The sequence below is a fragment of the Strongylocentrotus purpuratus genome, unplaced genomic scaffold (genome assembly GCF_000002235.5).
Source record: "Strongylocentrotus purpuratus isolate Spur 01 unplaced genomic scaffold, Spur_5.0 spur5_contig_841, whole genome shotgun sequence".
Taxonomy (NCBI): domain Eukaryota; kingdom Metazoa; phylum Echinodermata; class Echinoidea; order Camarodonta; family Strongylocentrotidae; genus Strongylocentrotus; species Strongylocentrotus purpuratus.
Genome location: NW_022145548.1, coordinates 201,438 through 270,641, shown reverse-complemented (window position 1 = coordinate 270,641; position 69,204 = coordinate 201,438). Strand labels below are relative to the sequence as shown.

Genomic DNA, 69,204 nt, shown 5'->3' with positions numbered 1-69,204 from the left:
AAGCAAAATGTCACCTAAATCTTGACTTCGTATAAACCCCGTAACAAAATATTCCACATGCTTTTAGTCATAAGATGTCACCTCTTCTGCAAATATAGTTATCATAAAATTAAAGATTATCACCAACCTATGATAATATGTGCAAAGTTTTAAAAATAATAGGAGGAAAAAGGTTTCAGATGTAGATTCCCTTAACAAACTGGCTTTGTTCATTTGGCTGAAACTCTGAGCTTTGTTCTTGAAATCTCAGGAGTATTAAGAACACTTGATATATATGTAATACCGTACACAGTTTTATTTTGATAGCAGAATATTTTTTAAACAATCATATTAGTAAAGATAAAGAATATCAGGTACCGTTTCCCAAAGACACGTTATTGGAAACATTTCTTCTCGTTTCCCTAAATCGAAATAAAAAAAAAAATTGTTTATTAAAATAGTTAACCCTGGTTGATTAAAATGAACCATTGAGAAAAGAGAAGGGTTGCTAAAACTTAGTTCAGTATTATCGCATATAAATTTGGGTGAGACTATCATCTATCGTTCACATTCTCAAACTACTCGGGATACATATGAGCTGAGAAATCCTTCTGTTAAAGAATAAAAACTTACTATACCCAGGGGCGTCAATCCGTTTTCGTATTGGGGGGGGGCACCGAAATTTGAGTGTCAAAGTAGAGCTTAGCGAGCGTTATACGGCTTGGTGTCCAGAGGGCGGAGCCCCGGAAGCTCTTGGGTTTTCACGGGTTTTCAGATCTTAAAACGCATAGATTTTCTTCCATTTGTCAAACCAGTTTTGCAGATATAAGTCGATTCCTGTTGATGTGCAGGACTGCAAACAACTCATATTTTGTTATTCAAACATCTACATATATAAAGATTTTTAAATTAAAAAAAAATTAAAAATTCTCAGACCTGCTAAGCTCCACCCTAAAATAATGCTCCAGATCGCATTCCCTTATGACATCATCTGTCAATCATTGGTGAGCTAACAAGAGACAGTGATATGTAAATTCCTAAGCTCAGCATATGAAGAGCTTGATTCCAAAAGGAGCTAAATCCATATTTTATCAAAATTGAGTTATTTGTTTTAAAATACTGATTTCCTACATGGGGACAAAATGCACTATTTAACATTCAAAAATTTCATCAGGAAGTATGAAAATATTTATGTACAATATCATGTTTCATTCCAAAAGAAGCTAAATCCAAATCGTTTTCATTCCAAAAGGAGCTAAATCCACTTTGGGTACTTCTGAGTAAATCCCCTTTTTTATTACTCCACTTTCCCTTTAGCCATGTACCTTCATGTTGTTATGTATGTTAAAGTTGTCACCATGGACCAATAATATATGATAAGATTTTTACTTAATTTTTAGATTTTGTGGATTTAGCTCCTTTTGGAATGAAACATGGATTTAGCTCCTTTTGGAATGAAACGGATTTAGCTCCTTTTGGAATGAAAACTGTGATAAGTTGTTTACTTTCTTTTCAAAGATTTTTTTAGTTTTGATTTCACTATTATTATTTAAAAGGAAATAATACAGCACGTCTGACATACATGTAGCAACTCCTATGTAGGTATTGTATGGTCTATTGTAAACAGGTGGTCAGCTCTGTTGAATCTACTTACCACTGTCTCGTGTTAGCTCACTAATGATTGACAGATGATGTCATTTAGGGAATGAGTCCTACATAACGCTCGCTACGCTCTACTTGGACACTCAGATTTTAGTGCACCCCCCCCCCCCCCCCGAAATACAAAACGGATTGACGTCCCTGGGTATAGATTGACGCCAAAATGTACGAGAGAGGCATAAAGCAAGAATAATGTACAGTTTCTCAGCACGAAATGGGCATCGCCATTTTCTTGATAACGTGACGGACTATGTAAAGTCCCCGCCCCCCCCCCCCCACTCAGTGCATATGCGTGTTCCCAGAGAGTTTGGGAACACGCATGGTATCCTTCCGTTCACGGAGTTGGGGGTGGGCGGGGTGAAGTCGAAATCTAGGTAATGTATTCAAATGTATGGATGCTTCATTCCCAGGTATATTTGGTAATGAAGCATTTCATTCACCTGCTATTATCCTCTGTACTGCAATTGCCAGACCACAAATTGCATAAATAGGTTGATGCTCTTCTGGGGTGAAGGTTTTTCATAAATGATATAGATTTGTCAACTACTATATTTAAGTATTTTAAAATGAGTTAGTTACAATTGTTCCCCTGTTATATATATATTCACTAAATATAATGTTTATCTTCTCAGCTATCATTGTATGCTAAAAGGCATCACATCATACCAAGAATGTCTTAATATATGTACATCTCTTGTATATTTTCGTATAAAGGAATATTGTACAGCAAAGGGCAAGAAAACATATCATTTATTAGAATACCTAAGACATTGCGACGCCATAGCTTGATGCAAAGTATTTGACATACTTTTGTCAGAGTATTTTCGAATTTTATCTATTTCATATCTAACAAGACAGCAACTCAAAAATAATGCTAGTATTCCTTTTGAAAAATTATTTTATAGATTTTTCTTAGAGGTCTACACTCTGACTGAGGAAAGCATCTCCAATAGGACATTAAAGATTTTACAATCCTATACTTTAACCTATCATAAAAAAACCGGCCACAGAAACTATATAATTACACAATCGAAAGACTGTAGCATACACAGAGAACACACGAACAACAACAAAATATTCAGCCTGCATATTTATAACGGCGTTTAAAAGAATTAAGTGATGGGCAGATGTTTAGTTCAGGAGGGAGGTTGCCCCATAGAGAAGGACCTTTAACAAATATTGAGTTATGGGAAATCAAAGTTCTGACTTGAGGTAAATGATAATTGGATGAATTACGAGTATTTTGTTAATGTATTGTTGAATTAGGAAAAAACCTAGACGTGGCGTATCCAAACCTTGGCCTCAGGAGGGGGTGGGGGAGGAGCAAAACATTTCCAACTGTGATTCATATACCTTCAGTAAGGAATGTCCTGGTTTGCGTTACCAGGGGGGGGTGTCACCCCATAATGACTTAACTGAGGAAGAAAGAGTTAGTCTGTTGACCAACAGCATGCCTACACTTCATGTGTAATAATAATTGGATGAATTACGAGTATTTTGTTAATGTATTGTTGAATTAGGAAAAAACCTAGACGTGGCGTATCCGAACCTTGGCCTCAAGATGGGGGGGGGGGGCGAAACATTTCCAACTGTGATTCATATACCTTCAGTAAGGAATGTCCTGGTTTGCGTTACCAGGGGGGGCGTCACCCCATAATGACTTAACTAAGGAAGAAAGAGTTAGTCTGTTGACCAACAGCATGCCTACACTTCATGCATTTCTTTGCTTACAGTGACTCGTTACCTTTTTCCTGGTGGTAAACCTGTCAGGAGGGGCGAATTGCCCCTTGCCCCACTTTCATATACGATAGTGAACATCTCCAACTCCTGCTTACCCCGGAAATGAGTAAGGATGTACAGTGTATCAGAATTGAAATGAAAAAGATTTTTTTTGATTTTTTTTTTTGTTGTTGGCCTAATCCGAAGAAACATCTGTCACGAGGAAGGATGTCGACCATAGACGATAAGGAACTAAAAGGTTCTAATTGCTAATATTTTACCTGATGTGATTTTCATAAATCTTTTTTTCTTTTATAGCTTTTCCCTTTTTTTCTTCTTCTGGGTAATCAGGAACTTTTTTGGGAGTTAAATCGTGATATTATCAACCATGGGGACCCAGTTCTGTTTGCATATAGCTATTTTGAAATCTGTGTATTGATTATATTAAAGTTGTATGTACATCGTCTTAATGTAAATGGCTGAATGAATGAATAACATATGAAACTAAATTGGCCTTATCCGAAGAAACATCTGTCACGAGGAAGGATGTCGATCATAGACAATGAGGAACTATAAGGTTATAATTGCTAATATTTTACCTGATGTGATTTTCATAAATCCTTTTTTCTTTTATAGCTTTTCCCTTTTCTACTTCTTCTGGGTAATCAGGAACTTTTTTGGGAGTTAAATCGTGATATTATCAACCATGGGGACCCAGTTCTGTTTGCATATAGCTATTTTGAAATCTGTGTATTGATTATATTAAAGTTGTATGTACATCGTCTTAATGGAAATGGCTGAATGAATGAATAAAATATGAAACTAAATTACGTGTAATATTTCAATATCATTGATGCTTTTAGTGACCTTTTAATTTGAAGCAAATCAAATTGATTAAAAAAGATCAGTGAATGGCGGTGGGTAGATAGAAGAAAGGGGAGTCATGAATATGCAGGCTGAATATTTTGCTGTTTATCATGCGTTCTCTGTGTTTGCAAGAATCTTCCGATTGTGTTATTATAAAGCTTCTGTGGTATTTATGATAGGTTAACGTATAGTATTGCAAAATCAGTAATGTCCTATTGGAGCTGCTATCCTCAGTCAGAGTATAGACCTTTAAGACCAGACCAAAGAATCAGACCAAAACAAAAAATCCACATCTGGCGACTTATTGGTGGTTTTGTTTACTTTTATACTGGGAGTTTAAAAAATACACTTTTGATCGTTATAAGTTGAAGGCCGTTTCAGTCTGAAATTTGCACATTGTTGAAGGGTGTCAACATTTGTTTGGAATATGTTTTGGGACATTAGTTTCATCTAAGTATCTTTTCAGAAGTTGCCCTGAATCTTTTTATCAGAATTTCCCTATTTGACAAACAAAAAGCCGAAATATCTCTGTGTGTCAGTAATTAATTGAGAAGAAAACAGTAGCCCTTTGAGTCGCGCCTGACTTCGAGAGCTCCTCTTGCAAACAATTAGAGAAATGAATTATTAATGACACTCAATGGAAAAAGGTTTTGGACGGTAACGACCCGTTTGATGAATGATAATTGTTTTGATTATATACAAATTTACTATATCCACTTTTTGTTCAAAACTGAAAATCTGATATCAAATCCATGGTGAAAAAATATCAGAACAAATAACATGAAAGCTACTCGACCTAATTTTGTATTCCGGTGCCCCCACGTTTTCAAGTACCCCCAAAGTGCCCCTTTAACTTCGTAAGAAGTGTCCCTTTTTTAATAGAAAAAGTGCCTCTATTACTTTGTAAAAGTGACCCTTCCCCTTTTCACCTCTGATAAGTGCCCCTTTTATTTTGAGACATGCCCTTTTCCTTCGACAAGTTTCCACTTTTCTTTGCAATAAGTGTCCATTTTCCATTCTCATAAGTGCCCTTTGTAATCTTTAGTAAGTGACCCTTTTCAGGTATGATAATTGCCCTATTCCAATCTGAGAGGTGCCCTTTTTCCTTTTTAAGAAGTGCCCCTTCCCCTTTTATTAATTACCCTTTTTTAACTTTTTAGCTCGCCATTGCCTATATAACACATGTGAAACAAGTCGAACTTTAGACGCAATTTGCCTAGCGATTGTAAGATTATAGGTCAAGCACACGAAGGATAACAAGCATGAATTATCATAGATCAGTTCTGATCGGTTCATTATGTCCATTTCAGCCAACCCCCCACCGTAATTTTTCCATTTAGTATAGGCAAGCATTTTGCCGAGGTAAGCAAAAACATGAATATTCATGATCGCCATGGACTATTCGATTATTTACAGAGGGGTGCAATTGTGCACCACATCAAACTCCCCTACTTTAAGTCAAGTATTTCATTGTATTATGTAGTTTGGTAGGTTTATTTAAATAACTGTTTAATTATCAGATATCAATGGTAGTTTAAAGATATGGAAAAGGTTCTTGTATTTAATATTTAGCAAAGCAATCTCACATACAAAATCACTACCAAGTGTCGTCTAATCCGCCAATTGCCGTCTGCTATATACGTCCAGCGAGCAATAATGAGACAACCGGAGCAATATGTTTCCTTGCTCGCTTCGCTCGTTCGCAAATGAATATTCAGACCATCTCACCAAACTGCAAAGTATGATGCTTAAGCAATATCTTGCATGATATATGAAGAGAAACAAATATTGAAATCATCCCTAATAATGTTAGCACAATGTAGGGGTATATACCAATGTTAAAAAAAAAGTATATATTTTCGCCTTGAGAATTCCCTTTGTAGGTGCCCTTCCCCCAAAGTGCCCTTTTTTGTTTGTTCCCCCCCCCCCCCAGTTTGGAATTCGCTCCACCGCCTCTGCGTTCTACCAAGATGTAAAGTGTAAATGTACATTATAGTTGCCAATTGTACATGCAAAAGTACCTTGGTTTTGTTGAATATAATGCGAACGATATTGAAAATACTTCTATTATCATAAGAAAACTTTTGACGTACTTTGCCCTCAGCGATCGTGCTTCAAGGTTATGATCTACGTCTATTGTGTTGGGGGGGTAGTTACAGTATGTTTACTATTTTCCTTGAAAGAAACAAAATGTGTAATGCTTGAAGGGACAAAATCTCGGTCCTTATACACAGTTAATTTCCTATTCGGAAGTATCTTGATGGCGAGAGACATGCTTGTTAAATGTGAGATGTCTGTTTGCTAGCTTCCACGTGTGGTGATTCGGAGGTGTCCCCATTTTTACTTATTTTATTTATCAGGGTATTCGTGAGAATGATTAGACTTCTTGCTTAGGTGCTACACCCCCTTGCATTAAATATAAACATATTATAACTAGACGCATGATAAAACTGGGTTTTGACCTTTGCATTAAAATCGGTAGAGATTTTTTGTAAATATCCCATACTACTGATGTAGGTTATGCAATTAAAAAAGAATTGGTAAACTAGTGGTGAATAGGAATTCCATGAATGATGTGAGCATCGAGAACGGTAGCCTAGTCGGGGTATACAGGAGTGCATTGAGCACCTTGCTTGGTGAATCTGTTCACGCGTTGTGGAAATAAACATATTTTCAGTTTGTATTTTAAACGTTAGTTTTCCCGAAGGGGCATGCCCTCACATTCATTGCTTCGCAATAGGACATCGATTGATTTAGATTTAGATTATTCTACAGTTATGTTATTGTTTAAGTGATTGCATATAGTACATAAAGGTTCCTAGAGGGTTTGAAATCCAAAATGCATGTGGAAAATGAAAAATGAGTATAGACTTACGTATAACAACTGAATTCTTCATACCAATTGTAATTTTGTTTCCATAACTCAAGAATGAGAATTGGTTCAATTAGGGCCTTTGTTATATACTTTTTGATATAAGCTTTAATATGTTACATTCTTCAGAAACATAGTTGTTTCCATACTTAAGAAATTGCAAAACTTGGTATGGGTATGAATAATTTCGTATACTGTAAACAAAACATTATATTCTCTTTTGGTATTCCAGGTGAGGTTATTCATATCACAGTGTTGACCCGCGAATACACCACTGTAGATACATCTATCCTTGTGCGGTATCAATGTTGGCGCAGTGAACCAGATAGAGATGCTTTACTATCATTTGGTCGATCAGTACCCATAACAACAGACAGACCACCACCAGAAGATGAGCAACATTCAAGTAACGCATATTTATACGTCAGATTGGTCACATTCCCCAAAGGAGACGGATGGGATAATGATGGTTTCGGTCCTTTCTATTGTGAGGCTTCTAAACCTGATCGAGATGTTACAAGGGTTACTACATTTTTCCAACGAAGTGATGGTAAGATTATAATTCGATTTTTTTAATTTTTTATATCTATTTAATTTCCAGGTACATGTATAAACGAAAAAGAAATGGCAAACACAGAGCATATAACATGAAAAAGTTACAAGACAGTGGAAATGCCACCAAGTGTCCATTACATTTGTAGAGAAATGTCTCAGCTAGAACATATCAAAATTTGGAAGAAAATCGATCAATATTTACAGAGATGCAATCAATTTTCCAAAAATATGCTGACGTCATAATATGCAAATAAAAAATTTGAGTTCGGAGGCCATTATGATGACGCCATGTGTTAATTGAGGGTCAAATGAGACATGAAATCATATTTCCGACTCATAATCTATCCAAATATGAAGAAAAAAATTGGGGGTTCCTATCCATTCTGAAGAGTTACAATGAATTTTGTATAGGCATGTTTTGCCCATGTATTGTGGATAAAGATAGGGAAGGTCCGCGCGTGCTGTCAACTTTGATGGACGCTCATTGCGTTATTAGTGATCAAAAAAAGGTTAACAAGGTCTCAGAATGCTTGGAAAAATGTGCCAAATATGATGACGTTTCTATGTTGCAATATGACATTACGCGCGGAAAAGCGCGCGCATAAGTGCGCGCGCGCAAAATTTTGAAATGCTTAAAACTGTTTACTGTTTAATGCGAGGTATTTTTTAATATAGTTCATTTATAATCCGCATTAAAAACGAGGATCAGGAGCGAGAGTGCTCCAATAAAATGGCTCCGCTTATGACGCTTACGTACTTGTTAAAGATGAATGCTTGAGAATGGCTTTATTACAAAGGCTTGATATTTCACATAAATACTGAGAATGAATCTAGAGATTATAGAGGAGGATTTTGTTAGGAAATTTTAGACTTAAATAACACCAAAAAATTATCGTATATGCAAAGCATGCGCGGTATTGAGTTGAGCCTAAAATTATCTCATTTATGTTGATGCTGTTTATGTACATTCGAATGATCTCAACTTGTAATTGAAATGTATCAACAGTAAACTAATTCAATGCAAAGTCTCATAAAAGCATACGGTTTCCTTTGGTGAGCAAACAGCTACACGTGACCTGTATAGGCTACATGAAATGCATTAAAGTTATATCATTATCTCTTTTAACAGCTAAATTCATATCAAGTAATGGATTGTTTACAAAGACAGTTAATGTGAATGACACCGGAGTGAGGATCAGCATGACTAGGCGTTATAATGCTGAAGCGACTGGCAACGTAATTACTTGGATGAAAGATGGCATTGAGGTTCTTACATCAGTCAATGGGCGGACTCAGATCAGCTTCCCAACCCCAATCCAGACATCAGATCAAGGATTCTATGAGATCTACTATGATAACGAGAGGAATCAAAATAGAGGTGGACTATACAGACTCATCGTCAGAGGTACATGTATAAGTTTATTCGTGCTTTATTGAGACTGGGCTTCTTGAGAGGGGTCATTTGTTCTCTGAGATAAAATTGTTTGGTATGATGCATGCAAAAAAAGTTTTGCTTCATATTGTGCCCCAAAATATTAATTTCATATTGGTTGGATTATGTAAGTCACATGATGATAATCTTTTCATATCCATTTATATTTTTTAATATTATTAAAGAATAAATTAATGTGAACATTTATGAATAGCGTTAGTTTAGAGCATTCTGGTACATAATGTCCAAGTCTGATCTCTTGGGATGGCACATTTCCGTAAGATGGACAGCTTGTTTCCGTTTGCAAATTTAATTTCAAATAATGTATAAAACTTCAAATGATGAAGTCCAGGGTTTAGCATGTCATAATCTTTGATGTGATTTGTACAGAGGGGTAGTGTAAAATTGCTTGTGCATATATTTAGAATGTAAGTGAGCCAATGAACTACACTCAGGCGCGGATCCAGGGGGCCGAGCGGGCCTCCCCCCCCCCCCTCCCCCCCTCCCCCCCCCCCTCCCCCCCCCCCCCCCCCCCCTCCCCCCCCCCCCCCCCCCCCGCAAAAAAAGGAGGAAAAGAGAGAGAAAAAGAGAGAAGGGAAAGAAGGGAAAGAAAAGAGAAAGGGATAGAAAGAAAAGGAAGTAGAAAAGAAAAAGGGGGAAGAAGGAGACAGGGGGACGTAAGGGCCTTGCCTCCCAGCTGTTACCCCCCCCCCCCATGACAAAATAAGAGAGAAGGAAGGAAAGGGAAAGAAAAGAGGAAAAGAAGAGATAAAGGGAAGGAAAAAATAGGAAGGATAAAAGAAAAGAAGGGGGATATCAGTTGCAATTTTCCCGCCAACAAGTTGTAGTTCGGGGGGGGGGCAAAGGCCCTTGCCTCCGTCCAAAAAAAGGGGGAGGAAGGGAAAGAGAAAGAGGAGAGCTAAAACGGAACAAAAAGAGGAAGAGAAGAAGAAAAAAAAGGGTGAACAGAAGAAGACAACAGTTACGATTAATCCAGCCAACAACGTGTGGATCGGGGGGGGGGGGGCTGAAAGGCCCTTGCCTCCCCCCATCAAACCTAAAACAGAGAGAAGGAAGGGAATGGAAAGACAAAAAAGGAGAGAAAGGGAAAAACAAAAAAGAGAAAGAAGAAAGGTAGGGGGAGATCAGTTGCGATTTGTCCCGCCAACAAGGTGTAGATTGGGGGCCCATTTTGCTCCGTTTAGTCTCATTTCACAACGCCCCCTATCGTCAGAGCATGGTCAGATTCAGCAGCTTAACATGTTAGCCTATGGACATTTTTTTTTTTAATCGTTTAAAATTCATTTTTTGTTTAAACGAAAAGCACATCCACCCCGACGTACGTTATCACTAGCTCTTTCATTGGAGCCCTCATGTCTCATTGACTTTTGAAAGTTCACCCACCGTAATTTTTCAAAATAGGTTGCAAGCTCGTCATTGCCTATAATGTGAAACAAGTCTAACTTTGGACTCAGTTTGCCAAGCGATTTGAAGATTATAGGTCGAGCACACGAAACATAAAAAGCATGAATTATCATAGATCACTTCTGCCTATTTCATTATGTCCATTTCATCCAACCCCCCACCGTAATTTTTCAATTTAGTAAAAGCAAACATTTAGCCGAGGTAAGCAAAAACATGAATATTCATGAACGGTCAGACAATACAGCCTTTTAGTACGTAACGTATAATGAATGGGAATGGGTGATGATCCGTACAGGAGGTAGAGGTCAGTGGTTTGTGCTAGCAATGTTCACGCGAGCGAAAATGAGACAATCGGAGCAATATGACTGGCCTACTGATGGGGGGCTGGGGGACAGATGCCCCCAAATAAAATTCAAACTTTGTTTATTTCAAATTCGATACCGGTGATTTACAAATGTTGCAGAAATGACATAATTTCCCGAGATTTTTCCTCAATCTGTGGTAAATTATACTTTTTATGCGTTTGTTGGTAAATGGCAAATTCCTAAAGAAAAAAAGAAAGAATAGTGGCCTGCCTTTTTGTCAAAATGTGCTCATCTGACCGTGATTAAATGCATAAAAACCCCTGAGCTTCCGGGAGCTCTGCCCCCTGGACCCCACCTAGGGCCCTAAGGCAGACCCCTGGATGCTAATCTGGCAGTAATTTTAATGCCTAAAACCCCTAAGTCTCCGGGGTTCCGCCCCTTGGACCCCACGCCAATTCGTGACCTACCAGTGTCACAAATAGGGTATCAAAATATGCTCATCTGACCGCAATCTATTGCCCCAAACCCCTGAGTGGACCCCACACCAATTTGTGTCCTGCCAGTGCCACAAATAAGTTATCAACTTCATCTGACGGTTATTAAATGCCTATACCCCCTGAGCTTCTTGGGGCTCTACCACACGCCAATTCACGCTACGCTCTACCTGATCGTAAATACCACCCCACCTACTTAGAGAAGTGTTTAGCGGGGCCTGCATGTAAGAGTGGGGTGATGCGGATTGTTTGTGTCTAACCCCCCCCCCCCCCCCCCCTGTCCCCAAATGTTTTTTTTTACTCATGTCGCCTCTGCCGGTTTCACCATTACGTTACAATATTTGGCTCGCATAATTTCAAATTTGCCCCCCCCCCCGCCGCCTCAGATACCCTGGATCCGCGCTTGATTACACTATAGTTCTACTTTGAAAATTTGAATTCTAGAACTCTAATGTTAAGCCAACTTTTCAATTGTCTACTTCTATTTTTGTAAATGTAATCTTTAGTGAAATGTATTTGAGAATTTTTTTTTTACTCTCCCTATCTCATATTAGAATGCCCTGCTGGTAAGTGGGGTCCCCCTGAGTGTTATGGTATATTTGATAAATGCTACAATGGCGGAGTCTGTGATGACAAGTCTGGTCTATGTATCTGTCCTAACAACTTCAAGGGACCAAATTGTTTAGAAAGTAAGTAGGTCTGCAGAACTTCATGTGGAATGTCGTTTATTTAAATCTCTTAACCCTTACTGTACTTATTCGACATTTTCGGAGATCGCGCCGCAACCGCTCAGAATTTTGAATTGTCGTTTCATGACTTTTTTTCCTCAAGTCTTACGCACATTTTGATACCATTTTCGTCGAAATCGGATATACCTGTAAGGTGTTACATAACAATTAGTATGCGCATGTCATCAAAAAAGTGCTATAATTGCATATATTCATGTACAAGCAGAATTGTGAAGATATGAATTGATATCAAATTGCTTTTATATGTTTCTCAAAGTAACTTGATGTATTTCAGAACAAAAGAATACATTAAAAATAAAACAATAGATATAATAAGAAATAAAAAACAATAAAATACATAAGAAAATAAAAGTTGAAAATCGCATCAAATTTGCATAAATTATCATTATTAATTACATCAAATAACTATTTTGTCTTTATCGAAAAGAATTTTTTCTATGAATAATGAGTTTCAACATTCAAAAAGTGGAGTATGACAATTTTTGTAATGATTCTAATTCCCTATATATATTTCCAGATTTGATATTCATGAATGCGTATTCATAATTTATGCAAATTAACCTATGCATTTTCAAATATCATAAAAATAATGAAACCTCATGAATTTGAGATGAAGGAAACATTTATTCAATACATTTTCAAGATTCTTCACAAGTCTACGGACAAATATGTAGAATTTTCTGTAAAATGCATAACATTAGCATTTTGCATAATTAATTAGGCTATAACGACAAAAATTTGCATATTAGGAAAAAACTAATTATACCAGCTTGTTCCTTACGTAAATATCTACAAGCATGCAAATTTTCGCGTTCATTGGACATTCGACGGCCGAGATCATAGGGGGGGGCCTCCCAGGCCCCCCCCCCCCCCCCCCCCCCCAGTCAGAGAGTGCTCGAAATAGCCCGGTACAGTAAGGGTTAATAGATGAATTGAGGAAGATATTCCTTGACTTATTCCATTGGAAATGAACAGAGTAATGTACATCTATTTTACATGTTCATTTCAAATATTCTTTTACCTGCCGAGAGAATAGAGAAATCAGAATAGCATTATACATCATGTCTTTTGAAATGTTAATATGTGTACTTGTAAATCTTAATTTTACCTGGAATCGTTTGCAAGAAATGTTGATATATCATTTATAATTCTGTTAATAATGTATTATCTCTCATGTATTATTAATAGTCTGTTATATAAACTGAAATGACTTTGTAAATACTTTGTAAAGTGACCCTCTCTGCCAGAGCTACTGGTCATTCTACATGTACATGTTTATACACTGCACATCAAGTAAATCAATACAAACAAATTAATCACAAATAATGTACAGCAGGGGAAAAGATTTGCTTTTGTTTCTTATTCATTAATACTATATGAAATGTCTAAATAATATCTAAATAAATATTTCAACAACAGTAATTGTTAAAATCGACGAACTTTGCTATACATGGTATTGGAGGGTTTCATTCATGTGAAGTAAAAAATATTGGTTCGAAAGATCATTAGACAACAATGCAACTATTTTTTTCTTCAGTTTGTAGAACTAATGGTGGAAATCGATTTGGATTGAACTGCGAGCATCAATGTGCATTTAGCGAAGATCCTACCACACGATGTCATGGGTTTCTTTTTTGCCTTCCTGATCCTTACGGATGTTCATGTGACGTCGGTGCCCGTGGTCTTGCATGTAGGACACGTAAGTCCTCATCATCATCAACTTCAGGTGGCGCTGTAAGGCGCTGCTGTGGCCTTCACGAGAGCACGCCATGCAACTCTTTCACCTGCCATATGTGTTGCACCTTTCATTCCTTGTCCAGACACTTTCTTGATATCATCAGTCCAAGATATTGGTGGACGACCTCTACCCCGTTTTCCTTCGACTGCTCCTTGCAGTATTTGCTTCTCAATACCTTCAAAGTCTTCCGATAGTCAACTAATTGTGATCAAATTCTGATAGTGAAAATATCTACAAGGCCAAAAAGTAATCATATGTCTAGCTCCCATTCTCAAACAATTCTAGTTTTTCTTTGACTATCCAAAGCACATACCATAAAGTGATTAGGTTCATAAGTGAGGTCAGGTGCAACTCAGTGGAGAAAATAAGGAGGAGAAGAAGAAGAAGAATGAGAAGAAGAAGAAGAAGAAGAAGAAGGAAAAGAAAAGGAAGGAGGAAGAGAAGGAGAGAAATTAATAAGAATAATTTATTGTTACGAGTCAAATATTTCTTTTTAATGAATGTATTGCATCTGTATATCCTGATGTTTTATTTTGAATTCTATTACAGTATGTACTGGTGGTACATATGGTCCAGGATGTTCACAGACATGTCACTGTGCAGGTGGTGGTTCATCATGTGATATCTATAGTGGAATATGTACAGGTGGATGTCAGACTGGCTGGTCTGGGGACAACTGTCAAAGTAAGTCATGGTCAGTAATGATATGAAATAAATGCTTTCCTACAATAAGATAAATCAGAATGTTACATGTACACTGTAATTTTTGTAATTTTTGAAATTTTTGTTTGTTATTTGTTTACCCCGTTGCCTACGGGACCCGGGTGGCTCCTATTTTATACATGTTTGTAATAAGATAATTCAGTAGACAATGGGTTAAAATTAACTTGAAGCTATTCTTTTTTTGAAGAAACTCTCTGAAGCTGTTTATTGGGGACAACTCCTCTCATATATTCCATTTTCATTAGGAGAAGTAATGGTAGTAGAAGTAGAAGAAGTAGACGAGTGGACGACTTTATTGGATAACTTGTTTAACACCGGGCTAATCTGCCACAATGTCCAATTCGTGTTTATTAATAGATGAGGTAATTTCTCTAAAACAAGACACGAATTTATTTAGTGAAGCCACTGTTAAATTCAAGAATATGTGTAATAATTGAAATCAACAGTGCACAATTTTTTTTTTAAATGATTATTTACAAGGCAACAATCTATTTGTAATGAGCTAATATTATTTGCTAGAAGTACTTGCTAAATTGTTTTTTCTAAAATATTGTTTTTATCATCCTCAGTTCCAGATGATTGTGAAGACGGCTACTTTGGATCTCAATGCACTGATAAATGTCGTTGCTTAAATGATGAACCATGTGATAAAGATACTGGAGAGTGCCCTGAGCAGAAGTGTGCTCTAGGATACAATGTACACAGTGGCCAGATCGAATGTGAAGGTGAAATACTTTTTTTCCAATAAAGGTTGTTGAATTTTCCATATCAACTCCTATTCATCTATCTCCAGATTCCATGCAATTTTCCATCAAGCACGGTTGAGTTTGCATGATCAACCAGTATGTGTTTACGTACACATGTATGTTCACTCAGAAAAACATGTATGTTCATCAGTTATATCAACCTAATTTTTGTACATAGTGCTGTGATAGAAAAAAAATACATTTATGTGTATGTATAATCTGGAGGAGGATTCTTGAATACCATTTGACCATGAGGTGCAACAATGGTCAAAATATGGTAATACCAGTGCATTTGCTAATAACTTGGCATTGTCTATCGTTAGATATTTTCTGACACGTCTCGATAGTGCCAATCTTGAAGCAATTTTGCTGGAAGTATGCTTAATGTGTTCATTCCAGTTAAGGTGCTGGTCCAACCACACCCCAAGATAATGCACATGTCTTACATGTCGAATTTGCAGACCATCTTTACTTCTTTACCACCTTTACTTCTTAGTTACACATACTCACAAAGACATGAGCCAGAAGAAAATCTCCTAATTTCATATGATTAAAATGATTTGATTTTTGCGTTTACAACCCTATTTCCAGTAGACCTCAGCCAAAGTTATCTTCGTTTTGGGTGTTTAGGTGTAATCATTGACCATTGACCAGATGTTTCCAATATACTCAACTTTTGTTTTATGTTTTTCAGAGTGTGAAGCGGGTACATTTGGTTTAGATTGTCTTCAGCAATGTCATTGTGCACCGGAGGCCTGTGAGAAGCGGAGAGGTCTTTGCAAGGGACAATGTATTGATAGCTGGATTGAACCGTACTGCAGTCAAAGTAATTATACCCAGCACTTTGTATTCTGTTTTTTCTTCTTGTTCAGCTGAAAATGGTTCAGATTAAAAGCAACCTCAGAGTGCATATGGAACTAAGTTTGCATGTATTTCATTGTGGGTAGCTGTAATTCATAATCTTGCTCAATAATCTTGTAGACTAAGATCTTGTACTTCGGTATAAGCTATCGAAGAGGTACACATAAGTATACAAACTCTTTTGTATTGTTTTGCTTGATGCAAATGTTTAGTACAATATATTTATCTGTGTAATTTGTCCTACACTATACATGCAGTAAGTGGAAGTTTATTATAAACAATGAAAAACAAACCTTTTATCGTCCAAATGATTATCTGTTATTGGTTCATCTTTGTTGCTAATAAAGTGGATAGACATCATGATGAATAATAGTGAGTGTTTTTTTTTAAGTGCATTAATGATTGCCAGGAGTATTGCATTGATATTCATCTAGCAATTAGATTTTGAAAAAAATAATCATATTAAAATCATCCTTGTTTAGGTACACCTGCATGTTCATGTACCATTGTATTACGTATTTGTTATGTTCCTGCTTAGTTCTTGATAGTAATACTAATGTTATGACTGACTCGTTTGCAATCTTTTACTGCTCTTGACATGTTAAGTTGAATATAATTATTGTATTTTTGATTGGTTTGTGACAGGAATAACAAGATGTTAAGTAATAAGTAGTTAAGTAATAATTCTAATACCAACAAATCCATTCTTTTATTTGTGAGTATCATGATTGGTTAATGTTCTACAAAGTGATTATCATATGTATTGTAAGTTAATTACACAAAGCAAGCAAATTCTGAATGAAATCATTGTTCTAGAGTCTGCCTTAGTGTTGTATGTGGATGTGTATTTGGTTAATATATCAAAGCTTCACTTGATTATTGACAGGAATATCAAGATTGGTTCCAGTGAGAGTGAACCCATATCAACCATCTAGCTTCACATGTTATGCTGAGGGTAGCCCACTTCCTCGTAAATCCGCAGTTGATTTGTATCGACATACTGGAAGCACCGAAAACAGGACAGGAATCACCAGGAGATCGAGCACTGTCTCAGGGTCAGAACGGGCTGTTGTCTTTGATGTTGATAGTGTGTATCCACAGGAATATGGGAGATACGTTTGCATTCTATATGTTGAATATGTAGGCTATCCCAGTACGGCTTATACCAGCGCAACACATGGTGAGCAAACTGTGTGATATCCCTTTACTCTACTGTACTTCTGTGAGATACGTGTGTAATAGAAAGCAGGAATTCACTATCTTTAAATTCAGAATCTTTTTTTTTTTCGTGTACTTTGGTAAATTTTATTTTCATATTGACTTGATGAAAGAAACTTAGATTATATGTGTGTCATTGATTTTGACGGTTATTTCAATCAACTGTATTATTATTTATGTCTCTTTTCTGTTTGTCAGATCTGCCAGTCCTAGAGAAAGCACCAGTGATAGTGAGCACCACGTCAACTACAGTAGGTCTTCGATGGAATGCATGGTCTGAAGAAGATGACATAGGTGATCCTCCTCTGGTAGGATATGATGTCTTTGTAAAGAAGGATGGTGACTGGGTAACGGATCAGAGAGTAGACCAACTCACCACATCAACCATCGTTGGTAACCTGATACCCGACACAGGTTACAGGTTTCGTGTAGCAGCAGTGAGGGAAGGAACAGGTGGAACAGGACCTTTATCTCCGAAGAACAACACAATAACTCTCTGTACAAGTAAGTTATGTTCAGAAGATAAATGCTCGAATCTGCCAAGGGTTTGTCATGGCTTCGAGTGCAGAATAATTTCTTTTCGTGAGGATGCTTATTTTTCAATGTATATTCATCTACAAGAGAGTACATGTATTACATCATAACTAAATTATTTATACAAATTGGGATATTTCAGCACTTTCCAATGATTGAAGGCTTTTTAACATATTTAGTTCTGTAAGTAAAATCTGTTTCATAGAAATGTTTGTATTTTCCATTTAATGCATATGCATTCTCCTTTTTAAATGTTCTATCTTTCTAAAATTTGAAACAGAAATTTTTTTCTACAAATATGGATTTTCCTAAATATGTTTATATTATCCTTCATTGTGTTTTGCCCAACGGTAGTTTTAAGTTGACTTATTGACATTTAGTTCAAAATCGCATGACGAGTACCTGCTGTAGCAGTCTATCATATAACCATGATTTTCATATTCATATATTTAATTTATCTACTAAAGGCCATTTTTTAGTATCTTCTGTATAATATTTGAACTTCAGAACCCAGTGCCTCTCCACCTGGACTACATGTGGCAGCCATCAACGCTAAAGAGCTTGAGGTGGAATGGGAGGTATGAACTGTTTAAGGATAGCTGTTTGGTCACTTAGTGAAATGTAACTAGTCATATTTTGTATCACATACAGGAAGAACCTTATCGTTAGGATATGGAACTGGTAAATGCATGTACAACCTTAATTGGATCTACACAATTTTACCTACAATTTCCTCAAAATATGCTAAATAAGAACTACTTCACATCACTAACTATCATGCCTCCGGCATTTCGGATGATTTTTTTTACGTACCTCAATGTTTGACTAAATGAAATACGACTTGTGTAAAAGATTTTTGTTTGTTGCTATTTTGAAAGTATGAGCTGTTTAAGTTTATGAAATGGAGTTTCGATTTTATTCCACAGAAAGTAGTAAATATAAGCATGTTTTGTGATCAAGAGATTGTTGTTCGATCAGCAAAAAGCTCCATCATGTTGATTGAAGCATCCTTACTAATGCGAGAAATTGTAGACAACAATTGATAACATCTTGTAGTTGTGTTTATTAGTGCGAAAGTGACTTCTGTATGTGATTGTGATGTATGCATTTGCACCACTTTTATGTTTTAGCACCTCCCCTTGGAATCGGCAGAATGCAGGAGTGGTGTGACTCATTATACGATCTACTACGCTTCCACTGGGTCAGCTTCTTTAAACTCTCTCATAGTTCCTAATGACACAAGCTCCTACACGTTAAGAGGTTTAGACACCTATCTGTACTATACCATCCAACTGACTGCATCAAATAAAGACGAGGAGAGTGACGGAAGCAGTGAGACTATCGGAAAAACACTTGAAGAAGGTCGGTGTTTATCTTGGGATGTTTTTTTTTTAATTTCTTGGGTGGGGGGGGGGGGGTAGTTGATTTGCCGGTTAAGCGAAAAAGTTAATATTCTTGTCGATATATTTGTCACAACCTACTTCTAACATTACTATTTTTGTTTATTCCACAATATACTTTCAACTGTATGTATACATTTAATTAATCTTGATAGAGTGAAAGTCATTTCTTCTAGAATTAGACTTAAATCGGTCTAACTTTTTTATTAAACACAACTTCAGACGATGCTTAAATCCAGCGTCGGGTTGAACGTTAGTGGCCTATATGTACGAATACGTTTACGTTTTACATATCGTCGGTGATCACCAAGAGAAATAAGACCTCAAATATAATCTATAGAAATGTATTTATAATAAACTACTTCTTTCCACATCATATAAATCGTAGACCTGGCTGTTTGAGGCATTAGAGTACTTGTTAATGTCATTAAATTGTCATTGTGATTCCAACTCTGAATTTTGTTAAATTAGTCACTTTAGTTGCACTCGTAATATAATTAGTTTCTGGAATTAGAAATTGAACTAACCTGTTCAGACGGTATATGTACTAACAATAGCAATCGATATTCTGGAGCATCGATACATAAGTCTACCATAATCAATGTGACATTTTTATAAATAATTTTCTTTTTAACAGTTGCACCTAGTCCTATCAATGTGGCTATACCGCAGAGTACTACAAGCTCCTTCACTGTATCCTGGTCTACCCCCCTACCATCTAACATCAATGGTAACATCCAGAAGTATATCATCCGCTACAAGCGAACTGATCAAGCTGGTGATGGCAATTATAAGATGGAAGAAGTATTGACTGGTGCATTTGATGGAGAACATAGTGTGATGGACCTGGCCAGTGAAATCAGCTACACAGTTCAGGTAAGATGTCGTAATGCTTAAGACCCAGCGATTAAAGGAATGTTCAATCTCGGCTTCACATTTAAGTACAAGCTTTCAATGTGAAGAACATTGTAGAATATGCTGCTATCCTTAGCGCTATTGGAGAAACTATACAGTGCGTCCCAGAAAAAACGAAACCGAGAATTATCGATGTTTTATCATAACTTAATCACATTTATAATTGATAAATGAGTGATTAAAATGAATTTGAAGAGAGGAAACCAAAATGTCATTTGGCAGACGGTATCTGAATTTCAAGGGGAAAATCACATTTCTAGAAAGTTGAGTTTCTGCCCTTTCATATGACACCTCAATCAAGAAAAATGAGCAAGGAATGACAAAGTTCTGTTTGTTTAAAGTAGTGCTTGTATTTCCATAATTTTATCGAACGAATTCGTTTTCACTGGTGCCTGCCGTAGCAACAAACAGAGTTGACAAAAGACTTAACTCCATTTCGTTGACAATCAGCCGTAGACGAAAGACTTCATGCATGGCTGATTGTCAACGAAACGGAGTTAAGTCTGTTGTCAATTCTGCATGTCATGTAATTCTTATAATCAAAGATGTATATGGGACTACCCCCACACGTGCGCGACACGTGTGTTTTATCTATCGCGTCCAAATAGATATAATAATTTACCAAATATATCAATTAGTAGGCGGTTTCTCGGCAAAATTTGTATGATCACGTATTAGTCAAAACATATTCTTTCACATGTTTGGTAATAAGAGCTTCCATTTCATTTTTTGAGAGAGGGGCGTTTCCAAAACTGGTCTTTACCTTTAATACTTTTACGCAAGTCGATTTTTGCACTCTCGCAAACAATGCCTCCTGTTCATCCAAGCGTGAACACGTACCACACACACATGATACTAAACGAATCGGGATAAAGCACTCTTTCAAAACATGTATGATAGCTTTTCGTTCATAGCTGACTTTTAAAATAAATCACAATTGAGTGTAAACATTTTTTTGAGTCACACGGTATACTTTTAGATGAAATCACAAAGTGATTCTCTTTCATATTTGTGTCATTGATCTAACAAGCAACCCCCAATTACATGGGTGAGATTGCACTCAAGCGGATCACATATGAATGCTTTAATGCAATCTCAATATTAACTGTTGCGATGCGGACGCTTATGATAATTGTAGATTGGTTCTTCTCTACGAAATGAATATCTATAATTAAGATTGAAACAATTTTTGTGTGTGTTTTATGTGTGGATGATGTCTGTATTGTCATTTTTTTTTATTTTTGTCTACGCTTGTCAGGTCCGAACTGTCAATGGAGCTGGTTCTAGTGATTGGTCCGAACCAGTGAATGCAAGGACCATCCTCTCAGTGAATGCAGAGACCATCCTCTCAGGTAATAGCATGAATCAAATGAAACTTGTTCTACCCTGAATATCATACTTAAAAATATAGTGTAGGTAATGTTATTTTCTAAAGAAAGTAGAAGTAAAATGTATACGGCATTTAATTAATTGTTCTTTCATTTTCGTATGTTCTACATTACTCCTGTTTTGTTTATAATGCAGATGCTTTTATTTATTGTTTTGTTTTGTTACAAAAGCAACTTTGAGCATTTGATTTCAAGAGAATTACTTGCCTTACAAATCGTATTCATGATAATTATCATTATCATCATTAAATAAAAGCTACATGTCAAGCTAAAGTCAGTATGTAACCGTCAGATAACATAAACATAAGGTTATAGCTGATCAGTGTTATTTACGTCTTCACAATAATATTATTCGTTATTCTCTGTTTGATTTGCTAAATCCCTTTGGAAAAGTTGAAAAGCTTGCACTAATCATGTATTATTCAAAATAAGCAGAAATGGAATGTATGAATCCAACCCTTTTCTTCGTTACTTCTTTTTTGTGAAAATTCATGAACAAAGTAGAAAAAGTGTCATTTATGAACGTTAATATAATCTACACAAAATCAATAAAATTGTGAAGCAGACCAACAGAATGTTTGCATAAAAGTCATAACAGCATAATTACATGTAGGCCTATATGTATTTTTGTTTGTGCTAAAGGTGATGATAGCGTAACCAGGATACCACTAGGGGCTGTGATAGGGGGTGCAATAGTACCCCTCGTTATCATCGTCATACTAATATCTATTGTGGTGCTGTACAGAAGGTAAGTTAACCCAACAACAGTCGAACAATTCAAGTGAATTCAATGCCAATGTCTTATAACATTGTTACAAATAAAGATAACAATTTATTGTGAATGAGACATTACAAAAGTTCGAATACTTGACCAAAACGATAGCGGATAAAGTGATTGCAGGATTTTCCTCTAAAGACCATTATTAAATATCTACTATTAACTGCTTATGATGTGTTTGAAGGTTTTTTTCTTATGAGGAGCAGCCACAATCACACGCATGCAGCTGTGCTCACCAAAGACCAATTCTACTTCAATTTTATCTTAATTTTGTGTGTATGTGTGGGTGTGTGGGGATGTGTGTGGTGTGTGTGCATGTGTGTGGGTGCGTGTGCGTGTAGGCGTGTGCGTGTAGGCACCAAGGCAAAGACGCGCTCATCCCGTGCAGGGCTCCAGTTTCCAGTGGGACGTGTTTGTGTGATGTTCGTAGAGTAGACACGAGTTTTTCGAGCCTCTCCCGAATCCCATTGGAACGCGTGATAGAAAATATGGCCAGCAACTTACGTAATACAGTAAAAGGATCTACGAAGAGACCGAGAGCTGATGCCGGTTCGAGCCCCCCAAGCCCTGATACAAACCTGCTTCCGACTCTCCGACGGCTGCTGGAGCAGCAGACAGAGAGATTAGGAGAAAGATTCTCTTCCCTGGAGGCTAACATTAAAGAGCAAATGAAGCATATTGAATCTCAATTCAAAGATTTAAAGGAAGCAATTGATTTTCAAAGTAAGGAGTTGGATGAGATTAAGAAGAAAATGAGGATGATGGAAGCGAAAGCAATGGAAAATGAAGCGGCTCTTCAAATGGAAATTGACAAACTTGCCGTGTACGTGGCAAGAGAGAACCTTATTTTCATGGGACTACCAGAGAAGGAAGGAGAAGACATCAAACAAGTTATGAAGGATTTCTACATTAATAATTTGAAGATGTCAGAAGAAGAGGCCGATGCCGTAGAATATCAGAGGGTGCATAGGATCATGACGAAAACCATGCCACGCCCCATTAAGGCGCGCTTCTTTCGATACAGGGACAGGGACACCATTATGAAGAATGCGAGAAACCTGAAAGGGACAAGGCTTTCGATACGGGAAGATATCCCATTGAGAATGAGGAATTTGAGGCAAAAGCAGATGCCAGCTCTTTTTGCGGCAAGAAAAGCAGGCAAACTTGCGTACTTCTCAAAGTCTGAACCAAGCAAACTATTCATAAACAAGGTGTGGCTGCCAGTGGCAGCCCACCAAAGATTCATCCAAGGTTTGCGAGAGGAGGGTCAAGATGTCATACGGCCTATGGAGAACTGAATTTACAGCTACCCCAAAGCCATGATTTTGTTTGTGATAACAAGTAGAAGACCTACCACGATTTGATTTCGGATAGTCGAGCACCGTTTTTAATGGAAATCAGCTGAAGATTAATTAAATGCAAGTTTTCGGACTACTGTTGTTGAGTTGTGCGTCACCTAAAGTTTAGTTCATGCGGGAAATCTGCAGATCGAGTCGGTTTCGTTCGTCGAGTTACTCTTTACACATGGGAAGATACAGTGCAATGTTAAAGCAGGGACTAAAGGGAATATTCTCTGTTCAGCCAAAAGAAGAGATTAATAAGAAATTAGAGGCAAGTGCTCCCGAATGGAAGCTGAGGAGAGGGGATATTGAGTCAAGTTTCGACAATCTTCGTATGAGTTCTACAGTTCTAAATCATTACAAAATAGGAGCATATCAATATGTCAGGAAGGAAAAAGTTGTATGCAACAAGTGTCATCTGACAATGCTCTCGATTTGGCTACGACATGCCTCTAGTCAAGATGTCATACGGCCTATGGAGAGGCAAGTGCTCCCGAATGGAAGCGGAGGAGAAGGGATATTGAGTCACGTTTCGACAATCTTCATTTGAATCCTACAGCTCTAAATCGAGCACTTCATTACGCCAGGAAGGAAAAAGTTTTATGTAACAAGTATGTGCTACAGTGTGTGAAGCAAAAAGAGAGCTACAACATGTATTGTTTTCAATGGAAATCACGTTTCGACAATCTTCGTTTGAACTCTACAGCTCTAATCGAGCACTTCATTACGCCAGGAAGGAAAAAGTTTTATGTAAGAAGTGTAAAGCTCTCGTTTCTACTACGACATGCCTCAAGTCAAGATGTCATACGACTTATGGAGAACCTGAATTTCCAGCTACCCCTAATTCATGATTTTGTTTGTGATTACAAGGAGACCTACCACGATCTGTTTTCAGATAAGTATCCTTTACTTCATAGATGTGCTACAGTGTGTGAAGCAAAAAGCGAGCTACATGTATTGTTTTCAATGGAAATCACGTTTCGACAATCTTCGTTTGAACTCTACAGCTCTAATCGAGCACTTCATTACGCCAGGAAGGAAAAAGTTTTATGTAACAAGTGTAACGCTCTCGTTTCTACTACGACATGCCTCAAGTCAAGATGTCATACGACTTATGGAGAACCTGAATTTCCAGCTACCCCTAATTCATGATTTTGTTTGTGATTACAAGGAGACCTACCACGATCTGTTTTCAGATAAGTATCCTTTACTTCATAGATGTGCTACAGTGTGTGAAGCAAAAAGCGAGCTACATGTATTGTTTTCAATGGCAATCACGTTTCGACAATCTTCGTTTGAATCCTACAGCTCTAAATCGAGCACTTCATTACGCCAGGAAGGAAAAAGTTTTATGTAACAAGTGTAAAGCTCTCGTTCTACTACGACATGCCTCAAGTCAAGATGTCATACGACTTATGGAGAACCTGAACTTCCAGCTACCCCTAATTCATGATTTTGTTTGTGATTACAAGGAGACCTACCACGATCTGTTTTCAGATAAGTATTTTTTACAGTGTGAGAAGCAAAAAGCGAGCTACATGTATTGTTTTCACTGGAAATCAGTTGTAGATTAAATTATGTGCAAGTTAATGTGAATACTTTTTTCAGCCAAAAGAAGAGTTTAATAAGATACTAAAGGCAAGCGCTACCTACAAGAGCATATTATGATGGTGTAGAATTGTACGAATGAGCAGCGAGATTCACCCTAACTCAGACAGTAACTGCAACCAGGATTGACTTATAAACTTCAAAGTGATTGTCAGGCATGGACACAGAATAACATAATGTGCAGCCATTTAATAGGTCAAAGACCATTTTGTTACTGTAAAATAGGTTCCTATGACAAAGATGAATAATATTCCAAGATTTACTTTATGCCTTTCATATCATTCTCGTAAACAAAAAAAGAGTGTGGTAATAGCTGATGAGTTATGTAATCAAGAATGTTACACCAATTAATATGTTATTAAGATTTCTCTTTTCCATAGGAAATTGAGAAAAGAAAAGTACAAGCTATAAAGTATTGTGAACTATACATTGGCCAATGTGAAATGTATGGGTCAAACTAGCCTGTCAGGTATATGAGAGGGATCTTTGTTTAATGTATATAAATATATAGGCCTACATATTTTGTTTGTTCAGTTTTAAAGAAATGATACAAAAATTGAGAAGATTATCGTACTTTTATCAAGAGTTAATATCACACAAATTTTTTTTCTTTTTTTTTTCCTGATAATTTATGACATATAATTGTAGTGTATATGAAATATAAAGTGAAGCCCCGGGTTTCTCATCGTTGTTGGGTATGTGGAAGGCGAGGTTTGATTTTGTTCAACTTCGTCTCCATAATGCCTTACATGTTGAATATCGGATATGAAGTGACAACATTGAGTTCTTTTTTTAAAATAAAAGATTCTTCAGGCTGATGGTTTGTTTGGCAGGGCTTGTTTATTATTGCTCTGTCAGCGATCTATTGGTATGGAAGAGATGAATTTATTTTTATCCCCATCTACCTCCCCATTAATGAAGGCTGCATGGAGGAGATTTCACGTGCTTTCAACTTGGGGATACTATTGAAAACGACAGGTTTAATGTGGAAGTTTGGAAAGAAAAAATAGAAGAAGATGAAAGAGAGAGGAAAGAGATAGGAGAGAAGAGGAGGAAAGGAGAAGGGAAAGGAGGGAGGGGAAAAGAAAGGAAAAATAATTAGATAAAATGGGGAACGAGGAAAAGAAAAGTACAAGCTATAAAGTATTGTGAACTATACATTGGCCAATGTGAAATGTATGGGTCAAACTAGCCTGTCAGGTATATTATGAGAGGGATCTTTGTTTAATGTATATAAATATATAGGCCTACATATTTTGTTTGTTTAGTTTTAAAGAAATGATACAAAAATTGAGAAGATTATCGTACTTTTATCAAGAGTTAATATCACACACATTTTTTGTTTTTCCTGATAATTTATGGTATATAATCGTAGTGTATATTAAATATAAAGTGAAGCCCCGGGTTTCTCATCGTTGTTGGGTATGTGGAAGGCGAGGTTTGATTTTTGTTCAACTTCGTCTCCATAATGCCTTACATGTTGAATATCGGAGATGAAGTGACAACTTTGAGTTTCTTTTTTAAAATAAAAGATTCTTCAGGCTGATGGTTTGTTTGGCAGGGCTTGTTTATTATTGCTCTGTCAGCGATCTATTGGTATGGAAGAGATGAATTTATGTTCATCCCCATCTACCTCCCCATTAATGAAGGCTGCATGGAGGAGAATTCACGTGCTTTCAACTTGGGGATACTATTGAAAACGACAGGTTTAATGTGGAAGTTTGGAAAGGAAAAATAGAAGAGAAATGATAAGAGGGAGAAAGGGGAAAAGAAGGAAGAGGGGGAAAGGAGAGGAGAAGGGAGGGAAAGAGAAGGAATAAGCGAGGAAATAATTAAGGAAAGTACCAGTTATAAGTTATAAAGTATTGTTTATGTTTACTACACATTAGCCAATGTGAAATTTTTGGGCTAAACTAGCCTGTCACGTATATGACAATGGTGTTTTGTTTTTTTTTTGTTTTTTTTGTTGTTAATTATTGTTCAAAAAGAGGAAGAAAAGGATGTATATACATATATACATATTCTGTTCGTTTCTTTAGTTTTAAAAAAATGATACAAAACTTGAGAAGATTATCGTACGTTTACCAAGAGTTAATATCACACACATTTTTTTTTTTTCTTTCTTCAGTGTATATGAAATATAAAGCGAAGCCTCGGGTTTCTCATCGTTGTTGGGTATGTGGAAGGCGAGGTTTGATTTGTGTGCAACTTCGTCTCCATAATGCCTTAAATGTTGAATATCGGAGATGAAGTGACAACATTGAGAAAAAAATGGGATTTTGCAGGCAATTTTTTTTTTTTTTTTTTTTTTTTTGCTAGAGGTTGTTCATTAATTGTTCTAACCAAAGCAATAATAATATTTTGATAAGATTTTCGCGCCAAGGGCTGTTGGTTTCAGTTCCCTTTTCTAAGCTTTGCCACTTGTGGAATAAAGGGGTTAAGTATGTGTAGGAGTGAGGTTTCCAAAATATTTCAATGGTGCCAGGTGGTGTTGTTTATTAAGGGGGCTAAAATGCTTGGGGACCGGTCCGGATACATTCCCTGGTGCTATTTCGAATTGGCAGTAGTGTTTCATCATTTGTTTATCATTTTGTGACGCATGATATGCAAATTATATAACTTTGTATTTAAAAAAAAGAAAACAAAAAGAATTGTAGCAGGATTTGTATTACAACCCTAAGCATGCATGCGTGAAGTGAGAAGAAACATTTCCCTCAAAACATGCTTAAACAGTATATTGACTATTTCATTATTTTATAACGCAAATCTATGTAAATTCAGATAGAGGGGTAAATGTATTGATGGTCTGTTGGGGATCTGTTCTCTTTCACGATTTTTAAGTACTTTGTTGTAACGCCTATTTATGCAAAACATAATATCTGGGTAACACGGCTCTTGGTATTACAATGAGCTTTATTGCAAGGTACTTTCCATAAACCTTGCTGGTCTGTTGGGGATCTGTTCTCTTTCACAATATTTAAGTACTTTGTTGTAACGCCTATATATGCAAAACGTAATATTTGGGTAACACGGCTCTTGGTATTATAATGAGCTTTATTGCAAGGTACTTTCCATAAACCTTGCTGGTCTGTTGGGGATTTGTTCTCTTTCACGATATTCAAGTACTTTGTGGTAACGCCTATATATGCAAAACATAATATCTGGGTATCACGGCTCTTGGTATTACAATGAGCTTTATTGCAAGGTACTTTCCATAAACTCTTTTGAACGTCCGCTTTCTTTCACGATGTATATTGCAACGCCTTTATACAATGCCATAGTATCTGGGTAACGACGGCTTTTTTTAAATATTACAATGAGCTTTATTTCGATAACGCATTCTATGTAAATTCACATATCTTAGTAAATGACTGATACATATTTAAAACTTTTTCTGTAAAGTGAAAACAATTCGAGTATCTGGATAATGGTCCGATCTGTTCACCCAGCCAAAACTATTTTGTTTTAAAGCCAGATGGTGGTGTGATGTTTTGAGAGGGAGGAACGTGTTGGGATCCGGTATGCATGCTTGCCTATCATTATGTCGGGCTGACGTTTGGTGTTCTTTCGAGTTGTCGGGAACGCCCTTTAGGAGTTTTTTTGACGGAGTGCATACAAAACGATCAGGTGTGTGAGCCTATTCATTCATGGGTGAGGCTTATTATGCAAATTATAGAACTTGGTAAATGATAGCATGATGGGTTCGGTTTGCACGAACAGTTTATTAGGTTGCCGAACTGGTGTCGTTTGGGGGAATTTGGTTTATTGGGATCGTGTTTTTATTTTTAATTAGAAGGTGCGTATTGTAATTAGGTACGCGGGCCGGTCAATTCACTGTAATGCATTTTAGGAAAATCATTTAACTTAGTTATGACGAGCGGGTTCCGTAATACAATTCAAGGCATTTGTTAAGGGATAAAAGCTCTTTGTATTTTTTTTTTTTTTTGTTTAATTAGATTACGGTTATATAACAATACAACGTATTTCTCATCGACTTGTGCAAGAAGAAATGTTCATTGGTTTATTCTGTCATTGGTCTAGTTAAATTGACAGGGAAAGGGGGAGGCTCTTGCTCTCGGATGTTTACGTACACCGAAGAGCAGATTTTGGTTGTTTTGTGTGGGGGTGTTGTGTGTGTAGTGAATATGCTTGTGTGTATGAATGCGTTGGGTTGTGTGGTACGGGGTGGATTCTGCTTGCATTTTTTATATTATTCGACATTAAGTATGCATATATGTTTGGCTGCAGATAGTTTTTTCTATACATGTGCTCACGGTGGAAATAGATTGTGTGGAAGTTTCTTTGGAGTTTATCGATGTAAGGTTTTGGATACAATTACACATAAAATAACATGGCAGTGAAATTATCTTTCATGACATTAAATGTTAGAGGAATAAGAGATAGGTTAAAAAGAGTGAATATTTTTGAATGGTGCAAAACTAAAAAGAATAGTATAATTTTCTTACAAGAAACATATAGTACAGTAGAGATAGAAGAGCGGTGGAAACAAGATTGGGGAGGGCCAATGTTTTTTAGTCATGGGTCAAACCATAGTAGAGGGGTTCTTACTTTATTTTCTAATCATTTAGATTTTGAAGAAAAAAAAATTAAAGTAGATGAAGAGGGGAGATACATTATTTTTAAAGGTGAAATACAAAGGGTTAAAATGCTATTGGTTAATGTTTATTTTCCAACGAGAGATAAAGAAACTTTACAAATTGAATTTTTGAAGAAGTTAGATGAAAGTATTTTTGATCAGTGTGATCGGGACTATTTAGTTTTATTAGGAGGTGATTTCAATAGTATATTGGATGGAAAATTAGATTATGTGGGGTCAAAAACACCGGTGAAATCTCGGGTTATTGATTTGATTAAGGAATTTTTAAATAAATACGATTTGATATATGGAGGAAAAAAAATCCGAATGTAAAGCAATTTACTTTTCGACAAAATTGGCCGGTGGTGCAAAGCCGTTTAGATTATTGGTTTATACCTTGTAGTGTTGAAAAATTGGTGGGTACGTGTGAGATTTTGACATCTATTACGCCAGATCATTCTGGCGTTAGGCTAGAATTTAATGATCTTGTTGATAAGTTTGTTTTTGGGAAATCATATTGGAAATTTAACAGTAGTTTATGTATGGATAAAGATTTTGTTGAAGAGATGAATAAGGAAATACAGGAATTAAAAGCTGAATGGTCATTACAGATTTTGAATAAATTAGTATTTTGGGATTTTTTAAAGATGAAAATGAGAGAATTTATTATAACATACTCGCGGAAAAAGGCAAAAGCAAGGAGGGTTGAAATAGAACTGTTAGAGAAACAAATCAAGGATTTAGAAGGCGAACTGGTAGTGGGACCCACTAAATATATTGTTGATTGTATTGAGGAGAAAAGGGATAAACTAAATAAATTGTATGATTTTTCTCGACAGGGCATTAAAATAAGATCAAGAGCACCTTGGTTTGAAGATGGAGAAAACAATACGCAATATTTTGAACAGTTGTTAAAATCGAATAAAAGGAAAAGTGTAATTAGGGAGGTGTACAAAGAAAATGGGGAAACTACTAGAGATAAGGAGGAAATTTTAAAGGAAATTAAACTATTTTATAAAGATTTATATTCTTTAAGGGCTGATATAAATCAAAACGACCCTTTCTTTTTCAATGATATTTCAAAGTTAAATGAAGACAATAAGGAAATCTGTGAAGGTAAATTAACTAAAGATGAATGCTTGAAAGTTTTAAAAGAAATGAAATTGAATAAAACCCCGGGAAATGATGGGTTAACAGTTGAATTTTATTATACTTTTTGGCCAGCTTTGGGTGATTTGTTAGTAGAAGTATTGAATGAAACATACGAAAGGGGGGAATTAACGGCATCTCAAAAACAAGGGGTAATTACCTTAATTGAGAAGGAAGCGAAAGATACTCTCCATATAAAAAATTATCGACCCATCACGCTTTTGAATGTAGATTATAAAATTGTATCTAAAGTTCTAGCAAAAAGAATGAAAGAGGTTTTAAATGAAATAATTCATCATGATCAAGTTGGATATATAAAAGATAGAAATATTGGGGAAGCTGTACGATTGATAGATGACATGTTATTTTATTCTATGCATTATGGGGAACAAGGGAAAGGGTTTTTGTGTGCAGTGGATTTTGAGAAAGCTTTCGACTCTGTATCTCATAGATATTTATTTCAAATATTGAAATTGTTCGGTTTTGGAGATTCATTTTGCTCTTGGGTAAAATTATTGTATAAAGGGATAAGTAGTTGTGTTATGAACGGTGGTCACTCCACGGAGTATTTTGAAATAGAAAGGGGAGTAAGGCAAGGGGATCCATTATCGCCATATTTGTTTTTGGTTGCCATCGAAATGTTGGCGCATGCAGTAAGGAGGGACAACGGTATTAAAGGGATTACATTTGGAAAATCTGAAATTAGGCAAGTGTTATATGCAGATGATATGACAATATTTTTGAAGGATATTGATTCGGTTAGAAGGTTGCAATATATTTTTGAATCATTTGAACAAATTAGTGGTCTTAAAGTGAATAAAACAAAGACACATTTTATGTGGATGGGTGAGGATGAGAACAAACCTGATGGGCCTTTATTTGGAAATTTGGTTAAGGAAATACATATTTTAGGGGTTAGTTATTCATTAGATCGAAGTTTAAAAGATGATTTGAATTATAAAGAAATTCTAAGTAAAATAAAAAAATTGCTTGTATGGTGGAAACAAAGAGATTTAACTATTATGGGTAAAATACATTTGCTAAAAACTTATGCGCTTTCAAAATTAAATTATATTTCATCTCTCGTTATTGTCCCTCATTGGGTATATAAAGAAGTTGCAAAAATTTCATTTGAATTCATATGGAGGGGGAAAGATAGAATTAAACGGGCAATAATGTATCAGGATTATGACTTTGGAGGATTAAGAATGATTAATTTTGAAATGTCCGTTAAAATACAGCGCATAATGTGGATAAAACGTCTTTTATATGGAGAGAAAAGTTTGGGATGGAAATTGTTTTTTGATCATTGCTTACAGTTTGTGGGTGGTAGATTTATTTTTTTATGTGATTATGATTTAAACAAGATTAAACTCGTTTTAGATATTCCACCATACTATATGGAAATATTGCAAGCATGGCAAGAGACAAGTAATTTAAGATATTTGGAGGGTTATATTAATCCAATTATTTTTAATAATCAGAATATATGTATAAATGGAAAAAGTATATTTGATAGATACTTGTTTGAAAGAGGGATTGTTCAACTGAATCATTTGGTTGAGAAAGGTCATGTTAAGCCTGTTAAATATTTTATGAACCTCGGTATGAAAGGTAATAATTTGCTTATGATTATTGATATTTATGATGCGATACCCAGGTTATGGAAGGATGATTCAGGGTTAATAGAATTCCTCGAGGTTGATTTGATAAGCTTTAATACTTATTTCCATATTTCTAGTAAAAAAAATACAGTTTGTGGATGTGGGTTCAAGAACAATCTATGATTATTTCATCAAAGCACTGCAGCGAACGTATGATTTGCAGGTAAGGGATGGGCAAAATGACTATGATTTTATAGATAAAGAATTAAAAGAAATATTTGTGAGACCAAGAATTACTATACTCATTAGAAAACAACGTGAATTTCAATTTAAATTATTGCATGGAGCCATATACACTAATGAGCATCTTCATAGATTTGGTTTTGTTGGTGATAATTTATGTTCGTTTTGTAAGCAGGAAATAGAAACATACAAACATTTATTTTTATCTTGTGGGAGCGTTCAAAGGTTATGGCAGGCTTTAATACAACTTTTTGAGTTAGATGAAATTAAAGATTTAGAATGGCGAGATATATTTGTTGGGTTGGTAGGTAGTTCATATAGAATAAAAATGTGTAATACTATCATTTTCATGGTGAAATATGTTACATTTATGTCAAGATCGGGGGGGCGAGTACTAACTTTAGAAAAGATGAAAAAAAGCATTTTTAAGTATAGGGATGAGGAAAAGAAAATAGCAATTAAAATGGGAAAGCTAGGATCACATTTTTTAAAGTGGGAGCAGCTTAAGATTAATTAAGATTTGCTTTCTTCTCCACCGTGAGCTTGTTAAAAGCGTAACTCGATTTTGCGGCCTGGATAACTTATTTAGTATATTTTTCTTAAGTTGAGAATGTTGGCAGACATCCACTGAGTGAGTACTGTGTGTGTGTGTGTGTGGGGGGGGTGGGTGGGTGGGTGGGTGAGTATGTGTGTGAGTGGGTGAGTATGTTTGTGTGATAGAGGGTGAGTATGTCTGTGTGATGTAGGGGGCAGGGAGGGGGCAGGATTGTTTCAGTAAAATTATCTCCAGATTTGTTTTTTTTTTTGTAATATATAAGTAAATAACATTTACAATTGACATATTATGTTTAGGTACTTATACGTTTACTTTGTTGTTAAGTTATATTATACTGCAAATAAGTTTGTGTTTAATTATGTTTATGTAAAAGCATCAATATTGAACACGTTTATTTTATTCAATTGTATGTCATGGTTTGTGTTACACATCTGGAGAAATAAAACAAAATTGTTAAAAAAATTAAAAAAAAGTGTAGTGTGCGTGCGTGTGCATGCGTGCGCGCGCGCGTGTGTGTGTGTGTGTGTGTGTGTAAATTCAATGATGTTACGAGGTAAAAGGAAATAAATGTCGTTTTGAATTGAATTTCACTTCTAGGATCAAACAAAGACGTTTAAATGCTGAACCAGCCGCGTCGTCACCAAATACTGCACAGGAGACCTCCTCGAAGTTTGGGAACCCTGCATTTGATGACTCGGACACCAACACATACCAAGATCCTTATACAGACACAACGAACAACCAGAATCTTACCGACGCCCATGCCTATCTAGATCCTAAGAAACCCAACATCAACATTACCTATCATGATGCCACAAAATCAGATCCGGGAGACATTTATGAAGAAATATAGAGGCAACCCAAGTGAGGCAGAGGTGTATGGTGCGAAAGTTGATACATGGTGGATGAACAATAAGTTGCATGTTATGCAGTGCACAGAGTTTGCAATACATGTTTATATGTAATATTCAAGGGACAAGTAAAATATAAGGTAGTTGTAAACCTGAAAGAACATATTATGCACTGTACTATAATACTAGTAAAACAAGAGGTAGTTTCAATTTCGAATACATGCAATGCTAGTCAATTGTAAACCTGAAATAATATATCATGCACTGTACTATAATACTACTAAACCAGAACGTCAATGACGTAGCGCTCATCCGCATCTCGCAACAACAAATATCGTAAATTTTATGTGGTACACTTTTGAACTGGTCAAAAAACAAAATGCGTTCTGAACATCTAATTTTCAACCTCTCTTTTCTCCTCTTTTTAATCCACAAATCAAGTATTTTCTGTGAGGGATCAAATTTGCAAATAATCATCCTAATATTTTGCACAAAACTTTAAAAATGAAATGAAGGAGAAGAAGCATTTTTTGTTATTTTTGGAATAAATTTGAATAAATTACCATAATTAATCAATGGAGCAAAATCTTAAAATTCTGTGTAGATTTTAGTAAACCAAATTTACCTCTACCAGATAAAGCAAACCAAATCAAAATCGGTCAAGAAATGAGGGAGAAGAAGCAATTTTAGTTTTTTCTGGAATAAATTAAATTACCATAATTAATTAATGAACAATTTCAAAATTCTGCGTAGGGGTATAGTGTACCAAAGTTAGCTCTATGGTATAAAGCAAATTAAATCAAAATTGGTCGAAATATGAAGGAGAAGAAGCATTTTTTGTGATTTTTTAAATTATTTTTGGAATAAATTTGCATAAAGTACCATAAATAATCAATGGAGCAAAATCTCAAAATTCTGTTTAGGAGTTTAGTGTTCCAAATTTAGCTCAACCAGATAAAGCAAACCAAATCAAAATCGGTCGAGAAATGAAGGAGAAGAAGCATTTTTTATGATTTCGAATAAATTTGCATAAATTAGCATAGATAATGAATTTCACGATTCTGTGTAGAAGTTTAAAATCCCCTCCTAGCCCTATCATATGAAACAATCAGAATCAAAATCGGTTGAAAAATAACGAAGAAGAAGCATTTTGAAAACTGTGGACGGAAGGACGGACGGACGACGGACGCCACGCCATGGCATAAGCTCATCGGGCCCTTCGGGCCGGATGAGCTAAAAACGAGGTAGTTGTAGTTTCGTATACATGCAATGCTAATTAAGTGTAAGTCTGAAAGTACATATCCACTGTACAAGTAAAATAATAGGTCGTTGTACTTTCGAATACATGCAATACTAGTAAGTGTAGTTGAAAGTACATTTTATCCACTGTACAAGTAGATTTAATAGGTAGTTGTAGTTTTGAATACATGCGATGCTAGTAAATTGTAAGCCTGAAAGAACATATTATCGACGGTACAAGTCAAATACGAGGTAGTTGTAGTTTCGAATACATGCAATGCTAGTAAATTGTAAGCCTGAAAAGTATATTATGCACTGTACTATAATACTATTGAAATACGCGGTACATGTAGTTGTATCTTCGAATGCATGCAATGCTAGTAAAGTGTAAGCCTGTAGGAATATATCATGCACTGTACAAGTTACATGAGAGGTAGCTGTAGTTTCGAATGCATACAATGCTTGTAAAATGTAAGTCTGAAAGTACATATATTCAACGGACAAGTAAAATAAAAGGTAGTTGTAATTTCTAATACATGCAATGCTAGTAAAGTATAAGTCTCAAAGTACATATTATCCACTGTACAATTAAAATAAGAGTTAGTTGTAGTATAGTAATAATGACTGCTTTAAGCCTCGGGCAATAGCACGATTGTAACCTCCCCGAGAGCGTATACACACAACTATGTCTCGAAAATTAATGCAGTCATTATTACTTTTATATACTGAAAAAAGAGTCAACTTATGACACCACCTTGGCTTTTCTCTAGTTTATCTGCACGGTTGTTTTTTGTGAGTGTATCTTTGAGAGTTAGACTATATAGTCTAGATCTAAGTATGTAGCATTTCCCCCTAATTCCTCAAAAATGTCAAAGCTGTTGAGTGTCATAACATCAATAAACACCTTGTCCTGAAGACCTACAGAATCATCCAATCAAGCGAACCTTGGATTTTGTCCATGTCTTCTGCCGAGATAGCTGGTTTGTGAGTCACAACTCCCTTTCCTTCTTGTTTAAGCATTGCTGAAAAACACTTAAAAACTCTCGTCGAATTGGAAAAATCTTTACTTTATGATGTCGACATTGTTAGAATTGAGGAAATGACGCCGAAGTCCGAATGTAATAGTTAAAATTGATTTCGTCATGTATACAGAAACGTTCTTCCGTCTAGACTATAGCACCAGCGTAAAACTTTTGGAGTAGGCATAGGCCTAGACGGGGGCCTAGATCTACTTTGTCCAGCTCCGAATTTGGAAGTTTGTTTACGCTATCGAGGTATGCGTTGATAACTTGCAGGTAGCCTAGATCTAGACCTAATCTTAGAATATTTTTATGGAGAATTTCATGTACCCTTCTGGTGTTCTTGCTGTCGGCAGAATTAATCAAGTCTTGCAATTGATCATCATCAAGAAGTTGAAATCTAGGAATAGTTTATTCAGCCATTTATGCCTTTTTTGGAAACTATAAGTAGAATCTAGGCCGGATTTAGTAGTACGATCGACATCGTCGGTCGTCTTATTAAAAAATCTTTAAAAAAATTAAGCGACCAATTCGCACACACACAATGTTTGGTATCCGCGCTCGCTCAAAGCATATATTAAGACGTGAACCAATGGGTATTTCAGCAAGATTGAACTATTTTCCCGGTAACTGGAATTTTGCCGGGATTTTACTGATTTACTCTAGAACTATTACATAGGTTTGGCATTTTTCGTTTATTTACAGGAATGGCTAAAACCACGACTGCAATTTCGACCAATCGGATGGCTGGATTTCTTAAGTGAGGTATATAATCTCGTATACATGCAATGCTAGTAAAGTTTAAGCCGTAAAGAACATATTATATACTGTACAAATAAGAGGTAGTTGTAGTTTTCTATACATACAACGGTTGTACAAGTGTAAGCCTGAAAGAACGTATTATCCACTGAACAAGTAAAGACAAAAGAGGTAGTGTATTTTCGTATACATGCAATGCTAAAAATTTAAGCCTGAAAGACTATATTATGCACTATACTATAATACTATTAAAATACGAGGTAGTTGTAGTTTCGTATACATGCAATTCTAGTAAAGTGTAAGCCTGAAAGTACTTATCATCTACAGTACTTATTAAGTAAAATAATAAATAGTTATTGTTTCATATACATGCAATGCTAGTAAATTGTAAGCCTGAAAGAATATATCATGCACTGTACTATAATACTAGTAAAATGCGAGGTAGTTGTAGTTTCGTATACATGCAATGCTAGTAAAGTGTAAGCCTGAAAGAATATATCATGCACTGTACTATAATACCAGTAAAATGGGAGGTAGTTGTAGTTTCGTATACATGCAATGCTTGTAGAGTGTAGTCTCAAAGTATATTTTATCCACTGTACAAGTAAAATAAGAGGTAGTTGTAGTTTCGTATACATGCAACGGTAGTACAAGTGTAACTGTAAGCCTGAAAGAACATATAATCCACTGTACAGGTAAAATAATAGATAGTTATTCTTTCGTATACATACAGTAAAATAAGAGGTAGTAATCTTTTTTAAATGAAATATAAACAATTTCTGTTAAATAAGTATAATAATAAGTAATAATAGCATGGGCAAATTTTGTAACTTGTTTTTATTCTGATCGTGCTTTATAGTAAGTTTTAGTATGTTCTTTGCTTTTTGTTCTGTTCTTTTGTTCTCGTTTTCCTGTATGTGTGTTTTTAGGGGTAGGCTTTTAAAGGAATCCATCCTTTCTGCCTATCCCAAATGCTCTTATAAATTGCAATTGTATTTGTTATCACTTTCTTGTTTTTTTTTATAACTCTATTCTGTATTTGTATGTTTTAAATGTTTTTATGAAGAGTGTTGAATAAACTTTGAATTGAATTTGAATTGAATTAAAGTTGAAGTTTCGTATACATGCAATGAAATGCAATGCAGGATCACAATTTTGTTTGTGCTCAACGTAGGGGAGGGGGAAGGGGTAGTGATCACTATTTTTTTCTTCTTCAAATCAAATACAAATTAAAGAAGTTTGGAGTTTAAATCTCCAGTGGTTCTTGAGATATCATGATAACAATCTCAATGTATGGAATTTCATAAGTTGACCTCTGTGACCCTTGACCTTTGACCTACGTGCTCCAAAATCTAATCAGATTGTCTTCCTATGGTGATACACACTATCATTAAGTTTGAAGTTTAAATCTCCAGTGGTTCTTGAGATATTATGATATGGTGATACATACTATCATTAAGTTTGAAGTGAAAATTCTCCAGTGGTTCTTGAGATATCGCGATAACGATCTCAATGTATGGAATTTCATAAGTTGACCTCTGTGACCCTTGACCTTTGACCTACGTGCTCCAAAATCTAATCAGATCGTCTTCCTATGGTGATACATACTATCCTTAAGTTTGAAGTTTTTACATCTCCAGTGGTTCTTGAGATATCATGATAACAATCTCAATGTATGGAATTTCATAAGTTGACCTCTATGACCCTTGACCTTTGACCTACGTGCTCCAAAATGTAATCAGATTGTTTTCCTATAGTGATACACACTATCACTAAGTTTGAAGTTTAAATCTCCAGTGGTTCTTGAGATATCATGATAACAATCTCAATGTATGGAATTTCATAAGTTGACCTCTGTGACCCTTGACCTTAGACATACGTGCTCCAAAATCTAATCAGATCGTCTTCCTATGGTGATACATACTATCCTTAAGTTTGAAGTTTAAATCTCAAATGGTTCTTGAGATATCGCGCTAACAAACTCAATACAAGGAATTTCATAAGTTGACCTCTGTGACCTGTGACCTTTGACCTACGTACTCCAAAATCTATTCAGATCGTCTTCCTATGGTGATAAATACTATTCCCGAGTCTTAAGTTTAAATCTTAAATGGTTCTTGAGATATTGTGATAACGGTCAAACGGGACGGACGTACGGACGGACAACCCGAAAACATGATGCCTCCGGCACCACCTTCGGTGGCGGAGGCATAAAAAGGTGTTTTTTACCTGTTTTTGGCGTAAATAGACGTAAATAATCATATCTGATTGAACCACGTCTGTAAAAACCCAATTAAACACACACACACACCCGCACGAACACACCAACACACCAGGGGCTGCGATTTCTGTTCATGACCGGTGGACGAAATACGAGGGACGACGGAGCATATAGTGTAAACTGTGCTTACGTGATATCAACGGAATACAGATTTTCTACAATATTTACTTGTACATTGTTAAGGATATTATGCGAGGGAGCGTAGCGACCGAACGACAATATTTTTGCATTTGTATTAGTCTAAACGCTGCACTCTTTGCCCCTCCAGGGCCTCAAGGTGTGTTGCAGTCTTTAGTCAGTATTTGCTATATATTTTTGTTTGCACTTTTTCCCCGGCCCCCCCCCCCCCCCCACTCAGTGTTATTTAGGGTACGCGTATGCTTGTACCCTCTTTTTGAAAAGACCCCCTATCTGAGCACTGCCAACATTTCCGAACCCCCCCTTTCGCGGGCTTTTCACAGGCTTTTCCTGCCTTGGAGACCCCCCTAAATCCGGAACGCTGCTCAATGTACCCCCCTATCTCAGGACATGCAGACACCCCCCCCCCCCCCCCCCTCTCATCTCAGATAAGCTGTCATTACTGGTTTGCTCTTCTTCAAGTTCAAGTTCTTCTTCTTGATCATTTTGAAGCACAATTTTGTTTAGGGCTTCAATATTACACCATATCACAGACACTGATAACATGAAGGGCCTTGCATCTCAGATTTAACATTGTTAAACGATCCCTTTAATACACAGCCAGGAATACTAATGCAGCTGTGTGTGAATTAGGGTAGCCTACACTACAGTACAAAACTACATACTAGGTCTAGATTCAAGTCCCACATATTCATTTTCATGGGTGTAGGAAAATGAGTTTGAAAGTGTTATTATTGCGATCAAACTATAGGGCAAACTACCAGGCCCCCCAAGCTCCGCCATTTTGTCCGGATCCATTAGAAGCCAAAATAAGCTACCTTGCATAATTTATGAGCCTTATGAATTATGCATTCTGTAGGATGCTCCCCGCGAAAAGTGTACTGGAATGATGTTCACTACATGGTAAAAGACAATGCGCGTATCAGCGTAATAAGAGAGGTCAAATAATCTACTGTACGGAATTATGGGTAATTTATTCATCACGCTGCGCGCTAGCAACGCAAGTGATTCAGCGAATCAGCGTGGAATATTCTGATGCGATCACCGTTAGATGAAATACGCGCTCGAACTTGTATTATCGATCACCAGTATAACAGCTGGTGTACCCAGGATGCATCGGGAAGTGGACCTTAAAGTTCCACTCGTTGTTGGGTGTTTTTTTTTTTTTTAAAGGTTTTAATGGCGTGTATAATTCATTTCTGAATATTTACGCCAACTAAGTAGCCTTTGAAAACATCTTTACACCTCTACTTATTATTATTCCAGCATAAATTTTTCTGAAAATCTCTTTATTGTCCAAAAAATAATAATAACCATCCAGTTTCACAGATCTCAGGCTTGCTAAGCTCCACCCCTCATACCCAGGATGCATCGCGATATGGGGGAGTGGCCTTAACTTCATTGAATAAGAAATACTGTGTCGATCTATTCCCTTTTTAGTCTATCAATAACTGGGTCTGTTTTTGTTTATTAAATCAAACATGCTATAAGCCATATAACAACACATTCTCTGGCTGTGATTTTACATTTTTAATATGCTGATGTATAAAGTTTCGTTATTTTAGACAAACAAATTATGTGGCACAGTGGATGTTTTTTCCCCACCCACTCTCATCGTAGTACCTTAATGATTCCCTTTCTCTCTCTTTCTCTATCTTTCGTAAATTATCTTCTGCAACTGAAGGTTTGTTGTCTTGACTAAATAACCTGTTGCAGTTCTTTTCCGTCTCACTTTTAGTCGTACTTGTTATTACCACTCATTTACATGCACTCGTTATCAACTATGATCAACCATTCCATATTCACTCCATTACTATCCACATTTCAATTGGATTCTCTTCACTTTTCCTTTTTGCAACCTTTGCAGGAGCTTTGAACATTTTTAATTTAGAGACCAGAGAGACCGGAAAGTATGTTAATTATTTTATTCAATTTTGTTAACTTGGAAAGTGAAACATTGTTTGATTTCAACATCTTGACATAATTTTTTTGTAAGACAATGGAATTTAACACTGGAAATTTCGAATTTGAAAAAAAAAAAAGACCCAGAAGTGTATCCAGGGTTTTAGTTAGGAGGCCCATGTCCTTTCTAATTTTATTTTTAAGAATAGTTTTCTCTTTTGTATTAATTTTACATTGGTATACCGTTAATTTCTCTGGGAAAACTACCCCCTTCCCTTAAAAATCAATACTGCCATTACTTCTAGCAACAGTAATTCTATAATTCAAAAGTTTTTATTTTCTAAATCCTTCTAATATAAACATATAACAAACATAATATTGTTTACACTTTTGCAACCTGTTACATGGTCCATGTAGAAACAACAAGAGGATAGCAAGCCCCCCCCCCCCCCATGTTTTTTCTTTAGCTAGGAAGTATAAAAACATGATTCTATTAAAATTAGCAGTTTGGATACGAAAGTCATGGATGATTAGCAGTTTTCATATTTAGTGCATTTAGAGGGTTGTCTTTCAAACCTTCTTACATACAATACTTGAAGCAGCAATAATATAATAATCTAAAAAACTTCTAATACAGAAGTCCATAGAGGTAAAGGAATTTAAACATGTATAATTACAATTAAAATATCATTGATTAATTCAATCTTTGATTTAGACTGATCTTTATCACTCAATTTTCAAGGAAATTTCTTTCTGCCCAGTCCTCAGTTTCATCCTATAAGATGGTAGTTGACATTGTTAAAATGTTAATGTTTATTCACTGATGATTAGTTTATCTTTAATTATTTGAATGTTGACAAGGTGATAAATTCATTAGTTTTGTATGTGGTATTCTACAAACATATAATACAAGTAACAAATAAATAGTATGTAAATGTTCAAGTTTAAACCCATCTCTACTGTCTTCTTTCATTATATGAGGGTGGCATCTTTAAGAGGTAGTCCCATGTAGATGTCTTCTGCATTCATCAATAAAGTTGTAGCCTAGTTTTCAGAAGAAAGGGCTGTAATGATAACCCAAGTCTGTTGAATGGATAAATAAAATAAGATACAGTGTATAAGAAAATCAACAATGATTAATAAATAATAACATACACCCTGATACCTGCCCTGACAAAAAAGAGGAAGGACTAAAATTCACTTGGAGTTCTAGTGGGCAAACCTAAACTATTTTTCCTACAAGACTAGTTACTGCTCATGTTAGATTATTTCTGATGATTCCATTAAGACGATAGGCCTGCTAGAGCTTGGATCAGACAAGGTATGAAATAAGTAATACATGTACAATGTACTTGTAATGTAAACTTGTGCTCATAATTGAATAATACTCAGTTAAGTATGGGACATAAAATGACCAAACAACTTGGAACAGAGAATGTACTGGAAATAATGCAACTGCAACATACATTATGTAGACTTTTATTTCATCTATATTGACATTTTATTTTTAATCTAAATCACAATTGTGATATTCAGTCAAGTATTCTTTTACAAGTCAACGGACAATGAAAAATATATTTGTCAGATCTATAACTTTCTGCATGATATGTGTTCCAAAATAGTTTATTTGGGGTACCTACATGTATATTAGCACACTTGCTTGTATGAAGTGTAGTAGGCCCGCATTTCTAGATATGATCCTTCAATATCTGTTCTTTGTTCCTCTCCTGAGTTTGTAAACCAGCATGCCTTCATCGTCCACTGTAGAGAAGCATCATCCTACATGAGAGAAAACAATGTAGGTACTTCAATTTAAAAGCGATAATAATGGATATACATCAACCATAATACATCCTATTAACAGACTTTCTTTAATTTTATTTTGTGTTCTTCGTCATCTTAATTGCTCAAGAAGTGAAAGGACCACTTACAAAAAAAAGTGATGAGGGGTTCTGTGTATACCCTACATGTATGATCATGTAGTGCTTTGAATGTGCATTAGATATGGTTCTTTTACACACAGGACCTCCTGTAAATAAGGACAAATTTCCTTTGTAAACAAAGAAAGGAAAGATATCAATATTTGTGTGCTAAGTGCAGAACTAGAATAAAATATACCTCCACAATATACGCTGTCAACAAAAACTTAGTTCCATTTCCTTTTTAGTGAATTAATAGGTGGTCATTTAATATTTGTGTGCTAAATAGCCTGAACATTTTACCTGCATGGGACTTTCTGCTTCATCTTGCAAATATAAGAAATGTTTTAATGTCCACTCATCAGTTAACTCCTTCCAGATCTTCATCAGTTTCATTCTGTTGGAACAAAAATTTAAAAAAAATCGATATGACAATCAAGGCGTCCCTTTCTCCATAACAAAATAAAATAGATCTAGCATATTAACTATTTTTCATGTCATGGTTGGCCTTAATTTTAATATGGTGTGGAAATCAACATTCCAATTAATGGACCACAGTACAAATTAAAATTAAATGGAAGATTAAACTTGTGCTTCAAAAAGTGCTTTATATGGCCTATACATATAAAGTAGTCTTAAGTAAAATTGGTTTATTAAGACAAGAAGAATTGGACTACATAAGTAAACATAATTGTGGACTAGTAGGGGTCTTCTCTTACACAAACAAATAGATTTATCAACATGAACTGCACAACTTGGAGAAGAAAAAATCTCTCTAATATATTAAAAGAATTAATAGGGGTCAGGTGCGTATGCAGGGGGGGGGTTGGGGTTAACCCCCCCCCCCCCCCCCCTTGAGCTTTTTTTTATATGTATGTTTTTTCTGGAACCCCCCCCCCCCCTTTTTTTTTAGTGTTGATTTTTTTTTAAATAAAAAAAAAAAAAAAAATCCTAATGGATGACCTAAAAAAGATGACTCCCCCCCCCCTTATTCAGCGGCTGGCTGAGTTGTTGCAAAGTTTTTGGCCCGATTTCAAAATGTTAAACCCCCCCCCCCCCCCCCTTGAAAAAATCCTGCGTACGCCACTGATAGCTAGGGTCTAGATCTAGGCTCTAGACAACTTGACAAGCACGCTGGACCCACACAAAATCTAAATATTAAATAAACAAATCCTAGTGTTGATGTTTTTTAAATAGGTCTAGGTCTAGATCTAGTCTATATTTTATTAGAATAAGTTTCAGGTTTACATCTAAATGAATAGGATTTGGAGTTGTTTGATTATCAATGGTCACAGATAATTTTGGTCTAAATAAAGTTGACACGCACCGCGTATGCAACTGAGCGAACGGATGGCACCGATATTGATAAGTAAAGCCACAAGTCCACATCTAACTTTGTTAGACCTAGTAGTAGAGTCTACTAAAGATTTTAACAAGAATTAATCCACTTGGATTATCAAAAAAATCATGCTCGTAGATTACTTTAAGGTATAACGTTAAATCTAGATTTAAATTAAATCGGTGATTGGTGAATTATAGATTCATGATGACGATCAAATCTCAAATAAAACTTGATTAGAAAGTTTGATCTTGATGCAAATGAGCACCGAAATTCCCCGGAGTGGGCCTGCCGGAACCCCTCGGGGCCCTAACTGGAGTACTAGGGTGAAATGACAGCAAGCCGCAGTCAAACTACTTCATGACGATGAAAATCAAAGTGCAATTTCAAGAGCAATATTTTACTAGTCTTTTCCCCAAAAATCTGTTGAGAACTGTCTCCAAATGTAACGAAATTACCGTACATCACGAAGGCTATTGCAGCTTTTTCAAAATTGATGACTAAATTCACTTAATCTACTCATATTTCAATCAATTACTCACCCATTCTCAATGAACTAACTCTTCTCAGTTTGTGCGAGTGTAGTAGCGTCGTGCATAAATCTGCATAATTAAAGTGACGCAATGAGGTCAAATATATTATCCGGTTTCTTAAACGATACTATCGATAAAATACATATTCATGAGGCTCATATCCAATCAAAAAGCCGCCTCGGTAGCTTATTTTGTCTTCAAATGATCCAAAAGAGGCGGAGCCTAATCCCATTCGTCTGCATGGTTTCCGCGGTTTCCGCGCGTGCTGCTTTCCGTCTAGTAATTATATTTAAACATCTTTGCAAACTACTCACCTGAATGTGCCACCCTGTGAGCCACAGGTAGACAGCCACAATATCCACAACGAGGAGACTGTGGGTCCTGCTCAAAGACGTCCCAATCATGACAATTTTGGCAGGGCCCACGCCTAATAGCCCATCTTGATGCCCCGGCTTGATGCCGAGCCTAGCCCGATATGCATGATGAGCGCGCCGTACGTACAGACTATACGTTCTGTTGTTATCTCTCTTTCTCTCTCTCTCTCTCACACAGATTTTGAGAAGTCCGTACTGCCCCTGTACTGGGACGGGAGTGCATGGGACTCAATGTTTTTACTTTTCATAATGAAATAATCCTGAATGAGCTTTCAAAACTAGCAGGAATTTCTGAAATCTGATCGCGGGATTTCATCAATTTTTCTATGTTCAACTTCAAGATTTTTTATAACCCCCTTTTTTAATTACAAAGAGATGAGAGAAAAACACCCCTTTTTTAAAGAAATCTCCGGGTGAAAGTCAAATACACCCCCTTTTTTTTACATTTCTCGGGCCGGACTTTGTCGCACGAAAAGTACCCCTTAATTTACCGGACATTTTGGCAACACGCATGCGGTCATTTCCAAACCTGAGTGGGGGGGCCGGGACTTTTTCAAATTTTCTGAGGGAACAACCCCCTACAAAAACTGAGGGGGGACGTGGGACGTGTACCCCTGCCCCCCCCCCCCGGGATCGCCGCCCCTGCATCACACACACTCCCACTCAGTCTTAAAAACATCGCATAATGATGATGCATTTCGAATTGATTTGTTCCTAAAATAGACATTGCGTCATCACAAAGGGACAAGGCGGGGATAACCCCCGGATAACCCGAGTAATTTACTGCGTTGACAAGTGTCATTGAACAATCAAAGGTCTCTGGTGTTATGTTGCACAGGTTTATCCGATGATGTACCAGCATAAATCTATGATCAAGGATATGAAATTTATCACTAAGCACTTACAGTTGTTTTGTCGCTCACTTGTAACTCACTTGATCCAGGATTGTTCAGTTTTTATACTTTTGTTCCTATATAGTTTTCACTAAATAAGTCTCTGAACACAAAGATCTTGGTTGTACAATTATTATATAGTTCCTTGGAAACTTGTAGAATGGTAAAAATGAAACCATGAGCTCTTGACAGATGTCGTGACGAGTATGGTCATTGATCAATGTTATGATCATGACCAGTATATATATATATTCACAGGAGAGTATACATACGAGAATCGACATAAAAACTTGTACATTATTTACAAGGTTAATTTAAGAAAATCTGCAGTATTGTAGATTTATATACGATTGTATTATTCGTCTCAAATTATTTTTGTTGAAACAGTCTCTTCTTAGTTTTGCTGCAATGCTCTTGATTAGGAACTATCATTATTCTTATCATAACAAAACAAGTTTTGTTTCAATTATAATCATATAACTTAAAAAAAAGCCATGCATTATATCATTTTTAAAGTAGTCAGATGATGTCTTAAAAGACCGGTTTACTAACATATTCAAAGTTTATGCAAACTTTTTTAATTAAAGGTTGTTCTTGAGAACCCCAAAGCTTGCTCGAGGCGTTTCCAACATAGCAAAAGGTAACGCATGTAGACTGGATTCCAAGTCTTGTAGTTCATTCACTAATAACAGGTTAATGGAATAACTGGTCACTAGGTGCCCGGGAAAGAAACATCAATAAATTATGTTAGTAAACAGGCGTATTCCCGGGGATCCCACATAACTCACAAGGACGATCAATTTTCAAACCCTGTCCCGGGTTTCAAATCTAACAAAAAGCATTGAACATGTCCAGGTGTTCAAATCGTGTGATTTGATATCGCAGTAAGTGAAAGCTAAAACTAGCTAGAAAGATATGCTTGTACATTTTGACCAGTGTTTGCGTTATAGACAGAACAGGATGTGAAACGTAATATTTACATCGTGACAGTCAAGTACCAGCACAAACTATTTCGTTTGGAAAAGAACCAAAATAAATTCTAAGAAATGATTGATGTTCGTTTCATTGTTCCTTTGTATATCCCCCCTCCCCCCCCCCCCCAAAAAAAGGTCTAATTTCGGCTCGTTTTCCAGTACCTGAAAAAAATCCAGAGAGTGGGTGTTGGTACTTCGTGATTTTAAAATAGCTGGTCTATCCCGTATTGCTACCTTAACAGGGAAGATGTGTCAATCTATGGGCTGTTAGAACGAACTGGTAAACATCTCTATATTACTAACAAATTAAACTAACTAATCTAAATACGCTCTATATTGTCTCCACGAAGATCATGTTAAGATTTTTTTTTAATTCGGACAATGAAGTAAAATCAAATATATGACATTCTTTCTGGTTTCTGCGAATTCAGCTGTCGACATTTTCGCGTAAACCTTTATTTTTGAGATAATTATACCGAAAGTTTGAAATGTGGTACCTGAGTGCTAGTCCGTGTATCACCCACCGACATAACCATTCAATAAACGACCACGACGACGACTTTAATGAATTTCATGACGGTGATCACGATGAACGTAAATTCGCTGATTATCTGGACGAAGGCGGCTATGACTACAGGGAGCATGTCGCCGCAGATTCAATCGTAGGCAAGCCACTTCAGATGTTCCTCTTTGTCTTTCTACTCGCCGTCATCGTTGTCGGCGTCATCGGAAACTCTCTCATCCTCGTCATCGTCTTCACCCAGAGGAAACATCGAACGACCTCGAGCTGCTACGTCGCCAGTCTTGCTTTAACGGACATCGTGGTGCTTCTTACATGTGGGATTCTGCATCTCGCCCTTTTGATCATTCCCGCTTTCGATCTCGATCTCATCGAGTTTCCGACTAGGATATTCACATGCTTCACATTCATTCATGAGGTAAGTTTTCCATTGATCTTTTCTGACCTTTTTCTTACTCAACATAGTTAGTAAGATAAACTCATGTACCCGAAAAAACTGTTAATAAATACTCGGCCTCTCTTAGCCGAAAAAGCATTTAAAATCTGCTTAGTTGGTATCCTTATCATATTATGAAGCCAAAAATTGTAATCGTTTTAAAATCAACGTTTTAAAATCTATTCAAGAGATTCCTCGTGCAAACTTTGTGCAATTTATATACATTTCAAGTAAAGTTGCCATACAAAGCATGATACACATAATGTATAATTATTGATTGTGTTACCTGACTGCAAAGAAATGCTTTTTGGTAAACGACCAGGCGACTGACGGCTTTTAGTCGTCTCCGAATCTCCAAACGAGTTTGTATTGAGGATTAATGCCTTACTAAAAGACACGGGCGTATTGACTTAGTCTCGAACCCGGGGCCTCTCAATTACGAGACCACTGCTCTACCACTGAGCCATAGCGCCCTCTCCCCATTACTGCCCCTTAATTGCTAGACACACGCTACGCTATGGGTTCCACTGCATTGGAACGTCTCTTGCAACCAGAGATCATGGATCGAAACTCCTTCAGTCTCCACCAGTAGATGACGCAGTTGGCTATCCAGTTGGCACTCAGCATGATCTCTTCGCCGAGAAGATAGCAAGCGTTGTCGTCGTCTTCTCCTATTTCATAGGTATATACATAGCTCAGGATGACCCAGGTGGTGATAGGGTACAACGAAAAGAACACGGACGTTCCAAGGATCATGCAGAACGTCTGCAAGACACGCTTGTTCTCCTTCTTGCGCTCTTCCAGCTGGACATTGCCGTCAGATGACACCCCGGCTATGGAGCGATAGATGACAACGTAACAGATGGATGTTGTTGCTAAGGAGATGATGGTGATGTAGAGCATCAGGGTCCGATAAACCTGCGTGACGGCATAGACTCCGATGGATAACCCTACAGAGAGGGCCCATGTTAAGACACAGGTGACGACACATCGAGTGGTGGTGATGATGTTCTTCACGCCGAAAGGGTCAACCTTGATGGTGATGAGCTGGTAGATAGCTACCAGTAAGATACTCGTGTTGGAAACCATTACTGATGTAGCCATGGTGACGGGGTAGTATGGGATGTTTGTCTGCGATAAAAAAAAATCATATCGAATGCTGTTTATTGTAAACTAACAGATATCAAATATCGAAATGAAAAGATAAAGTCGGAAATCCTATGCCGAAGCCACAATAGTTTAGAGGAAGTCTTAATTACAAACAAATTACCAATACGTAAAGCGGGAAACGTTCTACGGGAATGAGAGGTAAGAGTTTCAGGGTTAAAATTATGAACATTTGTTTAAGAGCAATTAAAAGCCTTGTAAATAATTGACGATAGTTACAGAAGGAAATAGAGTGTGATGCGGGTTTTTTTTTTGTCATTTACCTAGAAGCTTCAACAAAGCTTTGTAAACGTATTACAAAAGTTACGAAAACATTGAACTTGACTAGGAATTTAAATTAAGTGTCATCTCTTCGTCATCATCTTCCTCTTATCATTATCATCTTCTTCTTCCTCTTCCTCTGTTTCTTTTTCTCTTCCTCCTCCTTCTAGTGCTATTATTTACTGTCATTGGCTACACAAGTTTTTTTTCATAAAGATTTATATACATTGATCTATTTTCCAATTACATATTTAAAGGCGTGTGTTACATAATATGATTAAATTGTACGCCCCTATTATAAAGAACGAGGTAATACATTTTCAATACGTCACGACTACATTTCGCCTCCCACCAAACGAGATGCTGCCCCCCCCCCCCAACTAAAGACAATAGCAATATTGTAGCCTTGTCTATAACTGAAATGTGTGAACATTAACGACGTGATACGTAACGAAAGTGATTTCTAGAGACGATGCAATGGATTGTTGAAATCGCCCTCGAGTTAATGTTAGGAAAGACATTGTGATCGTGTGATGATATACATACCCCAACAAGTAACTCGTTTACCACCTGCTGTATAACATTCACCGTTACTCCTGCCAAGTCGGCCAAGGAGAGATTGAACGGGAAGATATGATGACGTCTTCGAAAGCGTGGATGAGAGAAAATGATGATGAGCGTCGATGAGGTCAGTACAAGACCTACCTCAAGCTCTATTCTCACTATGACGAGTAAAATTCGTTCCCAAAATGGAATGCATCCTGCCATTTTGATCTTGGTGGTGATAATTTATGAACCCCCTTCAAAATGTAAAAGCCGTCCTGGGCAATGGATATAGTATTTTGTTTACTGTATAGCGAAACAGTGTTATATTGTTTGATTGAGAACCTGCAAACCGTGAGTTATTTTTCTGCCAAAATAATATTTTGAAGCTAACGAATATTCATATGAATTTGATATCCGTTCCAAACCTTAGCTTACTTTTATTTTTTGGCACAAATAATATTTGCGGCCATAAAATTAAATATTCATATGCATTTGATGTCCAACGCCTCGTTGAAACTATCCATAAAGATATTCTAAAAATGATTATAAAAAAAGATCACATCAGAAGCACGTTCCTTTTTATATCGCCGTAATCATAAATACCATCACTATAGAAACAAAAGGCTGTACATCTTCTTGTAGAAGTCCAAATGAACAGGTGGTGACTCTTTGAACGGACGCAAGTGACGTGGTAGTATTGCAAATCATTACACGCTGTAGCATATCTATCGCAGAGTCAGGTTTTTCCTTGGGTTAGTACACCGAGAAATTCTGATACGTTCCATTGTGCTGAAATTCGCGATAAATTTATCCCCATTAATCGTGGAAACGTGAGTTTAGAAACGCGACCCTGTGACAGTTCTATGCTAATTTCGTTCTTTTTCACAAATTTGTGAATACACCTTTTATAATGGCTCTCAGAAGGCTTTAAAATAAATTTAAAAAGCTATCAAGTTTTGTTTGTTCATTTTATACCAAACTCTCCAAGGGAAACAACGGAGAAACAGAGAGGTTCTGCGTGAAACAACCATTGCAATGCTTTATCGGTCAATTCTGTCAAATTAATTGTTTTCACCGATAGCGGACAAATTAATGAAGAACACTCTATGCAAGGCGGCGTATGCAGGCCTTGGCGTATAAGGGTGGAGGGCTTACGCACGAGCTCATGGTAATCCATATATTACAGATCATTAACCTTCATCATCGTGGTATAGGGGGCGGGACGCTAATTTTTTATTCCCAAACAGGTTTGCCAATGCTAATATTTCCGGTCATCTGATTGGCTGATATGTTACGACCCCCCCCCCCCATCCCCCTTCAATTGTGTAAGGGGTTCACCCCCCCCCCCCCCCCAGAAAATTTGAAAAAGTGCAACAACAAACATGTATAGCAAATACTGACTAAAGATTGCAACACACGTTAAGTCTCTGGAGGGCCCAAGAGTGCAGCGTTAAGCCTAATAAAATGCAAAAATCTTCTCGCTTCCTCGCATAATATCTTTCAAAATGTACAAGTAAATTTTGTAGAAAATCTGTACTCCGTTGGTATCACCGTGATACCAACGGAATACAGATTTTCCATCGCATTTCGTCGTCCCCCCCCCCCCCCCTGGTCATGAAAAGAAATTGCCGCCCCTGATCCAGTGGTCCATCAGCTGCAATCATCTAATTATTCGTTTGTCGCGTTTTACTGTATAATGCCTCAGTCACACCAAGAAACCGATACCAGACTGACAACAAACCAATGAAACAATTACATTACACCGAGTGGCCACAAATTGGTCGGTTTGGGGTCGGTGTGGAGTCGGCTCGGGGTCGGTGTTGAGTCGGTTTGAGGTCGGTGTTGAGTCGGTTTGGAGTCGGTTTGGAGTCGGTGTTACGGTCGGTTTGGGGTCGGTGTGGAGTCGGTGTGGAGCCGGTTTGGGGTCGGTGTGGAGTCGGTTCGGAGCCGGTGTGAATGGGGTATCAGGCTAGGGGCCCCAGTAGGATGAAATTAATTAATTTTCAATCATTTCATTTTTTCGAGTAGTAAATTGGCGTGGGTTGATAAAGAATACCTGAATCAATATTGTAAGGTTTGCTGGTGAAACACTCGCAAATTAAGGACCTTGTCCTTGCATCGCAATTATCCACGATTCTAATTCTCTTTTTTTTGTTAATAATAAAAATTGTTGCTCATACAGTCACGAACGAAGTTCATAGCATGTTAATATCAAACATAAGCGAGGGGGAGGAGCAAGGAACCTACTTTTCCGAATGTTCTTTATTTCATGAAATATCTGGGGAAAAACTTTCTTAAATGGGGGGGGGGGCAAAACTTGTTTTGTTTTTAATTTTCAAAAATCACATTAAAGGCAATTTCTGTACCCTATTGTTTTGCCTACAGAGATCATGAGATCATGCACATTTCCCTGCCTGACGCGATAGGCTGTTGAGATTATCCTAAACAATATTAATATTTTTTTTTAAAAGCTGGCACTTTAGGCATCCCAGATCCAGCTCCTCTTCCCCATGATGATGAAGTCTTTGCGACCGTGTCTTATGAAAATATAAAGGTAACAAAGGTGAACGCTTATCCTAATTTAATCTATCTATATTTTTTTGTTCTTACATTTATTTCACATATTTAAAAAAGGATGGCCCATTCTATAAAATTTGGTTTTCAATGGGGTCCTTGAATCCTTGAATTGAATCGATTTTTTTTTTCTGCAACATATAAATCAAATTATCTATCTATGTTCCATAGCTTGGAGGTCGTTGGGGGCGCCAATGATATGGACGTTGAGACAAAGGATATCCATAACTTTCTGTCTACAGCTTTTCGGGTTAACTGCTTTAAATGATGTACATTCACGTCCACTGCTTCAGCCCATGTGTTAGTTTTCTGACTGATAAATCTAATTACTTTCCTTTATTTTTCAGGTGTCTAAAGGAGTGACGTGTTATATGTTAGTTGCCCTGACTATCGACCGATACTTGGCCTTTGTTCATCCGTTATCCTCTATAAGACTTCGAACTATCCGGCATGCCGTGATCGTCAGCGTCGCAGTGTGGCTAGGTAAGTAACATTCAATTACCCGCCAAACCGGTGATCCGACATTTGTACCTCCCATTGAACAGAGTACCAAAGTGTGACGTCATGCTGGCCAAATTGTCAAGGTTTCTGGTTCCAAGCCGGGGTTCCAAGCAATTTTATGTTTAATAATGGTGTGGTGATCACACCAGCTCCAAACACTGAATTTGCCCCGCTCCAGCCCGTTGCTCGTTTGATTTCGCGGTGAACCTCATGCCCATTCAGGCTCTGTTGTGTCGAACCATTAACACGGACGACGAGTTAATAAACAGTTAGCACTTTGGTACTCTAAAAAGCAAAAAGGGAAAATTAAAAGAAAAAGAGAGAGAGAGGGAAAAGGATAGGGGGTTGCTTTAAAGAAGAGGACGGTTATAATAGGGCCCCTTCCTCTCAAAATTTCATCGATGGCCTTTCCAATTTACATTTCATCACTCACCGAGTAAGACTGCGGACCCCTCCCCTAATGAAAGTACAAACTACACTTTTTAAGAGCTTTTTCAACATCAGAACTTCTTATCAATGAGACGGCGTATAAAGTTTAGGACAAGTACAATGATATATGTATCCGTTGTTCTTATAGCCCCTCTATAGTCAGTGGCGTACGCAGGATTTTTTCAAGGGGGGGGGGTATAAAATCGGGCCCAAAATTTCGCAACGACTCAGGAAAATTTGAAAATCGCGCCGGCCAAAAAGTCGCTCAGTGGGGGGGGGGGGGGGGGGGGGGGGGGGGGGGGGGGGGGGGGGGGAAGCGGACACTTTTTTTTTTGTTTGGTCTCGAAATTTGAAAAATTGACATTTTGTTCCGTTGGGGGGGGGGTAAGGTAACCTTTTTTAGGTCAACCATTGGCATAATTTTTTTTATTTATTTTTTTTTTATTACAAAAAAAAATTAAACAAAATAAAAGGGGGGGGGGGGTTTCATAAAAATCATACACAAAACATACACATTAAAAAAAACTCAAGGGGAGGGTTAACCCCAACCCCCCCCCCCTCCCCTGCGTACGCGCCTGTCTATAGTGTTGGGAGCCCCAAATTCGCCCAAAAAAAATGGTAAAATTTAACTTAAATGGTATCAAAATATAAAAGAGGATGTCATTTGTCAGACACGCTTCTGCTAAGATTTTCCCCCCAAAGAATGTATTTGAAGAAAAATATTGATAAAAGAATTCAAAATTTTAGTTTTATATTGTACGCAGAAAACATAAATGTTGTATTCTTTCAGTAATATTCGCCTTCAAAGACATTTATTTAGAGAATCCTTGCAGAAACGTGTGTTAGATGACATCCTCTTTTAAATTATTTTACTATTTAAGTGACATTTTGCCATCAAATTTTTAGGCTCCCAAAACTTTAGAAGGGCTTTAAAGTCGTCTGGTGACTTTGGCGATTGAAAACAGCAAAATTATTTGAAGAGAGGTATTTCTCATATCTATAAACATCAGAAGAGAACATAAAAACAGTTACCCTTTTTGTATTGTGCATAATATCATTCTCATATTTTGTACATCCATCTTTGCTTGCATTCGATGTAGGTTCCTTGCTTTACTGCGTAATCATCGAGGCCCTCAACCAGGTAATCGACGAACTGCCCGTCTTCCTAATCTTCTTCCTTACCGAGTACGTCGCCCCTCTCGTCCTCAGCACGACATGTTACGTCATCATCATCCATAAGATGTGGCGACCGGGTCCGCGCGTCGTTTCATTACGACGAGGAAGCAACCAGAGCGACGATCACCGGCGACAGAAAGTCGGCCTCCTGCGAATGGTTCTCGTCGCCCTGATCGTTTTCGCCGTCAGCGTTGGTCTTCACCACGCCATACGTTTTTATGTCATCGTCTCTGGGCGCGGAGAAAGCGAGAACCACTGCAAAATATCCCTGTGGACGTTTTTATCGGATATCGCCCTCTTCGTGAACAGTGCGTTGAATCCGTTTGTCTACGGACTGACGAATTCCCTCTACGCCAGTGCATTCAAATCAATGTTGTGTTGCTGCAACAAAGGGCCTAAAAATTTGGTGTCTGCTTTAAAGACAATACCCGAGATTTACCGAAAGTTATCGGGGGCGTCAGCTACCTTGGGCAAGACAGAGTCAGTGGAACTGAGTGATGTGAAGGATTATCTAGAAAACCCTGTCGTGGACATAGAAGATTATTCAGGTTCAGACGTTTCGTTTGAAGTAGTTTGATGTTATAACTCTATGCAAACTATATACCCCGTCCCCATTGGTGAAGAAGAATTATAAACAAACACCTAATGTTAGGATAAAAATGCTACATTTATGAGGAAAACCTCCCCAATTTTGAATTGATTTCTCATCTATAATGACTATAAACCAATATAAATTGTTTTTATTATATTCGCAAGAAAAAAAATAATGTTGGCAATTTTCTGCTCCTCCCCTTCCCAATGAGTAACCCTGTAAATGGCCGGGGGGATTCTGGTTATAATATTTTCTAAGCGAAATCAAAGAAAATGTATCATTTTTATCTAAAGCTATCTTGAGATATGCTAGATTTTAGAAATCATTTTAAGCGTTGGGAGCCCCTAATTCGCCAAAAATGTTGATGGTAAAATTTCATTTAAATGATATCATAAAATGAAAAAGGATGTCATTTAAGAAAAACACCTGCAGAGATTTTTCCTCAAAAAATGTGTTTGAAGACAAATATTGATAAAAGAATACATAATTAGGGTTTTCCGTTGTACGGAGAAACCTGAATTTTGTATTTTATATCAATATTAGACTTCAAACACAATTGTTTTAAAAATCATTGCAGAAATGTGCCTTAAATGATATCTTCTTTCAGATTATGATACACTTAAAGTGAAATTTTGCCATCAAATTGTTGGGGCTTCCAACTGATGAACCTGGAAGGAAACCATTACTTTTCCTACCAATTATGACAGTTATGAACGCGTTATGATAAAATGGATATAAGATTCACCATAACGTTGGCTGACATTGTGTGGGATTTCATTTGAAATGAAAAGAATCAATTAATAAAAAAAGTATAACATATATCAAAGTTGTAAAACTTATGCATAATAATGATGATAATAGTTATGATAATAACACTGATAACACGCAGAATCAATTGAAACAATGGTGTATCGATTTTCTAGTAAAAAAAAAAACACCATACACCTGTTTCTCATAGTATCTCATTAATATAATTATGTCACTCCCCGACCAAGATTGTTGTCGTAAATGAAAGCCAGTTGTTCTGTTTTAAACCTATGTTTTTAATGGTGTTCTTTTTATATAATTGTAAATCGCGTTTGTTTGTGTATATTTTGTCACCATTCATCTGTCAGTGTATTACATGTGTGTGTATATATATATATAATACCAGTTTACACAAAAAAATAATAAAATCATTGCACTAATGAGTATTGATCAATGTCTTTTGCAGTTTCATGTATATGCTTACCCCACTTCCGAAACAATAGACCTAAATATAACCGGTACGTTAAATTTACATGTAGAAACAAACACTGTCTTGATCATCTTCGTTATTTATTTATTATCAGAAAGCCTATTACCGTTTAATCAGAAAAACAAACTTCTGGAAACACTGACGTAAACAATAAGTCATGGTTATAATATATTTAGTATCGTGTAAATACGGGGAGAGGGCAAGAAGCGAGCCTTTAACCCCAAAACTTGAATACTAAGACAATGGAAATGGGCGAGCTAGGAGAGAGGGAGAAAGGGAGAGAGAGAGAGAGAGAGAGAGGGGGTGGTAGAGAGAGAGAGAATGGGGGAGAGAGAGAGGGAGAAGAGTAGTAGAGAGAAATGAGAGTGAGAGACGAGAGTGAGAGAGGGGGAGAGAGAGAGAGCGAGAGAGGGTGAAATAGAAATAGAGATAGAAATAGTGAGAAAGAGAGAGGGGAGAGAGAGATAGAGGGGAGAGGGGGAGGGTAATAACCTTAACATTATAAGATGATGGCAAGAGCACCTCCTACGTTTACTGGAATAAAAGTAAGATACTAAAATATGATCTGTACCATTCTCTCACTCGACAAAGGAGTTATTTGAGAAGTTAAAAAGTATGAAAAGGACTTTCAAGAAGTCACCCCATCAGGGAGAATTTGAATATCATTCTGCATCACCCATGGAAGTGTGTGGATGATACATTAGCATTAATAATAATCCGTTTTTTATATAGCGCTCAATACACCGATCCAACGATGTGCCTAAGCGCTATATATTTACCTGCATTTAACACCTGGGTGGAGAGTAGCAAATGCAGATAAATATCTTGCCAAAGGATATTAGTGCCGTGTCGGGATTCGAACCCTCGACCTTCGCATCAACAGTCAAGCGCCTTAAACCACTCGAACACGACACTCCCACATGCATTAACATGCTCCCACATTAACTCACCGATAATGGTCAAGGATGGACAATACATGAATTAGACACAAAATATATAATCAATCAGAGCACAGAAATGTGCCCGTTGAATATTTTTTTTCTTCGGAATTTGGCACCCCCGCCCTTACAGAAATCCCGGATCCGCTTCTGTAAGTGTTAATCAAATGATGGTGGGTGTATATTTGGGTTATACCAGGGCAATCTATACTGGTTGGCCCTACCACCCCCCCCCCCCCTCATACACACACAAACACACACACGTGCGTGCGCGCACATACACATTCCCCTCTCTTTTCTCTCTCTCTCTCTCTCTCTCTCTCTCTCTATGTCTCTGTTTGTGTCTGTCTTTCTCTATCTGTCTTACCATCCCTCTTCCCCCCTCTTCTCTCTCCTTTTTTCAGTTTCTTTTTATCCCTTATTCATCTCTGGTCCTCCTCCTCCACCTCCTCCTCTTTCTCCCCAAGCACCTAGCTCCTCCACCTCCTCCTCCTCCTCCTCCTCCTCCTCCTCCTCCCTCCATTCTCCAAATCTCCGATTTTCAAATCCCCACCGAATAATTTCATGTGCGGACGGTGACAGCCTATGGCTATAATATTATGTGCAACTAGTCGTTGAATGAGGAGGGCAGAACATATAATTGATCGATCTCACAAAAAACAACATACACTCACTGAAAATCAATAAATCGAAATCATCCTCCGTCACGGCTTAAAGCTGTTTCAAAATATAATCAATACTTGTGACAAAATCTCAAACCATAATGATCCTTTGTTAGATTTTGGAACGGTATTTTATATTGATTCGGTGAAAGTTTAAAAAATCCTCTGTATGGCCATGCATTATGGCTCTAGGCATGGGCAAACAGATTTTTTTTTTTTTTTGGGGGGGGGGGACCGGGGGGAATTCAATGAATTATTGATAATTTGTTGCATTTTCTTTGTTTTTTTAATTTGTGGTAACTGCCCCCTATCCTAGCCCCCGCTGCGTACAGTCACGGTTCAGTGGCAAAGCAATGGCCTCGTAACTGTGAGGCTCCAGGATCAAAACTGTGTCGATGTGCTATATTAGTGCCCTTTTGTGGGTCATTAATCCGCTTTACTGTAATGTATGACTAAAGGGCGTAGGTCCTCTAGTTGATAAGCATAGTAGCATACACATGCTTTAGCAGTCGCGCAAAACAAACACTGGCAAATTATTATTCAATAAAATCTGAGAATGTATACTATTATCTAGATCTATTAGGAATAAATCATTGTCCCAATAATCCCATAAATTGGGGTTTTAAAACAAATATGCCAACGTTATGAGCGACAGTGTGATTTCTAGATAGACGGCGCTATAAAAAGGCCTATTATTATTATTATTATTATTATTATTATTATTATTATTATTATCGTGCTCATCATTAGTATTGTCCATGATTTGTATTTCGCTGTCATTAGGGACTTTTAGATTTGCACGTCGACAGCTTTGACTGCAACGTGTGACGTCATTTTAAGGCACTGCGCATGCGTTACGTCGTCTCAGTCGGCGATCGAGAATGCGTCAACCTTGATTTTCCTAAATCTAGTACATACATACATACATACATACATATTGATATTTATATAGCGCCTTTACATGCTCAAGGTACTAGTATGCCGCGTGCGCATAAAATATACAGTTCCTCAGGTAGACAAAGGAACATCCCTTCCCTGCTATTATGTAAAAATGTGTAGAACAGGTGTCACATGCATATTCACCTGTTCTACACATTTTTACATAATAGCAGTGAAGGGATGTTCTTTTGTTGAAGGTAGAATGAGGAACTGTTTATTTTGTCCTCTTTCTTTCTCCATGATGTCCACACTTGTTACTTCCTGCATGCATGTATATTGTCGAGTGCAATCTAAAAGATTTCTAATTGTAGTCAGCATGGGCAGTTAAGTACGTTGACACGCATGATCAGTCGTCGTTCGTCGTGTTCTCGTCCACTCCATCTGAAAGTCCCTATTGTCGCCATCTTGAGACGGGATATTACCGCAATCCCAATAATGCGTGGAAACAAAATGTTCACAGATATCTTAATCTAAGTTCAGTAGGATATGTGTCAATAAATATGTAACGTAATCAATTCTGTTCGCTTCTTCTTTCTTTTCATATTTGTCGTAGGACACTAGTGCTTGACAGACATATAAACCACTATGATTGATGTATCTCGGTAATTGACACCTAAAACTAGCAGACCCCGGCCTTCCAGAATGGGTATTACTTTTCAGTTGAGTCATGATTATAAACAGAGTTGTTATTTTGAACCACATGGTAGGATAATGTTTAAAGAGCATTTTCGAGCAAACTATCTCCTTATATTATCCCACCTTGGTTTTTTCCTTTTCCTTATTTTCCCCTGACCCTCACCTCCCCTTCACCTCTTTTCTTCTCCATTCGATTGACTACAGGGACGGATCTAGCTTTTTGCTAAGGGGGGGTTTGACCAAAATAATGACGATGCAGAGCATCGTCCACGAGCCGCGAAGCGGCGAGCCGATTTTTTTTTGGGTGTTTATTTGAACCCCGTAAGTGATGTTTTCCTGGCATCTATTAACACAATGGAGACCATAAAAAGCAGTGCATGATAACGTCTTTTTAAATCAAGTAACAGTTTAATACACAGTTATATCCAGAGTTATCATGTGTTTGGTTAAGTTACCAGATGAGTTGAATATCTTCTCACAATATTTGCACTTGAAAGGGTTTCTCTCCAGCGTGCGTTTTTTTTTCTTTCTTTTTTTCTTTTTTTTCCCCTTTTTTTTTTCTTTTTTTTTCTGGGCCGCCCAAGGGGGGGGGTTTAAACCCCCTAAACCCCCCCCCCGTAGATCCGCGCCTGTGACTATATATGTATTGTCCGAGCCAGGCGCGTACGAAGAATTTTTTCAAGGGGGGGGGGGGTTTAACATTTATAAATCGGGCCGAAAATTTCGCAACGACTCAGCCAGCCGCTGAATAAGCGGGGGGGGGGGGGGGGGGGGGGGGTACGAGGACACATTTTTTTTTTGGGGGGGGGGTCTCGAAATTTGAAAATTTGACATTTTGCTCCGTTGGGGGGGGGTAAGGTCAGTTTTTTTAAGTCAACCATGGGAATTTTTTTTTTTATTTTTTTTAATAAATAATAAAAAAAAAAATTAAAAAAATCCAAAGGGGGGGAGGGGGGTGGGGTTTAGAGAAATTTAGGGGGGTTTACACACAAAAAATTACTAAAGGGGGAGTTTAACCCCCAAACGACCCCCCCCCCCCCCCCCCCCCCCCCCCCCCCCCACCCCCCCCCCCCCCCCCCCCCTGTGTACGCGCCTGGTCCGAGCTAGCATTAATAACTCAATGCTAGTAGTTATCGATTGACTTTATCGATTGACTTACTATACGAGCTAGCATGCTCACGTATCCTCACGCAAAGCGGTAGGCATTATCTAATCAGACGCAGAGGCACGTTTCTAAAAAAAAAAAAAAAAAAGAGAGCCATAACGTAATTATGTGCGTTGCTGAGGTTGCTAATTTTCATACTATTGCATTCTGTATTGTGGGCATCCACTAGGGTTAGATTTGTGTCAATTTGTGCCTCTACTACTGATTGAGTAATGACTATACCGTTTTAATGACCTTTTTTTAAAAGCCGGTCTGCGGTCTGTTTTGGGGTGAATTTGCAGACGTTCCCTGCAAGATGTCCTGTCAACTTCCGACGTTATCTCTTCTTCGCATCGTTCTATTGGTGTTCATATCGATGGTGATTGTATTCATAGAGATATCTTCGAAGTGGCTGCCACATCGAAACTTCAAACATGATCATCCCACTTACAAGGTAAGTCCCTATTACATTATTTAACGTTCTTGCCGCCTGAAAACAAAACATGAAGGATATGTCCGTCGGACATTATTAATTGAAGTGACTGTCACATCCATGTATAAGGTCAGTCCCCCGAATATTACCTTAGTTCGTGCTACTAAAAAAAACTTTGGAAATTATCTAGGAGTATAAGTCCAACGAATATTACTTAAACTGCTTGCCTACTTTTTAACTTTAAAAACCCCACTTAGGTTAAATCCCCTGTGCTTTGCTTGCAGTGCTTGCTCACCGCTTTAAGACTTTAAAAGGTAATGGAGAAAATGTCCCTCGAACATTGATTAAAGTGTTTGCAACTTCAAGACTTTAAGAGATAATGGAGGATGTTTTACCTGAACATTCTTTGGCATTAGTGCAACTTCCAGGCTTTACAAATCAATAAAGGGGCAGGTCCCTCGTAGTGCATTATACAAACTTGGAACGCTTGAAAATTCAAGACTTTAGAAAGCATCTATAGGATAAGCATCTCGAATATTACTTGGAGCTTTTGCAACTTCAAGGCCTTAAAGATTAATTACCTAGGATAAGTCCATCGTACTTGACATAGAGTCAGGTCGCCAGCCACATCCGAACTCAGAGGCATACCTCTACCTAATTGACCGCCTGGGGGGGAGGCAGTGGCGTACCCAGTATTTTTTCAAGGGGGGGGGGGGGGGTTTCAAATCGGGCCCAAAATTTCGCAACGACTCAGCCAGTCGCTGAATAAGCGGGGGGGGGGGGGGGGGGGGGGGGGGGGTAAGCGTACACTTTTTTTTTTTAGAGTCCCCAAAAAATCGCAACGACTCAGCCAGTCGCTGAATAAGCGGGGGGGGGGGGGGGGGGGGGGGGGGGGGGGGGGGGGGGGTAAGAGGACACTTTTTTTTTTTTGGTCTCGAAAGTTGAAAATTTGACATTTTGTCCGGTTGGGGAGGGTAAGGTCACCTTTTTAAGGTCAGCCATTGGCAATTTTTTTTTTTATTATTATTTTTTTTATTATTTATTAAAAAAAAAAAAAAAAAAAAAAAAAAATCTCAAAAGGGGGGGGGGGGGGTTTCCAAAATAACATACATAAAATATACACATAAAAAAAACTCGGGGGGGGTTTAACCCCAAAACCACCCCCCCCCCCCCCCCCCCCACCCCTGCGTACGCGCCTGGGGGGAGGTATAGGTCCCATCTTAATTCGATCGATATAGCTAAATGAAGCCCACCTATTAGGTTTCCTGGATGGCGTACGGGCGATCTCATAATGATTGGGGGGCGGGGGGTGGGGGATGCAATTCTTTTAAAATTGTGCCTATATATTTCATGATTTTCCGTGTTCAATCGTACACTTATTGATTTATAACTACGATCATATGATACAGTGGCCACGTTTGTTTTTAAAGGACATACATTATACAGAATGGAATGATAAAAACAAACAAAAAACAAGATAGTGATTAAAACTACAATGGCAATTTATAAGAGCATGTGGGATAGGCAGAAAGGAGGGATTCCGTATATGAAAGGCTACCCCTCAACACACAAATACAGGGGGGAGAAGGAAAAAAGAACAGAACCTCATGTACAATCAGAATAAAAATAACTACAAAAGTTTCGAAGTTGCCCTTGCTATTTTACTGTTTATTGTACTTATTTAAGAAAAATTGCTTATATTAAATAATGAAACGATTGAGAGTTTTTGATTTCATAATATCCAGAGGTATACTATTCCATACTACTGGTCCTTTAAAAATAATGTCCGTCGTTTTTATTTTTTGGGGAGGTGACAATTTAGGGAATTTCTAGTATAGCAATAATGCACATCACAATTCACATTAAATCATGTTGACAACAAAATTGGCAGATGAACATTAAAACATTAAAACTGCTATATAAAAATTCTGCGTATCGATTACATTAAAAACTCCAAGTTTACAAAATAAAGGAATACAGTGAGCATAATATTTAGAATGAGTTATAATGCGTTTTGCTTTCTTTTGAAGCTTAAGTAATCTTTCCGTATCTTTTCATTACAATTTGCCCATACGACCACACAGTGATTAAAATACGGTGATATTAAAGTATAATACAACATTTTAAAAATGTTTTTTAGGGATAAAAGTGAACTTTATATAAAATACCGATATTTTTGCTATCTTATTGCACATCACGTTTATATGACATGCCACTTCAATTTATGATTAATTACAATACCTAAAAACTTCAGATTATCTACATGTTCAAAATGATGGTCATTTACTCGTTAATGAACGTTGTTAGAATCAAAACTTTTGTTTGTACAAACCATATATTTAACTTTATCGCAATTTAAAACCAAAATATTATAAACGTTTCAAGAATTCTTGCTTAAAAACATCTTGTAAAACCCGTCCATCAGAATGAGACATAAAAAACACTTGTGTCATCAGCAAGTCAAATAAACATATAGTTATCAGAAATACTGCACATGTCATTAACATAAATAAAAGAGGTCGAAGGATGGATCCTTGATGCACTCCACATCCAAGTATACCGGTATTAGACTTAACTGTATTTATTTGTAAAAATTTGGTTCTATTTTCTAAATAATTTTCAAACCAAAATAAAGTTACTCCACCAATACCATAATGATATAATTTTTCAAATATAATAGTATGATCTAACGTATCGAATGCTTTACTTAAATCATAAAAAGGGCCCATTAAGATAATGATCATTTCAAATGTTTTCAAAACGTTAAATAAAATGCATAATTGGCATGCAGTGACAATGTTGTACTTATTTAAAAACATAAAAAGGCGATTATATACTGCTCTTTCATTTTTTTTTAAAAGAAAACAGTGAATAGGCCTTTAGATACATGTCGATAATTGGAAACATTATCTTTAGTACCATTCTTTAAAAAAAGGAATAACCTTTGCAAGTTTTAATCGATCTAAACCTCTAGACAAAGAAATATTAAATATCGCACTTGAAGGACATCATGAACAACTTTTTTCAATAATTGAAAGAAAATATTATGATCCAATGACCATAACATATATAGAAAATACATACACTAACAAAACTGACAAGGTTTGTATAAAACGATTGAGAAACATTGCATTCATTTTGCCTTTTAAAGATACGTCCGATTCGAGAATGTCCCGAATTGTACCCTTGATCTGGTCATTTTACAAGAGTATGTATGTGTGTGTGTCTGTAACGTGTGTTTTTACAAACGTGAATCAGTCATATATATGATTGTTTACGTCTGGGGACCATCCGAAAGACGTGACTCGACAGTCTCGAACCAGGGTCCACTGAGTCAGTATGTAGGCAAAGACAGTGAGTTGATGACCATACCAATGACATTACCGCTAGACCGACTCACATCTCCCCAAGACAGTTAATTATAACGTTTTATTTTGTCTGTAGAAAATGGTGTTCACCAAGCCAAATGAAACTAGTTTAAACTGGTCAAACGACCCGTTCACGTGTTTGTCACAAAGCATTAGCAAAAACATCGCGCCGACCAGCAATGTCTTCTCAACGGCAGAGGTCATCAACGCCAAGGCATCGCATAAGGTCAACGACACTCTACAGATCCGCATCACAGCAAGAGATGTAAACAACGTCATCAAGACTTGCGGAGGTGACTACTTCCGGGTCAAACTATACACTGCAGAAACACAGTCATCCTGGAGCATTGACGTCACAAATGACCTGGGAAATGGTTCCTACATTGCTGATGTGACGTTACGATGGCCTGGGAAGGTTGCAGTGATTGTGACGTTGGTTCATCCCAGCGAGGCTTTGAGGGTTCTGCGAAGGATTCGAGACTTAGAGCCCGGTAGGACGGTCTTCAAGGGGCGCTACCTGAGAACTCTTGACTCTGGGATGGACATCTCTGAAGATGTAATGTGCCTACCAAAGGTCATCCGTAATGTAAGTAGTTCATCTCTCTTTCTCTCTCTCTCTCTCTCTCTCTTTCGACATTATAGCCTTCGTTCTGAGATGTACAACAATGAAAATGGAACAGAATAGTGCAAACCATTTTGACAAATATTTTAAATATAATTCTTGAGTATTATTTTGTTAATTTTCCTCGTCGTACAGCCCTCGACGAAGGCTATGATGTCGAAAGCTTGGCTTCAATAAACAACGGTGATTGTATCCACTTTTCCACAACGTAAAGAAGTCACGTCATGTTCCACAGTAAGATTTTACAATTAAATATTTATCTACACATACATTTATATGTATCGGCCATCTATATTCCCTTTTTGTGTAAATAACTGCCAGGGTTACAAAAGCTGTTTCTGGAATGTATCGTGTAAGACTCGCGACCTTTAGTACAAAACTATGGGGGCCCTTAATGGGGGAGGGGGATTCACTACTGTCTTAAACCTTTGCTTTTCTGAAGAAGAAAACAAATGAAAGCCCTATAGAGCAGAATTAAGATATCTTGCCAAAATCTGAATTATTGCTAAATTTATGCATATCAATTATGAGTCTACTTGTACGTACGTATATCAAATGTATGTGTATCAATTGTATATTAGTGTACGGTATAATGTGTATCAATTGTTGGTGTGCGCGTGAGAGTGTGTGTGCATGTATGTGTATTAATTAGAAAGTATCAATTTGTTTCGTTTTCCTTAATGCTGACAGCATTCTCTTTGTAACTTCACGGATGAAAGATTAGGCTATCCATGGTTCTGTGTAGCGCCCTCTAAAAAGTCTTTATCGTGTGATGACTGGAAGCTGTACGTAAATGATCCCAAATTAGGCGAGAAGTACACGATGAGGGCCGTCAGCAAGGAAGAGCTAAACATTTTCAAGATGTAAGTTATGCTTTTATTATGTCATCCTATTTGCAAAGAAAATGCTCGGTTGATTCATAGCTAGCATCAGGGGCGTACGCAGGATTTTTTCAAGGGGGGGGGGGGGGGGGGGTTTAAAATCTGGCCCAAAATATTTTGCTCCCGAAAATTTGAAAATCGCGCCGGCCGAAAAGTCGCTCAGTTGGGGGGGGGGGGGGGGGGGGGGGGGGGGGGGGGGGTAAGCGGACACTTTTTTTTTTTTTTGGTCTCGAAATTTGAAAATTTGACATTTTTTTTCGCTGGGGGGGGGGTAAGGTCACTTTACGTTAGCCGTGGGCATAATTTTTTTTTTTTTTTTTTTTTAATTTTTATTTAAAAAAAAAACAAAAAAAAAACAAAAAAAACACAAAGGGGGGTTTTTAGTTTTTTAGGGGGGGTTACACACATAAAAATACCAAAGTGGGGGTTTGAACCCCCCCCCCCCCCCCCCCCTGCGTACGCCCCTGGCTAGCATGACAGAATAATCTAGACAGCGGAAGTCGCATCTGATTAGTCACTCATTAATGACATTGATTCTCTTTCCAGATAAATCAATTCAATTTCATTTAATTAAGTTTAAAAAAAACATTACATATAACAATCAGATATAATACACAAAATAAACAAACATATGGAAAATGAACTGAATAGGCTTCAATCTGAAAGGAAACATAATCCTTAAATAAAAGTGGACCCGTTTTTATAATAAAAAGTATGACAATTGCCATAAGGAGTTAATTGTCCGGGGGTAGTTACCCTGGTGTTTGATGTCAGGGATGAATTGTCTTTATTCTCATTCCAGATGACTCTGATTCTTGTCTTTACCCACCTAACCGTACCAGCATCGGCCAATGAGACAATTCCCCTCTGAACATTAACCCCCCGGGCAACTATCCCCGGTCAAATACCTCCCAAGAGCAATTTTATATAATTCAAAAAGTACCTTTATGTGGAAGGGGGATCCCAAACCAATTTACATCCCCCCCCCCCTCCTCCTGCTCTCGTCACTTCCTTGTTCCTTGTGGAGACCTCGTCCCCAGCGATAATCTCCTTGTAATTATCCGGGGGGCTAATTTTCCTGGGAGTAAATGTCCTGGGGTAATTGTATTTCAGGGAATTGCCCTTAATAGGCCTTGCTAATATAAAATCATAACATATTATGTTATACAGGGCCCGCTGGAAGAGCAGTTTCATAACTGAAGTGGCTACCCTGGGTAAATAAAACGTTATTATTATATTATTATTATTATTATTTTCATAACACGGTGATTTTGCGATGTGTTTTTTTTCAATTAAAAACACATGATACATATTCTTGAACGCGTGCTCATCACATCATAAAAAAAAGTTTTGTTCTTTTAATTGCAGACATAAGTTGCCTATCAAACACCCCCTCCTCCCCTCAACGTAGTTGGGGACTCTAACAGTAAGTATAATGATCTTTCATTTTGAGAGAGTAATTTTGCATTGAAATAAGTTCCTGCATTAAAAAAAACCTAGGGAAAACGCGTAGTGAAATAAATCAGTTGCAAATATAATAGTCTTTTACTACAAAAGATAGAATGAATATTGGAATGCCAATATTTAGCTTTTGTTGATTAGTTTCGGGTTTCATGAGGTCTTGGGAAAGGGTCGAGAGTAATAAAGTTTCTTTACGGGATATTATCACATCATATACGCGTATACTATAGTATAGAGGTGTTGTTCATAATTGCACAAGTTTACAATCCATTGTAAAATTTTTTTACTTCTAAAACCCTACAGGATGGAAGAAAAGCGTGTTTGCCTATCAAGATTCTCTACCTTCCTGCAGACCAGGACAACACTTACACAACCCTTCTCCTTCGGGCTTCTACAGCAATAACACCTGGTTTTCAGATCAATGCAAACTCCGTCGATTTACCAAAACAGATGTCTTACAGTGCCTGCAGAACAGAGCAGTTCATATTTTTGGCGACTCCACTGCTAGACAGTTCTTTTGGGAGTTTGCCGATAACTACAAACCTAATATTGTGGCCGGGAATATACCAATAGATTTACGTAAGGGTTTAGTTAGGCCTTTATATGCTAAGGGTGCTAAGTTTAACATCTCAATAGATTTCAAATTTCACGGCTTTCCTAATCGTCCATCGGATTTTATAAGCAAGGAGACGATCACTTACATTGTCAATGAATTAGACGGTCTCAAAGTGGACTCTAGGTCGGTTATCTTGATTTGCGTTGGAACACACTACACGACATATCCATTAGAGATGTACGAAAAGAGAATGAGAGATATCAAGGAGGCTGCTCAGAGACTACACAAGAGAAGTCCTCAAACATTGGTAGTCTTCAAGAGCTCAAACACCCGAGAATATAATAACCGCCTTCATCAGTTGCACAACAGCGAGTGGTATATTGTGACGTTGGACCTAGCGTTGAGGGAGGTATTGAAGGATTCTCCAGAACTGGCCTTCATTGACGCATG

General features: G+C 37.2%; 3 protein-coding genes and 2 long non-coding RNA genes across 5 annotated transcripts; 4 read left to right on the top strand and 1 right to left on the bottom strand.

The window, feature by feature from the left end:
• Positions 1 to 7,538: 7,538 nt before the first annotated feature.
• On the top strand, positions 7,539 to 16,786 carry LOC105439537 (multiple epidermal growth factor-like domains protein 10). Its single transcript, XM_030989134.1, has 8 exons — positions 7,539 to 7,646; positions 8,781 to 9,056; positions 11,862 to 11,996; positions 13,594 to 13,755; positions 14,344 to 14,478; positions 15,087 to 15,242; positions 15,958 to 16,089; positions 16,770 to 16,786. Exons 2-8 carry the CDS (start codon positions 8,852 to 8,854, stop codon positions 16,784 to 16,786), a joined length of 942 nt encoding a protein of 313 aa, XP_030844994.1. The 5' UTR covers positions 7,539 to 7,646; positions 8,781 to 8,851.
• Positions 16,787 to 28,155: 11,369 nt separating this feature from the next.
• Positions 28,156 to 29,308, top strand: LOC115925343. Its single transcript, XR_004064645.1, has 2 exons — positions 28,156 to 28,228; positions 28,511 to 29,308. It is a non-coding gene; the product is annotated as an uncharacterized LOC115925343 (long non-coding RNA).
• A 13,378-nt stretch (positions 29,309 to 42,686) lies between these two features.
• Positions 42,687 to 45,679, bottom strand: LOC115925337. The gene is made up of 4 exons (XR_004064639.1): positions 45,444 to 45,679; positions 43,866 to 43,959; positions 43,284 to 43,422; positions 42,687 to 42,726 (listed from the first exon to the last, which is right to left on the bottom strand). It is a non-coding gene; the product is annotated as an uncharacterized LOC115925337 (long non-coding RNA).
• A 2,351-nt stretch (positions 45,680 to 48,030) lies between these two features.
• On the top strand, positions 48,031 to 55,862 carry LOC105436547 (nociceptin receptor-like). Its single transcript, XM_030989126.1, has 3 exons — positions 48,031 to 48,613; positions 53,527 to 53,662; positions 55,210 to 55,862. Exons 1-3 carry the CDS (start codon positions 48,164 to 48,166, stop codon positions 55,860 to 55,862), a joined length of 1,239 nt encoding a protein of 412 aa, XP_030844986.1. The 5' UTR covers positions 48,031 to 48,163.
• Positions 55,863 to 61,661: 5,799 nt separating this feature from the next.
• LOC115925331 (NXPE family member 3-like) lies at positions 61,662 to 68,590 on the top strand. Its single transcript, XM_030989005.1, has 5 exons — positions 61,662 to 61,887; positions 65,311 to 65,820; positions 66,547 to 66,719; positions 68,106 to 68,163; positions 68,502 to 68,590. Exons 1-4 carry the CDS (start codon positions 61,750 to 61,752, stop codon positions 68,146 to 68,148), a joined length of 864 nt encoding a protein of 287 aa, XP_030844865.1. The 5' UTR covers positions 61,662 to 61,749; the 3' UTR covers positions 68,149 to 68,163; positions 68,502 to 68,590.
• The last annotated feature ends 614 nt before the right edge of the window (positions 68,591 to 69,204 follow it).

Excerpts from the sequence above, each read along its gene's own strand:
- LOC105439537 (XM_030989134.1), top strand. The coding sequence starts at position 8,852 with ATGACTAGGCGTTATAATGCTGAAGCGACTGGCAACGTAATTACTTGG. Across the intron at positions 14,479-15,086 it reads GTCTGGGGACAACTGTCAAA|TTCCAGATGATTGTGAAGAC; the intron begins GTAAGTCATGGT and ends TATCATCCTCAG. Across the intron at positions 15,243-15,957 it reads TGGCCAGATCGAATGTGAAG|AGTGTGAAGCGGGTACATTT; the intron begins GTGAAATACTTT and ends TATGTTTTTCAG.
- LOC115925331 (XM_030989005.1), top strand. The coding sequence starts at position 61,750 with ATGTCCTGTCAACTTCCGACGTTATCTCTTCTTCGCATCGTTCTATTG. Across the intron at positions 61,888-65,310 it reads ATGATCATCCCACTTACAAG|AAAATGGTGTTCACCAAGCC; the intron begins GTAAGTCCCTAT and ends TTTTGTCTGTAG. Across the intron at positions 65,821-66,546 it reads TACCAAAGGTCATCCGTAAT|CATTCTCTTTGTAACTTCAC; the intron begins GTAAGTAGTTCA and ends TAATGCTGACAG.
- LOC105436547 (XM_030989126.1), top strand. The coding sequence starts at position 48,164 with ATGTGGTACCTGAGTGCTAGTCCGTGTATCACCCACCGACATAACCAT. Across the intron at positions 48,614-53,526 it reads GCTTCACATTCATTCATGAG|GTGTCTAAAGGAGTGACGTG; the intron begins GTAAGTTTTCCA and ends TTTATTTTTCAG. Across the intron at positions 53,663-55,209 it reads CAGCGTCGCAGTGTGGCTAG|GTTCCTTGCTTTACTGCGTA; the intron begins GTAAGTAACATT and ends CATTCGATGTAG.